The sequence below is a fragment of the Lactuca serriola genome, chromosome 4 (genome assembly GCF_051521515.1).
Source record: "Lactuca serriola cultivar US96UC23 chromosome 4, Lser_US96UC23_V15, whole genome shotgun sequence".
In the NCBI taxonomy this organism is placed as follows: domain Eukaryota; kingdom Viridiplantae; phylum Streptophyta; class Magnoliopsida; order Asterales; family Asteraceae; genus Lactuca; species Lactuca serriola.
In genome coordinates this window covers 63,249,246-63,321,334 of record NC_136411.1, presented here as the reverse complement: position 1 = coordinate 63,321,334, position 72,089 = coordinate 63,249,246, and the positions used below count along the sequence as shown (strand labels likewise).

The 72,089-nt window shown below is 35.4% G+C and overlaps 2 protein-coding genes and 1 pseudogene across 2 annotated transcripts; 1 reads left to right on the top strand and 2 right to left on the bottom strand.

Moving 5' to 3' along the window:
* The first annotated feature begins 11,841 nt into the window (after positions 1-11,841).
* Positions 11,842-13,418, top strand: LOC145101725 (cyclin-U4-1-like). The gene is made up of 2 exons (XM_079039002.1): positions 11,842-12,238; positions 12,927-13,418. Exons 1-2 carry the CDS (start codon positions 11,904-11,906, stop codon positions 13,213-13,215), a joined length of 624 nt encoding a protein of 207 aa, XP_078895128.1. The 5' UTR covers positions 11,842-11,903; the 3' UTR covers positions 13,216-13,418.
* Positions 13,419-17,337: 3,919 nt separating this feature from the next.
* LOC145101724 (Alcohol dehydrogenase transcription factor Myb/SANT-like family protein) lies at positions 17,338-18,963 on the bottom strand. The gene has a single exon (XM_079039001.1). The coding sequence runs from the start codon at positions 18,605-18,607 to the stop codon at positions 17,537-17,539; it is 1,071 nt and encodes a 356-aa protein (XP_078895127.1). The 5' UTR covers positions 18,608-18,963; the 3' UTR covers positions 17,338-17,536.
* A 17,618-nt stretch (positions 18,964-36,581) lies between these two features.
* Positions 36,582-38,544, bottom strand: LOC145098443 (uncharacterized; annotated as a pseudogene).
* Between the last annotated feature and the right edge of the window lie 33,545 nt (positions 38,545-72,089).

The window sequence follows — 72,089 nt, the reverse complement described above, 5'->3', positions numbered from 1 at the left end:
TCTTGGGTTGAACACTTCTCTTCTTCAACACTCATTTTCTAAAATCACTCAAGGTGAGTTCATACCCCTATATTTTCATGTTTTCTCAAGCTTTTAGGGGGGGGGGGGGGAATACAAGTTAAAACACCAAGAACATAACTAAACTTTTCTAACAGCCTTCATCAGAAAAGTTCAACTCCATTCACGGACTGTTTTGGACAAATTAAACATTTTAGTTTTCAAAACTGTTTTAGGTGCATGTAGTTCCACTTCTTAGCTTTAAAATGACTACTTGCACATCTCCATACGATTTTTCTACAATTTATGGTGATTTTTACAAAACTGCCTATCATTTCAAACATCAATCCGGACCAGTCTGTGATTATGGACTTTTCCACACAAGTAAGAGGTCATTAAAAATTATAATAAAAATTATGAACAAACTAGACTCATTTTCCAAACTCTCAGAAGTTACAGAACTTGATTTGGACATTTTATGATTTTTCTACAAATTTTCCAATAACAGTTACAGAAAATGTTATTAACAGAAAAACACTATAAATTTCATTTCACCTTGTAACATGTTGAGCAAGGTATACATCATTATGTGATTATGTGTTGTTGCAATATATGACAATTTTGTATTCTTATATAGACATACATCAGAAAACAAATGGATTTTTACCTCCACAAGTATGGTAAATATATAAATGATATTACAAGGCTATATCCATTAAAATATAAACATTGGTAAATTATGACAAGTAAGGCTTATGCTCACTACCCACACAAATATTTAATAAACTATAATAGGTATAGTTTAGGGTTATTTTACATAACAAACACATTATTAAAGGTTTTACACATACAAAAGAGTTATTACCACTATGGATAATTATGATAAACTATAATAAGTATAGTTAAGCCATTATACCCCCACAAACGAACACGCTAGTTATAATCGGTATAGTTATGGCATATATATATTACAAACAAAGTGATAAACTATAATAGGTATAGTTTATGTTTCCTCTACACTATGAACTTAATTACAAGAAAGGAATTCACCATCACCACCACTTTTGATAAGCTATAATATGCATAGTTCATGTTCACTACCACTATCACTATTTGATGAACTATGATATGTATAGGTTATATTCACCATCACCACCACTTTTGGTAAACTATAATATGCATATTTCATGTTCATTAGTCACTATCACTATCCGATGAACTATGATATGTATAGTTTATGTTCACAGTCACTATTACTATTTCATACACTACACTAAGGTTTGGTTCCGGTTTCTGGATTTAAGTCCACATTAAATTTTCGCATTGTTAGACTTCAACTATAATCGTTGAGCATATATGCTTGATTCATACAAGAATTTAGTCTAGATTGGCTTAGAATTGGTGGTGCCCGCCTCATCTCCTGTTCCTCGTTGGGTTGTGGACCTAGGGCAGACCCATTATATTCAACGTTTTATCTAACCTAAATCTTACATAACTTATACACGCTGGACGATTATAGGGGAAATCTACGGGTCATTCTAGGGTTCATTAACGCATCATATAGAAATATTCTGTTCATACTTAACTTAGAAAATATTGGATTTTCTGGAAATCAAACTCTATCGATTTTACAAGGAAAATGGTTTCTACTTCAAACAAAACTCTTATGAACTCACCAACTTAATTGTTGACACTCTTTCAAAACTACTTGTATTCTCAGGAAATCAGTGAAACAGGAAAACTTCAGCGCTTTGAGGATGGGACGTTAAATCGTCAACAATTTATTTTTGTCATCATAATGTAATTGATTTTGAAACATGTAAACATATACTTTGGTGTAACTTTTTCAATTATATTTATGATGGTTGTATTTACTTTGAGCACTATTATACACGTTGTTGTGATACTATAGATGAAGTCCTCCACCCCCGGACGTTTCCGCCATCCTTGGTGTGGGGGTGTGACAGATTGGTATCAGAGCATTATTTATAGTGAACTCAGTATATCGAACCACATAAGATATACAAACTATAAATACATTGGGACTGAAAGTCTCTGATTTAAAGTTTTCAAAGCAACTATACTTTAGAAACAAATAATCTCTCGGTAAAAGTAGGAGCATGTGCACACACACTAGGGTCAGTATCATGGTGGGATAGGACAAAAGTGGTGATTGTTGAACAATACGAGTAGGCTTGGGGATGTATAGTCAGGGCTGGGAATGACATAGCCTGATCAACTATGTCTCACTCAGAAGTGATTAGCATATGCCCAGGAGTGGTCGTAGGTGTTGCAACAAGTCTAAAAACTTACCAACACTACCACAATGAAATACCATAGGGGTATTTGGTGTTATTATAATTACTTATCTGAGAACTAAATAGATTTTTATCAATAGGTCAATAATTGCTTAGTGGATACATTAAAATTATATGTATCCAGGACGTCATAGACTTAGAATCTGTGAATCTTTGCTTTACTTCCTGTTCTCGTTGGATTGGGGATTTAGAGTTAGGGTCGCTTATTCGAAGGCCTATCATGTCCCAAATACATGTGACTAGTATGCACTAAACAATGTATTGAAGTACCTGATAAAGATCATCTTATAATTATCTAAATAGTACGTCTACTTAGTTACTTCTTATATTCCCTTTTCTCGCGAAGATATCATGGCTGGATTTCATTCCCACGGCGACCCGTACTACCCTAACCACGGCAATACTGAATGGCTCGGAGAGGAGCCAGAGAATGATTACCCAATCCCTGTGGATGGTCACCAAGCTGAAGGCCTTGCTGATGGTTCTGACTCCGACCCTGAAGTGGAGAACCTACCCCGATGACCCTTGTTCCGAATCCTAACCCTCGCCCGGTTTTTCAAGGCTCGACGCCTCCTTAGGTAGAGTGCTTGGAAACCTGGAGTGAAGAGCAAGACCAACCTAGGCTGTTTAATGGAGACATTCGAATCCTCCAGAATCTGGAGACTAGACTATTCAAGGGAATCGTAGCATTGCCCAAGATTTTCCTTACGTTAATGAGATATAGACCTATTTTCCTCGAACCCTATATTACAAACAATTTACATATGGTAACTCCAAGAAATTCTTAATATATACCAAGTGATTTTAGGAGGGGATCAGGCACGAAACAAATCACAAGTTGCATTTGAGTCACTACCACTAAAATTCATTCTAGGGGCTTTGTTATGAATTACATACAAAATACTTTTAAGTCAGAACATAATACAGACAAGACTGGCTTGATAACATCTGACTTGTCACTACCATTAGAAACTTATCGTTTGTTCATCTCTACCAACTTATGACAGGACTATGCCGCCAAAGAAAAAGTCCTCCACCCCCGGACGTTTCCGCCATCCTTGGTTTGGGGGTGTGACAGTGGAGAATTAGTGGATCGTCATTCACTTACCTTCATATTATTTGCATGTTAGATTACGGCATCCCTTTTCTAATATGTAAATATTGATGTTGGATCCTAGCCCTAATTTTTCTTATTGGGTGATAATTAGGGATTCATATTCTAATCTATCTTTGTCCTTTCTATTTGTAGATGTCGAACGCAAACAACGTTGCTGCTAGTTCTTTCACATTGATGAGCCTTTGTCAAAAGGTCACTTTCGATGGGACGAACTTTAGTGAATGGATAAGATACATTCGCACTATTGCTCGCTATGAGGACAAAGAGTATGTCCTCAATGAGAAACTCGAGAAAATCAACCCTGAAATCGCTACTCCGGCTGAGATGACTGCTTTTGAAACTCACGAGCGTGATGCAACAAAGGTATATTGCATCATGATAGCCACTATGAACTCCGAATTCCAAAAGTCCTATGAGGACATGTACCCGTACGAGATGCACCAAGACTTATTGGAGAGATACCACCAAAACGCGAGACAAGAGCATTATGAGATTTTTACTAACATGATTTCCGCTAAGATGGGTCATGGAGAGTCTCTTACCGTGCACCTGCAAAAGATGCAAAGGTATGTCGACCGTCTTCGCAAGTTGAATGTTGACTTTGGGGAAGACTTGGCGATCGACATGGTGCTTCACTCTTTGCCTCCAAGCTACAATAAATTTAGGATGACCTACCACATGAACAAAGAGGAGGTCACCCTAAGCAAACTCCAAGGTCTCTTGAGGGTCGCTGAGAGCAACTTCAAGGACAAGTCTGTTGCACCAACTCCCAATCCGCCCGCTGCTCCTGTCTTGGCCATTGGACAAGGAAAGGGAAAGAAGAGGAAAGCTTCGTCTAAGAACTATCGCAAGGTTAAAGCCCGAGATGGTGCCTCTTCTAGTGGGACCAAAGTTGATCCTGCTAAACCCTGCCCTAACCCAAAGGAGGCAGAGTGCCACCACTGCCACAAGATAGGACATTGGAAGAGAAGCTGCCCAGAGTACCTGCAAGCCATCAAGGAAGGAAAGATCAAGCCGTCTTTCGCAGGTATATACACAATTAAATCTAACGATTCATCTCATGATATTTCTTGGGTTCTTGATATCGGTTGTGGTTACCACATTTGTTCTAATGTGCAGGGACTAAGAAGAAATAGAGACGTGGAGCATGGAAGGATTAATCTAATCATGGGGAACAGAAGATCGTCACCCGTGACCAATATTGGAGTGTATTCTTTAGTGCTTAGAAATGGTTTAAGTTTAGATTTGAACAATTGTTGCTATTCGCCAGAAATGGCTAGAAACATCATTTCATTTCATGGTTTGTTTAGACAAGGTTTTAGATTTTCTTTTAATAATGAGAATGGTTCTATTTTGGCTTATCTAAATGTTGTTTTTTATTTTGAAGCTATACCATGTAATGGAATTTATGAAACTGTTATGATTGTTGATAACTTAGGAAATGATGTTTTGAACATAGATTCTTCCAATAGTATGGATAAAGCATCCTTGTGGCATTGTCGCCTTGGACATGTCAACAAGAAACGCATAGCCCAACTCTAAAAGGATGGAGTGTTGGAGTCATTCGACCTTAGGGAAGATGACACATGCGAGTCTTGTTTGCTTGGAAAGATGACTAAGTCACCCTTCGCTGGTTCTTGCGAAAGGGGTGAGGGTCTATTGGACCTAATACATACCGATGTATGTGGACCATTTAGATCAACCACGAAGGATGGGAACCGCTTCTATGTGACTTTTACCGATGACTATAGTAGATATGGGTATATCTATTTAATCAAGCAAAAGTCAGAAACCTTTGAAAAGTTCAAAGAGTTCAAGAATGAAGTGGAGAATCAATTGGGCAGGAAAATCAAGATGCTTCGATCCGATCGAGGAGGAGAGTACCTAAGTCTTGAATTCCACGATTATCTCAAGGAGTGTGGAATAGTTTCACAATTGGCGCCACCTAGGACACCACAATAGTGTGGCAGAAAGGCGTAATCGAACCTTGTTGGAAATGGTTCGCTCTATGATGAGTCGTGCTTCACTACCTATCTCTTTTTGGGGGTATGCCTTAGAGACTGCCGCCCATATCCTTAACCGAGTCCCTACTAAGAAGGTTACCAAAACACCTCACGAGATGTGGACAGGGAAAGCTCCCTTGTTGGCATATATCAAGGTTTGGGGTTGTGAGGCGTTCGTAAGACGAGACACTCACGACAAGATCGAACCTCGTAGTGAGCGATGTATTTTCATCGGCTACCCGCAGAAGTCCTTTGGATATCTCTTTTATAGACCGAAGGACAATGTTGTCTTCGTTGCGAGGAGAGGAGTTTTCCGAGAGCGAGAACTCATAAGCCAAGGAGACAGTGGGAGGAAAATCGAGCTTGAAGAGATTCAAGAGTCGATAGATGAAGGAACCTCTACCGCTGGCACTCAACCCGAGGAGGAAACTCCGGTTGAACCGATTGACGAGTCCTTACCTCTTAGACGTTCCGATAGAGTTAGAGTTCAACCCCAGTTTTATGGTTTTCATATTACTACCAAAGGGGACACGTATATTAGTGATGGTACACTAATAAACCTTGATGAACCTAATAGCTATAAGGAAGCCATGGCAGGCCCGGAGTCTGCGAAATGGAAAGAGGCAATGGATAGCGAGATCCAATCCATGTATGATAACCAAGTTTGGAATTTGGTTGATAATGTGCCCGGACGTAAGACCGTTGGGTGCAAATGGATCTTCAAGAAGAAGACCGACGTGGATGGAAACGTACACACATATAAAGCGCGATTGGTCGCGAAGGGCTTTACTCAAACTCCCGGAGTTGACTATGATGAGACCTTCTCACCAGTTGCGAAGATAAAATCTATTAGAGTGATGCTAGCAATTGCCGCATTTCATGATTATGAGATTTGGCAAATGGATATCAAGACCGCTTTCCTTAACGGGAAATTGGCTGAGGATGTTTACATGGCTCAGCCAGAGGGGTTTATGGATCCAAAACATCCGAATAGAGTGTGTAAGCTTGAGAAGTCCATTTATGGACTTAAGCAAGCATCTCGCAGATGGAATCTTTGCTTCGATGAGAAAGTCAAAGAGTTTGGATTTGTACGAAGCGAAGATGAATCATGTGTATATGTCAAAGCCAGTGGGAGTATAGTTAGCTTTCTCGTTCTATATGTCGATGACATATTACTCATAGGAAACGACGTCCCGACTCTGCAGGAGGTTAAGTCCTAGCTCAGGAAGTGCTTCGCTATGAAGGACCTCGGAGAAGCTTATTATATTTTGGGAATAAGGATAGTGAGAGAAAGAAGTAAGAGACTAATAGGGCTTAGTCAGAACACTTACTTAGAGAAGGTACTAAAACGTTTTAGTATGGAAAACTCGAAGAAGGGAGAATTACCGATACAAAGTAATGCCAAGTTGAGTAAGACTCAAAGTCCGAGTACCGAAGCTAAAATAACAGAAATGAGCCGAGTACCATACGATTCCGCGGTTGGCTCAATCATGTATGTTATGACTTGTACTCGCCCTGATTTAGCCTTTGCTTTGAGCATGGTTAGTAGATATCAAGGGAACCCTGGCAGAGCTCATTGGATTGCGGTGAAGAATATCCTTAAGTACCTTCGGAGGACGAAGGAATGGTTTTTAGTCCTCGGAGGGAGTGATGACTTGAAGGTGCGAGGGTATAGTGACGCCAGCTTTCAGACCGACAGGGACAACTACCGTTCACAGTCGGGCTGGGTCTTTACCCTGAATGGAGGAGCACTGACTTGGAAAAGTTCCAAGCAGGAAACCGTAGCTGATTCAACATGCGAATCAGAGTACATTGCAGTGAGCGAAGCGTCGAAGGAGGCAATATGGCTGAAGAACTTCATTGGTGACCTTGGAGTTGTACCTGCCATAAAGGAGCCCATGAAGATTTTCTGTGATAATGAAGGAGCGGTTGCCTTGACCAAGGAACCGAGAGATCATGGTAGATCACGACACATAGACAGAAAATATCACTTTATTAGACATCGTGTAGAAGAAGGACAACTCGTAGTGAAGAGGATATCATTAGAGGATAACCCAACAGATCCGCTTACGAAGGGACTGAGTAGGGTTAAGCACTTGCAGCATGCTAGGAGTATTGGGCTGAAGGATGATATTAGCATAGATTAGATAGTTTTAGAAACATGTAATAGATAAATGTAATTAACATTTGAAGAATAAATAAAATAGTATTATTTATGAGTAATGTTACTGTCTTATGTTAATTGTTTAACTATTGTTTCATTTTGCATGTTTTGACTTCCAGAATAATTGAGTTTATTATGAATAATCGAATTATTCAAATTGTCCACAATCGTTCATATGTTGGAAGTAGATATGAATGAAGATTGTCATGAATTGGTGTGTAGATTGTCTAAATGATATTAGACATAGCAAAAGATTGCTGCAACGTTCATGAGTGCTTATGAACTAGTTTTGAGTATTGGAACAAACCCGCGCTTGCTGGAATCACCTTATGGAATATGATATAAAAAGGTGATCGCAAGACGATAATATCATATAGTCTTAAGACCTAGATATATGGTTTGTTATTTGTTAATTGATTGTACATTAATAATGCGAAAACGCATCAGTAACTCGGTGTTATAAAACGCATTGTTGTGTATAGTTGATTAATGAATAAGTAAATGCATATAAGTCGAAGTTTATCTGTGACTTTTATTCCAGGAGGGTAAAAGCGATATCTCGGCCGCTCGATGATTTGATTTGACTTATGTGTCGGGCCCAGTAAGAACTGAATTGATGTGTTCAATTAAGTTCTATGTCGAATAAATCGGAGATCGAGAAACCAAAATGCTAGACTAATCATTCCATAGAATTGTCAGCATGATATCTAACAAAGGACTGTACGATCCCTTATCTAAAGGACAAGATTAATTAGATCAGAGTTTGACAGCGTCTTTGAGAGCTACGATTGCAAATCGAGTTGTACTTGTGCATATAGTTACTAGACTTATCCAAGTGGGAGACTGTTGGAATAGTGTCTAAGGCTGCAACTATATTAGGCAAGTATTTGACCCGATTGTGCATGGTCCTTTTGGGTTGCCTTCACCATAGTAACTTGACAGGATGATTTATTATGAGAGAATAGATATTATTAATATATTATGAGAATAATATAATGAATAATAATATTGTTATTTAATTAATATAAGTCATAGATTAATTAGTATTAATTTGGTGACTTAAAGAGATTAATTAAATAAGAGGGTATAAATTGTCAATTGTTTGATAGTTACACTTTAGACTGTAAATCCTTTAGAGATAAGGATTGGACGGATTCTAGGGCTTGGGATAGCCTCAAAATCGTCCAAGGCTTATCTTAGGTAAGGATTTGGATTGCTTTGAATGAAGATTATCCAACTAGGGTTTAAGGGTGAAACCCTAGGAGTCTACAAGTATAAATAGACCCTTAGGGCATGTGAAATCGGCACTTCTGCTAAAGCAAAGAAACCCTAGCCAATTTCTAGTCCCTCTCCTCTCTCTCAAATCATCCTCCTTGCTAGTTGGTGTTTGTAAGCCATTAGAGGAGTGACAATTGTGACTCTAGAGCTCCAAGACAACAAGATCAAACAAGAGATTCAAAGGTAAACTTCTAGATCTGGTTTTATATTGTTCTTATACCTAATTAGTCATTAGAAGTCTTGGATTGAAAGCATGTTTAATTAGAGAAACCTAGATCCAAGCATTAGGGTTTGCATGTGCACATAGGAATGTTTATATGGCCAAAACCCATCAAAATTGGTATTCGAGAATCGGGGCGTTACATTAGAACCTTTACTTCTAAATCTTTCAGCCACAAACATGCATCAGTAATGTCTGGGAACAACCGAGCTCGAAGATTTGAATTTGACTGGCCTCTTTCATCATAGAGTAAATCCACATAAGGACCAACTCTTAAACCACAAACCAAAATGTGTTTAGTTTCACCAAAATCCAACTGCATCCCTTGTATCTTAAAAAGAAACCTCCCCATTTCAAACACTTGTTGAGACCCTACTTCATGCAACATCATCAAATTCACAAGTAAGGGGTCACATGGGGGACATGCATTCCTAAGAATCTTCCAAACGACGAAGCTTCAAATTATACTCGTTGTGATTGTGTTAGGCGCAAAAAAAGTCTTTAATGATCGTACACACCACGTCTTTTAAAGTTAAATATGCTTTTTGATTGAGATAGTCGTGCTACAAAACTTATACATTTAATTTAAAACGTTAGTAATTGAAAATAAAAAACAAGGTTTCAAAATTACTTTTCTAATTCGGTTTATGAAACAAATAGCAACATACTTTTTATATAATACACAGTTGATATAAAAGGGCAAGAAAAAAAAGGGAAAAGCAATTTCAGGTCATTCCACGGAGGCTAGAGGTCATTCTGCGGAGACCCCTCTGTGGAGTGACCTACACCTCCGCGGAGACACATTTTCTGCTTTTTGGTTCATTCCGCGGAGGCAATACATCAATCCACAGAGGTCCCTCTACTGAGTGACCTACCCCTCCGCGTAATGGATCTTCCCAAATCCGGTTGCCCGTTAATCCTAAAATCTACCAAATCTAAATTTGTACATATTGACGGTTATGAATTGGATTTCCGTAACCTTTGAATCTTAAATATATACAATACGACATTAATCCAAAGAGGGGAATGTGAGAAATACTCGGAAGCCGTATCCATCAGCGAAAATATTGGGGAAATTGTCCTCCATCGTTGTCGGGTTTTCTGGTTCAAATCGATTTCTCCGAAAAATGATGTTGTTTGATGTCGTTGTCGCCGGCTTTAAACTCCTTCTCGCCGGAAAATCGGAATGGCGTATTGATACGGAGAGACTGTCGAGTGGAAGAGGAATCGGGGGACCAGTCGGAGACCAAAGAGGGGGACCATTTTTGTCAAATAGGAGAGGGGTGGAATTACGAAAATACCCCCTCTCCGCGGAGGATTCTTCATTCCGTGGAGCTCCGTAGAGGGTCCTCCGCAGAATGCGTGTTTGTAGCCGGAAATGTCTCTTTTCATGACTAAATTTTGAAATACCCTCCTAAAATATGACTATACCCGATGTTTTCCCTAAGATTATTTACCCTTTATGTTTTTCTTCTATTTAAGTTTAAACATTGCGATGTTTTCCTAAGATTATTTACCCTTTATGTTTTTCTTCTATTTAAGTTTAAACATTGCTCTCTGAACCCTTTACAAGTTTACTATTGGACCACAATTGGTTTTGTCGTTGTGCTATTTTTACATGCATTAGACACATGAGTTTGTAGTTCGTTTTCAAAAACTTTCCTATATATACATGTATTTTAAAGATTGAGGTATGTTAAATGGTTTATAATTATATATATTATGTTCACTGAATGGTTATATATAATCAAATTAAGTATGATAAAATATTGAATTGTTTGGAATCCAAATAATGGTACCCAACCATTTACAAAAGAATCACATAACATGCAAATACCTTCTCTAGTGGGACCCGCAACCAAGAATCACAAAATTCACCATTGATCACACATGGAATCACATGATGACATTTTGGAAACCATCATTTTATAATTAACTAATTATTCTATTTTTACCCAAGTTCCCCATTTCCTTTAAAGATTCTTGTTTGTTAGTTTTCAACTATAAGTGAATTCATTTTTCTTTTTAATACAAAACTATTTTTTCTATATAAAAAGCTAACATAATTTAGTTAATATTTCGTAATTATTTAAACTTTGTTTCCGAGGAAAAAAAAATACAAGTATATTGTTGTGTTCTTGTTGATATACCACACAAATTTTGGAAAATTACACGAATTTGAATTTTATGAAAAAAAGAGTTTTGTGCTTCTTAAGTTTGAAAATAGTCATTGTTATGAATGTTTTTAGTTTCCGCGTAAAAAAATGTTATTTCATTTTTTTATCTAAATTTTAATAATTATTTATTTACAAATCGTCAATAAAAACTATATTTCCTTGAATGTTTTAATTACAATTATCTATTTTCCATCGATTCTTTATTGAAGATGACTTTATTTTTTTTATTTCAAGCAAACTACCAAAGTTTAAAAATTAACATTAGTATATCTAGCTAATAAAAAAAGTCAATAATATATACAAAAAAAATGTTATAAATATTATAAATATAGAAAGAAATGTTATAAATATTATAAATATAGAAAGAATCTATATGAAAGCTTTATAACAAAATTTGGCATTTGATCCATATTTTTCCCACTAAAATCTTTTCTTTAAGAACTTGAAGGTCACATGGGGGACAGCCTGGTCATAATCCATATTTCTCAAGGGTGAAATAGTAATTTCATGTATACCTACCTGCTAACGACCACCCTACCAGTGGTTTATATACCTGAAACACCCTTGTCTTTCTTCTTCGCTAGCTCGGCTGAAACTATCTCTCTCTCTCTCTCTCCCTCTGTTCATCAATGGCGGACATGGAGTGCCCAACAGTGATGAACAACCTCATTACATTCCTGTCATCTCTACTTCAACGAGTAGCCGAATCGAATGATCTCAACCCTCGATTTCACCCGCAGAAGATCTCGGCTTTTCATGGTCTCACTAGGCCAACTATCTCGATCCAAAGCTATTTAGAGAGGATTTTCAAGTACGCTAACTGTAGTCCTTCCTGTTACGTTGTTGCGTATGTTTATCTTGATCGGTTTACCCAGCAACAGCCTGCCCTTTCTATCAATTCCTTCAATGTCCATCGGTTGTTAATTACTGGTGTAATGATTGCTGCCAAGTTCATGGATGATTTGTAAGTTCTTCTCATTTATAATTCGCCGTTCATGTGTGAAATTGTGCTGTTTTTTTAATTTGAGCCTGTTCCAAATGTTTTAGGAGCGTTTTTATTGGAATTGAGTATATGATTCGAGAATTTGAGCCCCAAATTACTCTGACAATTGTCTGGATCACATTATTGGCATCTAATTCAAACTCATAGTTAATGAGGTTAAGAATTTATGAATTCCTAACAGATAAAAAGGGGAAACTAAAAATTCTTTGCTTCAAACCCCTGTTTTCTCTGTTGTACTTTTGATTCAGATAACTTTATGATATCAATCTTCTAGTTTTTTATGATTGGATGAGAATTGTGTTAGTTTTAATAATCAGGTTCATGAAAATTGAATTCTTCTAATACTCTTGGGCCAAGTACCAATCAAAATGATTGTTCAAAAAAAAAATCTTTCAATATACATCAAGTGGTTGTACTTAGCGCATGACATGTTGTACCTTGTTCTTCTTTTGTCCCCCACCTCATGAATGATACCCAAGAAAATAGTATTGCACCCACCAGTACCACATCATTAGTCATATCTTGGAGTTAAAGCTCAACAAATCTTTTAACTCAATTTAGGGTTAGATTAAATACATGATAATTGTATTAAAAAACAACATTTGTTTTTTTGTACAATGAGTAATTAATTAACAATGCCCTTTTGCAGGTACTATAATAATGCATATTTTGCAAAAGTAGGAGGAATCAGCACAACAGAAATGAATTTTCTTGAAGTGGATTTCTTGTTTGGATTAGGGTTTCAATTGAATGTGAACCCCACCACTTTCCACACCTATTGTTCATATCTCCAAAGAGAAATGTTGCTTCTTCAACCACCATTAGATCATCATCTAACATCATCATCATCATCATCATCATCGTCATTGCCATCAATAACAACAAAACTGCTTCATTATGAAGATGATCATCAACAACAAGAAGTGGCAGCAGTTTAATCAGCAATCTTTTCTTTTTCTTTTTCTTTTTTTTGAGACTGAATTAATCTTTTTATCTTGAGCTTGAATGATGTGTTTTTAGGTAGATTGTAGATTATTTTATATGGGTTTAGCAAGTTAAACCTTTTTAAGGCAGTTTTTTTGGGGGGTGTATTTTACTTGACTTTGATTGGTGGTATATACAAATGGGATGCTTTCTATTTTTTCGCTATCTTATATATATTGGAATTTTTTTATATAACATAAAAGAGGTCAATTAAATGTTATTATTTTTATTGTTGGTAGTCTTATAGAAGCATAAAGCTGCAAAAAGGAACACCCTGTAAGATCTAATCTGATCTGAAGAGGGGGGGGGGGGGGGGGGGGGGATGATTGGGTGTGGGTGAATTAACAATGGATAGGGTGTATTTATGGCAAGTATGAGATAAATATAATATATCAAAAAACAGAGAATATAAATATTGAAAAAAAAACAGTTTTTGAATTTACTAAAATTTATATTATTTGAGTTATATTTTAGAAAAAAAAAAAAGTAAAATCAATATTTCTCAAATTTATTATGGATGCTGATTTGGAGTTCAAACGAAGATTAAAAAAAAAGGTAGCCGGTGGGGCAATTACTGTGTTTTATGGTTGTTCGGTTATATTTTTAGAAAAGTTTTACTTAACTGATTGAAAATTATAACATTTAATTGAGTAAAAAGCAAATAAAGTATCAACAATCACTTTATAAAACATTAGATATTTACAGGATAGCATTAAACTTTTAATTAGGTAAATTTTCTTTAAAAAAAAATCATACTTTATCTAAGAATGTATTTTTAAAATCAATGCTTAATGGTTTATATTAGAAGTTAAAACTCTAGTACTTTTAAATATTGCTACTATTCTTAGATTGATTTTTCATAAGTTTTGAGGCGGATTTATATGGACTCTTCAAATGGTGCAATTACTATTTTTATAAATACATTTTTTTTTTCTAAATAAAACTCTACTAAAGCATCATTCCGTTTATATGTTACTACGTATTTGCTTCCAATACAAAAGAAAAAAAAATGAAAGGAGTGGTGACATAAAAGGTAGTCTTTTTAGAAGTTATGGCATATACTACAAGTAGTTGTTATTGATTCTTTTAGGGAACATTCACCATGTGATTTCGTGTACATTTATAGTTGGCCATGTGCATTGTTGTCTTGATGTACACATTCTATAAACTCTACACTTGGTTATGGGACTTTAATTAATAGGTCGAGACAAAAAATGAATTAGTTTTTATATGTTTATTAGTTATGTTCAATTATTTAATAAATATATTTTTTTAATAGAAAAACAAGATTCAGAAGAATTAAACCATCTACTAAGGAGTTAGATGAAACATAACGACATAAGTTAACAATGAAGCCCCACAATGGAAGCTTAGTGGTTAAGAAGTAGAATTCTAAAGAGAAAATCCAAGATACACTCATACACACCCAAAATCTTACTACTACTCAACTTTCAATACAACACGACCAATATCCAACCCTAAATTATAAGACACCAAAGAAGGAAAACTCAGCTAAATGCCATTAACAAACACTTAAAACAAACCAACGGATACCATTGAACCATAAATCTATAACAGAGACAACAATTGAACACCTCTAATTCCCATGTAAAAATGAGTAACAAGATTCATCAAACCACCAAAAAGTACCAAATTTCACAAGAAAACTAACACTTCATATCTCTTGACAACCATGAAGTACCAAATTTGACAAAAAAATTAATTGGAATTTCATATCTCGTGGAAGGAGATAGAAGTGCACAAATGGGTATAACTCAAACGGATGAGAGTAGAAACATCAAATCCACCAAAAGTCCAAAACCCCCACAACAAAAAGAACCATGTTTCATGAAAAGAAAATTGATATATCTATTTCCCATTGAAAAAGAAAGGAGTACCCATGAAGCATGAGGAAACTCAATTATCCAATAAGAGTTAATTATGTTTTAAAGGGTTATACAATATACAAATTATCCATTTAAAATCTCATTAATCCACCACACCACAACCAACCGACCAACCCCACTCAAACCAAACGTACTAAATTTCAAAAAAAAAAAAAAAAAAAACAACGAGAAAAGGAGTGCCCAATGGATAAACTAAAAAAAATGAGCAAAAGTTGGTCAATTCCTAAAAATACCCAAACCCTGGAACCAAAAGTATCAATTTTTATGAAAGAAAACTTATACTTTCATCAATATGTATTGAACTATATTAAACGCCTAATACTAATTTTCATCAATATGTACTAAACTATATTAAACACATAATACTAATGAAATTATATATCTAAAATGAGACTTTGACACCCATAAAGGACAATAGCACCACTACACCAAGATAGATGGAGCTAAGTTGCTAAAATTTGATTATATATTGCTTTTATTTTAATAAAACTATATGTGATTCGTATATCCAATTATCAATAAATGGTAAAATAATTAAGAATGCACGCCCCCGGCCCCTCTTCCTCAGTTCAAGAGTTCAATACGCATTCAACTCCAGGTCCATTGTATCCCAATTTGGCATCCAACAATAATGGTTCCGTCTTATTCAAATCTTCCATTGAGAATGCTCTTATATCCAAATGTTTAGATAAAAATTTAGACTAAAATCTAAATATCATCTTGAGGAAGTTCAGAAAATGCTTAAAGAATCTTTTCTGATTGCTTAATTGTAAATACATTATCATTTTAAGGCCCAAATAATATTTGATTCTATTAAAAATATGTCCTAATACCTAACCATGGGCACATGTTAGGCACACAGCTCAATAGACCAAGTAAAAACATACACACGCATGATCAATCACACATATAGACATATGTATGTATGGGGTTGTACAGTTTCCGGTTGTTAGGGCACAAAAATGAATTATGGTAAAAAAAAAAAAGTGTTTTTGATTGCGTAAATAATAATAAGTAACTTTGTACAAAAAGTGTCGATAAACTCACTTTTTAGTTTTTACATCAATGTTTTCACAATTTATTCAGAATTTTTCTCTTTTGCAAACTATTTTTTTTTTTACCAGAAGAACAAATTCAAAGGGAAAAATCAAGTGTTGACTGTTCAAATTCAAAGAACCAAGCAAATTCTAGTATTTATGGCATAATCGAATCAAACTAACTCGTGAAACAGTTGAGATCGACTAGAAAAATATTCGAAAATAACGATGCAAGTTGATTTGTCCTCGAGCTTAAGCTACTTGAGTATATTATTGAATGGAGTTGAATTGAGTATTAATAAAGCTCTAGAGATGTTACTAGTTTATAATTTACTCGATAACAAAACGCAATAAACTAACAAAATTCTGCTCATACAACTATAATAACCAAAAAGGACATCTGTAGATATTATAAAGGAAAAGAAAACATGAGGCTGTTGCAATATATATAAGATTTGTGTTTCGGTTTAAAACATGATTAAGAGGATAAATTGGTTTTCACCTGTAAATAATAAGCATTTATTATTTTATTTCATCTTAACTATATGTCTACATCAAATCCCAATAAACTAATAAACAATCTAAAAAATTCCCATAAATAATTTTTTGCATCTTAATAAAAAATATTAAGTCTTAAATACTTTTAATATTTATCTTAGCTTACAAGATTTACAGACTCAATAGTACAATGGTTTTAAAAATCGGTTGAGTCTTACTCAAGGCGAGGCATTCTGCCCATATAGGCTATTTTTTTAATTTTTGAAGTTTTCTTCGATTTATTTTATAACTTCACGTTACGAGCTTTGAGTTTTGTTTTCGAGTCAAGCTCAAGTTTGACTCGACTTGAGTTTGTCACTGCACCAAATTTTGAAGTGGCTTTTTCTTGAGTCTTGAATACATTGAGTTTTTCTATATTTCATGTCTGATTCACAACTTTCTCCATGGCAAAAGACGTAAATACCTTCTCTCATCAATACATTGCTTCAGCATTCATAACATCCAAATAAAACCATTCAAGGGTATGTCAGTCATTATTTTTAAAAAGGGTTAAGCCCCTTCAAGTTTATATTTAAATCAAATCGCTTGAGAATTAGAAGCAAATTCCATGAGAGAATGAAGAAGCAATTAGTCGTTTGAGAGAATGAATAACCTTTTTGTTTTCGATCATAAGCAACAATTTCAAGTAATCAAGAAACATGATATCCTTATTAGAGCTTTGATCTTATCTATGACTACTTTCCTACTGCTAATACTCACAATTAGCACAAACTTACAAAAGAAAAAAAAAAAAAAAACATTTGAAAGTAAAGTTTAGGAAACGAACTCCATTTTCAAGACTCTGGTGTAGGCATCCTCTTCAACTTCTTGTTCTTCTCAAAAACTGCTTTTGAAAACGAATCCACGAGTCTCTGCTGTGAATCCAGAATCATCTCTGTCCGTTTCATCTCCATTTCCATTCGCATGGATTCAAGCTCCCTTGCCATGTCCATCTTCATCCTCTCTATCCTCATAAACCCATCTCCCAACATCTTTATAGCTGTCACCATATCCTCCACCGGATTATTGCTATTTCCGGTCACCTCCTCCCTCCTCTTGATTCCGCCACCTCTATCCTTCCCAATTCCAAACCCTCCCTTAGCATACCCATCTCTCAAACCCTTTCCTAATCCGTAATTTGACTTCACGGGAGGTGGGTAGTCGTCGTATGCGCTATTATTGTTATTATACATATTCATCCCGGCCGATGGCGGTGGAACGGCAGCGGTGTTAGCCCGGCCGGGAATCTTAATCCGAAACCCGTTTTCGTTTCCGTTTAAGTGTCCGGTACCATTATCAATCGAACTGTAAAATCGTTGGTGTGGGGGGAGAGGGATCGCTTGTTTGATTCCTCTAGGGTATAATAACAAACCGTCTTGATTGTCAACGTCTCGATCTCCTTCTTCCTCATCATCCTCATCCTGATTCATCGCATCGGGATCGGAAGAAGAGGATCCCTTTTCCATCAAATCCATCCGTTTAAAGTGAACCCATGAGGAGGGATACCGGTGGCCTTTGGGGGTAGCGGCGGCGCGTTGGATCTCTGCACGGTAACGTTTTCTAAGTTTCTCCATCTTGTGACGGCACTGAATGGATGTTTTCTGCGGGATGCCGGATGACAAAGGGCATCGATTTGCGACGTCATCGGCGACTTCCTGCCAGTGTGATGCGCGTAGATTGCCTCGTCGGAGAGAGTACCATTTATCACGATACGCATCGATAAGCGCTGCAGTTTCGTCTTGTGACCAGCACGGTGGTGGGAGGCGTCGGGAAGATGCTGTTGAGGTCTGTGGTGGTGCAGCGAGGAGAATCGGTGTTGGGTTTGTCGGATCTTGCGATGAAGAAGGTGAATGCGAGCTGGTCATGGTGTGATGCGCAGGTTAGCAGGGGGAGGAGACGGAAAGAGGGGCGATGGTGGGTGGTGGTGGTGGTGATGGTGGTGATGAGAGGTGGAAACATAATGAAGGAATTGAGGATTAGGTGGGTGTTGATAAAGGTAGGGTGGACGGGGGAGGAAGAGAGAGGTGTGCGGCTGACTTAGAGATCTAGAAAGATGAGGCCACCGCTTAGGGTGGGGGAGGTGGCGCAGGCTAATATGCGCCGAGAACGGTACTACGCACCAGGGTCAAGGTGAGCCCGTGCGCAGCCGGTTGGGCGGCTGTGACGAGTACGGACTACGGAGAACCCCATTTGTTTCTCTCCTTTTTTTTGCTTTGCTTTCGTAAGCTTATGACTTGGTCTTTCTCCTCATTTAATTAGTTAATTACATAAGACAATATTTTTACAGAAAAATAAATCATTTAACTAGTTAATTACATAAGAGAAGGGAAAATGACTTAGGAGGGTAACTACATTTTATCTGTGTTCATGTATTGGCAACTTCTTCTTTTTTGTACATAATAAAACAACTAATTTGTTTTAACTGTTTAAATTACACCAATATTACCGGCTAATACCTGTTTTAACCGGTAAGTCAAAGGGAAAATGACTTAGGAGGGTAACTACCTCTTATCCGTATTCACATATTGGCAACTTCTTATTTTTTGTAAATAAGAAAGCAACTAACTTGTTTTAACTGTGTAACATCTCAAAAATCATGACCAAAAATTTCGTTTTTAATTTAATACTAAAACCATAATTGTCAAACCATTAATTTAATACTCCGGCATCGGGCCCCGCCTGGCATCGAGCCCCGCTCGGTATACAGATCTGTCTCTATTAGGCCTCGCCTGTCTCCGGGCCCCGCCTGCTAAACACATACAATCATATAACATGCTAACACATAAAGAAACATACTTTACTGTATCCATGTCCTAAGAAACATACTCTGCTAATAATGAGATACGGAACATCGTCCGTACTCAACTAGTGATGAGATATGGGACCTCGCCCACACTCACCTCCCTACCAGGCACATACAAGTATCACACACACAACAAGTATAATCTAACATGCAAACATTCCTCGGGCACCCGCCCGACATCGGACCTTGGTCTGGAATAACATACTAACATACAATGCCTAGGGCTAACCCCCAAGTCTTCCTACTCATAGACTACATGGGCTGGCATTGTGGCCTTAGACCCATTCACACGGTGAGGAGACTCACCTTGCACTGCTGAAGCCCTGGCTGGAACTAGCTGAGTACGGACGAAGTTATGTATCTCATTATTAGCAGAGTATGTTTCTTAGGACAGGGATACAGTAGAGTATGTTTCTTTATGTGTTAGCATGTTATATGATTGTATGTGTTTAGCAGGCGGTGCCCAGAGACAGGCGGGGCCTAAGAGAGACAAATTTGTATACCGAGCGGGGCTCAATGCCGGGCGGGGCCCGATGCCGGAGTATTAAATTAATGGTTTGACAATTATGGTTTTAGTATTAAATTAAAAACGAAATTTCTGGTCATGATTTTTGGGATGTTACATATTTAAAACAAGTTAGTTGCTTTCTTATGTACAAAAAATAAGAAGTTGTCAATATGTGAACACGGATAAAAGGTAGTTACCCTCCTAAGTCATTTTCCCTTTGAGTTACCAGTTAAAACATGTATTAGTCGGTAATATTGGTGTAATTTAAACAATTAAAACAAGTTAGTTGCTTTATTATGTACAAAAAGAAGAAGTTGCCAATATGTGAACACAGATAAAAAGTAGTTACCCTCCTAAGTCATTTTCCCCATAAGACAATATTTTGCTTTGCTTTCGTAAGCCTATAGAAAGCTTTTCTGTTGATTGGGTATCAAATGTCAATATTAATGAAGTGGTAAAATTTTATGGCGTATCAATTTCTATTCTTTCTGATCAAGACAAACAATTTACATCCTGATTTTGGCAAAGCTTTCAAAAACAAATGGGCTCTAAAATATTAATGAGTACCGCATTTCACCCCTACACTGATGGGAAAAGTGAGAAAATGATTCAGACACTCGAAGATATGTTACGATCTTGCATAATTGATTTTGGAGGCAACTGGGATGAACATTTTGATGGGTTTTGGCCATAAGACATCCTATGTGCTCATGCAAACCCTAAAGCTTGGATCTAGGTTTCTCTATTGTACATGCTTTTAATCCAAGAATTAAAACCCTAGATCTAATCAATATAACATATAAATAAGGGTTTAGATCATACCTTGATTGTTATATAGTAATAACACTCTCAATTCCTTCTTGTATTGACTTTAGAAAGCTTAGAGTCACAAATGTCACTCTTCTAATGGCTCACAAACACCAAGAGCAAGAGGATGAAGAAGAGAAGAGAAGGAGGCTGCCCAAAACGTGTGGAAACCCTAACCAATTAGTTCACCACGTTTTTGGGGCTTAAGGGTTCCTTAAATAGTGAGGCTATTAGGGTTATCTAACAAGGAAACCCTAATTTGGATGTTTAGGCCCTAAGCAACCCATGAACCCTTTTCTTAAAGGCCTTTTGACGATTTCTAATGGGTTTCCCCATAGAATTCGTCCACCCCCTTAATAAGGAGTCCATTAGCTCAATATTCAACTATCACACAATTGACAGTTCTAGTCCCTTAAGTTTAATTAAATTTTTTTAGCCACAAACTTAATTCTTATTAATTCTTGACTAATATTAATTAAACAATATGATTTCTCCTTTAATATATTATTCTCATAATATATTAATAAATCATAATTAATCCTTTCTCTCCATAATTCATCCTATCAAGTTGCTTTGGTGAAGGCAACTCAAAAGGACCATGCACCATCGGGTCAAGTACATACCAAAAATAGTTATGGACTTCGACACTAATCCAACAGTCTCCCACTTGGATAAGTCTAATAACTATTCTGCATATGACTTCAGATCCTGATCTGCAATCGTAGCTTTCCAAAGCCGCTGTCAACTCTTATCTTATCAAATATGTGTGTCCTTAGATAAGGGATCATATATTCCTCCTGTCTAGATATCGTATAGACTGAGACATGGATCTAAATCATTCTCTCTGTCTATGTGCTGTTTCCCGAATTCAGATTTATGATGACTGACAACAGACTACAATTTAAATACATCAATTTAGTCTCGGCTTGGCCAAGCGCTTAGGTGCCATCACTAAATCATCGAGGGGCCCACAGATATCGCTTTTATCCTACTTTGGATAAAAGGAACGGATAAACTTTGACTCAATGCTTGCGTGCACTCACTCACCAGATCACACACAACAATATGTTTTATAACACCAAGTTACTGGTGCGTTTACATATTATCAATGTGTAACTGACTCGCAAGATACAACTCACACATCTCGGTTTCAAGAATATAAGATGTTATCGTCTCACTAATCACTTATGATAACAATCCATGAAGTGATCCAAGTGAGCGTGGGTTTAATCCAATGCTCAAATCATATTCATAAGCACTCATGAACGTTGCAGCAAACATTTTCTTATGTCTAATTCTCTTTAGACAATCCACACACCAATTCATGACAGTCTTCATTCATATCTACTTCCAGCATATGAACGACCGTGGCCCGTTTGAATAATTTGACTGTTCTCAACCAATTAAATTATTCAGGAAGTCAAAACATGCAAAGTGAAACACAAGAATAATACTAATCCCATATGGCCTCAAACCTTTGAGTATAAATAAAACACCTTTTATTTATCACCATATCGATTACTCATTATTTGTTGTTTCGGGTAATCAACTTCTTACTTGAATTACTACACTTGTCCCATGCTCTTAGCATGCACACAATGTTTACCTACGGTTCTTACTTTGTGAAATAGATCAAATGAACACATTTCCAATCATACTCATTTCACAACTCCTAATCCATTTTCATAAGTGAAAGAATATCAAATTCTTGCCACTTATGGAATATGTTAGATTCTAACATTTTATGCAATGATCCTTTTGTAATGTCACTGCACTAAAGTCACAATGACTATTGTCAATGAAATTAAAAAGTCCTCTATCAGAGATTGTTACAAGACAATTCCATAGATGTGATGTCTCTCACTCAAAGTACATTCCTTTGAACTGATGGGTTTTGGTCATAAGACATCCTATGTGCTCATACAAACCCTAATGCTTGGATCTAGGTTTCTCTATTGTACATGCTTTGAACCCAAGACTATAAACCCTAATACTAGCATATGGAAATCAGAATTCACATGTAAATAGGTTTAAGAACATACCTTGATTGTTATATATCAACAACAATCCAATTCCTCCTTGAATTGACCTTGGAAAGCAGAGAGTCACAAGTGTCACTCCTCTAATGGCTTACAAACACCATAAGCAAGTGGAGAAGGTATAAAGAAAGAGGAGGGAGGTTAGAATTCGTCTCTAAGACTTCTTGGGAGGGATACACGAATTCATGACCTTGGGGTTGTTTATATAGGTGTAGAGATAGGGTTTCAGTCATTATCCTTATCTAGTTGATTATCCATTAAACAACCAATAAGATAATCCTTGAATCCTTATCATACTCGAATTCTAAGGCTTTCCAACCTTAAATTCGTCCACCATATTTATAAGATAATCCTTACCTTATTTTGTAACTATCACATAATTACAAATCAGCCCCTCTAGTTTAATTAATTACACTTGATCACAAAATTAATTATTAATTAATTATTGACCAATATTAATTAAACAAATATGATTTCTCCTTTAATATATTATTCTTATAACATATTAATAAATCATAATAACCTCTCTCTCTTTATTTATTTCTCCAATCAAGTTGCTTTGGTGAAGGCAACCCAAAAGGACCATGCACCATCGGGTCAAGTACATACCAAAATAGTTATGGACTTAGACACTAATCCAACAGTCTCCCACTTGGATAAGTCTAACAACTATTCTGCGTATGACTTCGGATCCCGATCTGCAATCGTAGCTTTCCAAAGCCGCTGTCAACTCTGATCATATCAAATACGCGTGTCCTTAGATAAGGGATCATATATTCCTCCATTCTAGATATCATATGAGATATGATTTCAAATCATTCTCTTTGTACTACTTCTCGATTTCTGATTTATGACGACTGACTAATTGAACAAATCAAATTAGCCCTAGCCCGGCCGAGCATTTACGTTTGTCATCACTAAACCATCGAGGGGCCCAAAGATATCGCTTTTATCCTACTTTGGATAAAAGGAACGGATAAACTTTGATACAATGCTCGCTTGTACTCACACACTGAATTACACACAACAATACATTTTATAACACCAAGTTACTGGTGCGTTTACATATTATCAATGTGCAACCGATTCGCAAGATACAACTCACGCATCTCGGTTTCAAGAATATAAGATGTTATCGTCTCACCAATCACTCGTGATACAATTCATGGAGTGATCCAAGTGAGCGTGGGTTTAATCCAATGCTCAAATCATATTCATAAGCACTCATGAACGTTGCAGCAAACATTTGCTTATGTCTAATACTCTTTTAGACAATCCACACACCAATTCACGACAATCTTCATTCATATCTACTTCCAACATATGAACGACTGTGGCCCGTTTGAATAATTCGATTATTCTTAATAAACTCAATTATTCTGGAAGTCAAAACATGCAAATGTGAAACACAAGAATAATACTAATCTCATATGGCCTCAAACCTTTGAGTATTAATAAAACTCCTTTTATTTATCACCATATCGATTACTCATTATTTGTCGTTTCGGGTAATCAACTTCTTACTTGAATTCCAACACTTGTCCCATGCTCCTAGCATGCACACAATGTTTACCTATGGTTCTTACTTTGTGAAATAGATCACATTGAACAAATTTCCAATCCTTCTCATTTCTCAACTCCAAATCCGTTTTTCATAAGTTTAAAGAATATCAAATTCTTGTTACTTATAGAATATGCTAGATTCTAACATTCTATGCAACTTATCCTTTCGTAATGTCACTGCACCAAAGTCATAAAGACTATTGCCAATGATATTACAAAGTCCTCTATCGGAGATTGTTACAAAACAATTCCATAGACGTGATGTCTCTCACTCAAAGTACATTCTTTGAACATCCTTTTGCATAGAAGTTTCTAATCTAATCATAGATTTCTCAATATTCAATTCCCAATATGGACACACTTCCATATGACAACTCATTCTTAATAGAATCTTATCTATTCGTAATGATGTCGATATGGTCCATCCAATATGGAAACATTTCCATATTTTCCAATACTATACTTCCAACTACTCACAAACGACCAATCATCGTCGAACTTTGGATTGTCCTTTGATAGTTGTTTAATTGTTTTTAGTCAAAACCAATTCTAGTCCCTTTTCCCTCTAAATGCGCTCGACATTTGGAAAATTTTAGAATGGTCAAACATTAAGGCATTTGCAATCGATCCTATACCCGAAGCGTATGGGACACAACGCATAATGTTTTATTTGCTATGTTCTCAAAATTCGAATAGTGAAGAGGGATGCCGTAATCATAATCGAAATTTTAAGAACACACTTTGTACCTTTGACTAAATTTTATTAACATTTCTCAACCTAAACCTTTAGATTTGAAATGAAGCATAATATTCTCTCCCTTAATTATAGCAAAACAACTCTTCAACTATTGTGACTTTGCAAAGTATGACTCTTGTTTTCTATAATTAATATTGCTAACCTTGCAATACTTTCCTTAATAATCATACAATCATAACTTTTATGCTCCCACTATCATGATGATTATTATAAAACATAACACTTATGCTCCCACTAGCTTCGACATGTATTCATAAACATCTTAACTTTCAGAAAACAATACTTATTGAATTTCTTAAGTTCATGTTTCTAATACTTAGTGCTTTGATAATCCTTTATCAATGCTTCTTGAACTTATACACCTTTGCCTTCGATAGTTCACATGTGTGTCTAAACAATTAAGACTAATTGCCAAACCTCACAATTCAAATTATGGAAAGGGATGCCGTAACCATAATCGAATTCGAGAATGCAATTTTACAATCACTATCTTCTTAAAATCTGTCTTAGTGAAAGCATTTCCTCACAATCATTTTCATGAAGGAGGAAATCTTATGACACTTAGATTTTAAACGGTGTAAATGTTCCTATCCATGTGAATTTGTCAAAACCAAGGTTTACGACAAATTCAAACTCTTATGGATCGAACTTTCTTAATCTTGATTTCTTGCCTCATGGTAGCACAGCTGCCCACCACGTCTTCCAAGTAGTTAAGCATCTCACCCTTTCTTATCAATGTACCTTTCATTGATTAAGGTGCCTTGCCTTTTATGCATTCAAGATGAGAACTCATAGAACTCATATGCATAATTAACTCAATTAGAACAGCACATAATCAAAATAATGTCAATACGATAGGTTGTCAACCTCAATTCGTGTGCTAGTGATGATTGGTAAGGTTTATTTGATTTGTTCTTGAAACTATTCAAGACCATTAAGACTCCCACTGACTCCTTGACATATACGATTCTTTTGTCAATAACCATTTCTTGACAAACAAATATTCAAGAGTTAGTGTAGCTTTTATCAAAACACTTCATAAATTGGTACTAGTTGGCCTTTGTCTTATTCAAGACATCACAACTTCCCATATTTGATGAATGTTATAAACCTTTAATACTTTTCACTCATTGTCACAATCTTAACTTTAAGACTTGTTATTGGAACGAAGTATGATTGACTTATTGATTTAACCATTTCTTCAATCCTTGATTCCTCTTCTTAGACATACAATTGTACTAAGACTCACTTAGAGGATCAATTGAGATATGGTTCTTAATCATTAAGACCTATCATAAAGCATAAAAGGTACTCTCCCTTCTTCTTAGAATGGAGAAACTTTTATCTCTCTGCCTACTTGATTCTTGTTATTCGTTCTGCTATTGATCTAAACCCTTTAATCAATTCAGAATTACACTTAATCTTGTAAGTATAATCATATTTACTAAACCTTTAGTAAATCATGACGAATATCATTTTTACTCTTATGGTGGTCTTGATCAACACGCAACATTGTGTGCTCGATCTCTTATTCCTTCACTTGACACTTTGTCAATGAATTTGTCTTATTTCCAAATATGAAATTTCTCATTCATCGTGCAACCAAGTTGCGTGATTCCAAATTTCTGTCCAATTGAAACTTGGGCAATGAGAAACTCTCCCTATTTGGTAAATTCTTGACTTTCCATAAATAACACAATAAGAACCAAATCCATTATTGCTAATAATAGAAACATTTTAACATCAATTTTCCATACACGCCATTGCAAGGATAAATAAATAAAATTTAAAATCAAAATTTATTTTATTGCGGAAAAATTTGTCCTTACAATGCAATTCATTGAAAAACTTATGCTAATACATCTTTCTTAGCAATCTAATTCTAACTCTAAGTAGTAGCTCAAAAATCTAATCTTCGAGAAATGCGATCGAAATCCATTCCTTCACGGTTAGATTCTGCTCACTTCTTCCCTTAAGCTTCCTTTGTTTTCTTCGATCCTACAAACCATCAATTGTAATCTTATTACATTATGTATTAAGAATCTAGAATAGAAGCTTAAAAGAGTTAGTAAATGGATTTTACCTATATTAGAGCCATACGTTTCGACTCTCCCATCTCTTAGATCTCTTAGGTAAATGGGGCAGCTTTGACTCCAATGCCCTTTCTCTTGGCAATAAAAGCAAATTGACTCTTTTGGAACAGGACATGGAACTACTTCAAACATCGCCTTTCTCTTATGATCAAACTTTTCGATCATGGCATGTCTTTCGTTGCCATTGTCTATATCCATAGAGGTCTCGAAGGCAGATTCACCAATCAACTTTGTTTTTCTATTGCGCCAAACCATTGCAGATTCAGCAGCAACAAGCATATAGGTGAGATCTATAAGGGTCACGTCGTAGTTCATCATATAGTACTCTCTCACGAACTCACTATATGAGTTGGGAAGTGACTGAAGAACCCAATCAACAGCCATTTCCTCACAGACAACGGATCCCAACATTCTTAGTCTATCAATGTGCGACTTCATCCCTAGGACGTGTGCACACACCGACTTTCCTTCTTTATGTTTACTTGCCAAAAGGGCTTGAGTGATATTGAACCTTTCAATTCTTCGATCTTGTGGGTTGGGGAGAAAAATAGGAGGAGGAGGAGGAAGTGAAGCATGATTTCTTGATCCTCGATCGAATCGTGGAATATCATCTTCATGTGGAATGCTTGTTCCACGGGATTTGGGAAGACCATAGTTGTCGAACTTTGACATCTATAATACGGGAGAAAACGAATTCAAGTTAGTTGATTGAATGAGTCCTTAGTAAATCACCCAAATGAGATACTAAGGCTAGGACCCAACACAATATTCTACAACTCGGGAGAGGGATGCCGTAACCCTAATTGCAGAATATTTGAAGGTAAGTGAATGACGATTCACTAATTTCCACCACGAAAAACGAAAAAGAAATTTAAGTTTTAAATCTATGAAAACTCCTAGATCCTTTGAGATTCATTGAACTTTCAATGGCATGTTTAAATCTCGATATGCCCCTCTTGTTTGTGACTGGGATGCCGAGGATCACAAAGCGGGTGTGAATAACCATGCAAACTACATGGTGCACTCACATATTACAGTCACCTATTCGATGTGCCGGTAAACCACACACGCTCCACCGAACTATGACAAACATTGAGTCACCCTTTGCTACCTTTGCGTAGACCCATTTAGTGTGCCGGTTAACCACACACGCTCCACTAACGTCTTCGCAAGGGCACAAAGTGTAATTTCATGGAATTGCATCAATTCACTTTTGCCTAAGTAACTAAGATTGGGAATTTCGAAAAACATTTAGTTACTTTAGTAATTCATTATACTTATAATGGAAGGTTTCGTCCTATCCTACCCGTTCGGCTAACGACTCTCCACTAGTCAAGAGTGCGGTGGGTAAGAGTGGATACCCATTCAATCGCCATTTTATAGGCAATTTCCTTAAACACCCCTTATAGACCAGCTTCGTGAATGAGGCCTACTAACGGTAAGACTGACTTTTAGTTATACATATATATATATAATGTTAGACTTTTAATGTTATATATATATTATAGGGTGTATTTTATAACTTTTAAAATACTATGTGGTTAACTTTAACAATTACACCTTTAATTCTATTAAATGGTTAACCTAAACTTTTATCGATTTATTAAACCTCTTTTAATTATACACCTTAATTAATTAATAAAACCATAAGGGTGTGATTTGAACTTTTTCAAAACAATACTAGAGTTTTAGAATTTAACATTTCTAATTAAACTTTTAATCAACCTTTAAATTCCAAAACTTGAGGGCAAGTTTTGAAACATTTCAACACATTAGGGTTTAGAATTTAAATATGCATCAAAAATAAACTATTTAATCAAAATTTAAATTCCAAAACTTGAGGGCAAGTTTTGAAACCTCTTTCAAAACATTAGGGTTTTAACTATTTAAATTTCAAAACAACAAAACTTTTGGGGTTCAAATTTAAACTATAAAACCTAAAGGGATAAATTGAAACTATTTCACAAGATAATTCAAATCTAAATTACAAATAATCAAACTTTATCTAATAAAACAAGTGATTATCTAAATTTTGACAATTATCTTCTATTTAGGTAAGGATAATCACATAATAATGAAAAAATTCGGATTTTATCACAAAAACAAGTTTATGGTAATTATCCAAAACCAAAACAGGAAGAAAATCGCGAAAACGAGCTGTCAGACACTTTGACTCGTCGAGTCTGGGCTTGGACTCGTCGAGTCTAGCTGACTCGGCGAGTTCACCAAGTGACTCGGCGAGTCAAACCTTCAAAACTCAAAAAAAATCGATTTTCAGTGCTTATTTCGATCAAATATGCATCAATACAATAGAAACCAATCAAGGCTCTGATACCACTGATGGGTTTTGGTCATAAGACATCCTATGTGCTCATACAAACCCTAATGCTTGGATCTAAGTTTCTCTATTGTACATGCTTTGAATCCAAGACTATAAACCCTAATACTAGCATATGGAAATCAGAATTCACATGTAAATAGGTTTAAGAACATACCTTGATTGTTATATAGTAATAACAATCCAATTCCTCCTTGAATTGACCTTGGAAAGCAGAGAGTCACAAGTGTCACTCCTCTAATGGCTTACAAACACCATAAGCAAGTGGAGAAGGTATAAAGAAAGAGGAGGGAGGTTAGAATTCGTCTCTAAGACTTCTTGGGAAGGGATACATGAATTCATGACCTTGGGGTTGTTTATATAGGTGTAGAGATAGGGTTTCAATCATTATCCTTATCTAGTTGATTATCCATTAAGCAACCAATAAGATAATCCTTGAATCCTTATCATACTCGAATTCTAAGGCTTTCCAACCTTAAATTCGTCCACCATATTTATAAGATAATCCTTACTTTATTTTGTAACTATCACATAATTACAAATCAGCCCCTCTAGTTTAATTAATTACACTTGATCACAAAATTAATTATTAATTAATTATTGACCAATATTAATTAAACAAATATGATTTCTCCTTTAATATATTATTCTTATAACATATTAATAAATCATAATAACCTCTCTCTCTTTATTTATTTCTCCAATCAAGTTGCTTTGGTGAAGGCAACCCAAAAGGACCATGCACCATCGGGTCAAGTACATACCAAAATAGTTATGGACTTAGACACTAATCCAACATGAACATCATTTTGCATAAAATTTCTAATCTAGACATTGATTCTCAATATCCAATTCCCAATATGGAAACCTTTCCATAATTACCATATGACAACTCATTCTCAATGGAATCTTATCTATTCATAATAATGTCGATATGGTCCATCCAATATCATGCTTCCAACTACTCACAAGCGACCAATCATCGGCGAACTTTGGATTGTCCTTTGACAGTTGTCTAATTATCTTAGTCAAAAACCGATTCTTGTCCTTTCCCTCTAAATGCACTAGACATTTGGAAAATTTTAAAATGGTCAAATATTATAGCATTTGCCATCGATCCTATACCCAAAGCGTATGCGACACGATGCATAATGTCTTACATAAAGATTTGATACTTTATCAACTTCTGCCATAATATTTTATGTGCTACGTTCTCTCAATTCGAAATATGAAGAGGAATGCCGTAATCATAATCGAATTTTAAGAACTCACTATGTTTCATTGACTAAATTTATTAACATTTCATAACCTAAGCCTTTAGATTTGAAATGAAGCATAATATTCTCTCCCTTAATTATAGCAAAACAACTTTACAACCATTGCGACTTTGGAAAGTATAACTCTTGTTTTCTATAATTATTATTGCTAACTTGCAATACTTGCCTTAATAATCATGCAATCATAACATTTATGTTCCCACTATCACGATGATTATTATAAACATAACACTTATGCTCCTACCAGCTTTGACATGTATTCAGAAACAACTTAACTTTCAGAAAAACAATGCCTATTGAATTTCTTTAAATTCATATTTCTAATACCCAATGCTTTGATAATCTTTTATCAATGCTTCTTAAACTTATACACCTTTGCCTTAGATAGCTCATATGTGTGTCTTAAACAATTCAGACTAATTGCCAAATCTCATAATTCGAATCATGGAAAGGGATAGCGTAACCATAATCGAATTCAAGAATACAATTTTCACAATTACTATCTTCTTAAAATCTTTCTTAGTGAAAGCATTTCCTCACAGTCATTTTCATGAAGGAGGGAATCTTATGACACTTAGATTTTAATGGTGTATGTGTTCCTATCCATGTGAATTTGTCAAAACCAAAGTTTACGACAAATTCAAATTCATATGGACCGAACTGTCTTAATCTTGATTTCTTGCCTTATGGTAACACAGCTGCCCACCATGTTTTCCAAGTAGTTAAGCAGCTCACCCTTTCTTATCAATGTACTTTCAATTGATCAAGGTCCTTGCCTTTTATTCATTCAAATGAGAACTCATAGGGCTCACATGCATAATTAACTCAATTGGAACGACACAGAGACAAGGTAATGTCAACACGATAGGTTGTAAACCTCTACTCGTGTGCTAGTGATGATCGATAAGGTTTATTCTTGATTTGTTCTTGAAACCTTTCAAGACCATTAAGACCCCACTGACTCTTTGACATATAAGATTCTCTTGTCAATAAACATTTCTTGACAAACAAATATTCAAGAGTTAGTGTAGTCTTTATCAAGACAAAACATTTCATAAAATTGGTCATAGTTGGTCTTTGTCTTATCCAAGACATCACAACTTTCCAATTTCAAATGTGTGAGAATAGGAAAGCCTTTTTCCAAATTCTACATTTGATGAATGTTATAACCTTCCTAAGACTTGTCACTTAATGTCACAATCTTAACTCTAAGACTTGTTTTTGGAACGAATTATGATCGACTTCTTGATTTAACCATTTCTTCAAGTCTTGATTCCTCTTCTTAGACATACAATTGTACTAAGACTTACACAGAGGATTAATTGAGATATGGTTCTTAATCATTAACACCTATCATAAAACATAAAAGGTACTCTCCATTCTTCTTAGAATAGAGAAACTTTTATCTTTCTGCCTACTTGATTCTTCTTATTCGTTCTGCTATTGATTTAAACCTTTTTCAATCAATTCAGAATTACACTTAATCTTATAAGTATAATCATATTTACTAAACCTTTAGTGAATCATGATGAATATCTTTGTTACTCTTGTGGTGTACTTGATCAACACACAACTTTGTGTACTCGATCTCCTAGTCTTTCACTTGACACTTTGTCAACGAATTAGTCTAATTTCCAAATATGAAATTTCTCATTCATCGTGCAACCAAGTTGCATGATTCCAAGTTTCTGTCCAATTGAAACTTAGGCGATGAGAAACTCTCCCTATTTGGTAAATTCTTGACATTTCCACTATTAACATAATTGAGAATCTTATCCATTCGTTGTAGAAATATGCAAACATCAATTTTCATAATGATTTCATTGCAAGGAAATAAATAAATAAATAAATAAGTTATACCAAAAATTTATTTTATTCATAAAAGCAGCGGAAAACATTTGTCCTTACAATGCAAAATCAACTGAAAACTATGTAGTCAAAAAGAAAAATTCCTAACAACTCAATCATAACTTTCTAAGCTCAAATCTAATCTTCAAATCCATGCGATCGAGATCCATTTCTTCGTGATTAGATTGATATTGCTCTTTCATCAAGCTTCCTCTCTTTTCACTGATCCTGCAAAACATTCAAATGCAATCTTATCACATCATGTATTAAGAATCAACGAATAGGAACTTAATGGAATTAGATAGTGGATTTTACCTGAAGCACAACCATACTTTTTGACTCTCCCATCTTCTGGACTCTTCAGGTTCTTAGGGCAGACTTGTATCCAACTCCCTTTCTCTTGGCAGCAAATACAGGTCGGTTCTCCTAGAACGTCCTCGGACGCATGGTTGGTTGACTTTCCCAACAAATATGCTCCATTGCTTTGCCAAATCATTTCTGATTCAGTAGCGATGAGCATGTAGGTTAGGTCAATGAGGTTTGTGTCATGATCCATCATATAATACTTTCTTTTGAACTCATTATATGATTTAGGGAGTGACTGTAGAACCCAGCCTATAGCCAACTCATCAGGGAATGACGCACCCAACATGTTCAACCTATCGATGTGTGATTTCATTCATAGAACGTGGGCACACACGCTCCACCGAACTATGACAAACATTGAGTCACCCTTTGCGACCTTTGCTTAGAATCATTTAGTGTGCCAGTTAACCACACACGCTCCACTAACGTCTTCGCAAGGGTACAAAGTGTAATTTCATGGAATTGCATCAATTCACTTTTGCCTAAAGTAACTAAGATTGGGAATTTGAAAAACATTTAGTTACTTTTGTACTTTATTATACTTATAATGGTATGTTCTGTCCTATCCTACCCGTTCGGCTAACGACCCTCCACTAGTCAAGATTGCGGTGGGTAAGAGTGGATACCCATTCAATCGCCATTTTATAGGCAATTTCCTTAAACACCCCTTATAGACTAGTTTCGTGAATGAGGCCTACTAACAGTAAGACTGACTTTTACTCATATATATATATATATATATATATATATATATATATATATATATATATATATATATAATGTTATACTTTTAATGTTATATATAGTATATGGTGTATTTTACACTTTTAAAATACTAGGTGGTCAAATTTAACAATTATACTATTAATTCAATTAAATTGTAAACCAAGACTTTATGGATTTATTAAACCTATTTTAATTATACACCTTAATTAATTAACAAAACCATAAGGGTGTGATTTGAACTTTTCAAAACAATACTAGGGTTTTAGAATTTAACATTCCTAAATTAAACTTTTAATCAACTTTTAAATTCTAAAACTTGAGGGCAAGTTTTGAAACATTTCAAAACATTAGGGTTTAGAATTTAAATATACATCAAAATTAAACTTTTAATCAAAATTTAAATTCCAAAACTTGAGGGCAAGTTTTGAAACATTTCAAAACATTAGGGTTTCAACTATTTAAATTTCAAAACAAAACTTTTAAGTTCAAATTTAAACTATAAAACCTAAAGGGGAAAAATTGAAACTTTTCATACAAGATAATTCAAATCTAAATTACAAATAATCAAATTTTATCTAATAAAACAAAAGATTATCTAAATTTTGACAATTATCTTCTATTCAGGTAAGGATAATCACCAAAGATTGATAAAATTCAGATTTTATAGCAAAAACATATTTAAGGTAATTATCCAAAGCCAAAACAGGAAGAAAATCGCGAAAACGAGCTGTCAGACGTTTCGACTCGTCGAGTCTGGACTTGGACTCGTCGAGTACACCTGGCTCGGCGAGTGCACCAAGTGACTCGGCGAGTCAAACCCTCAGAACCCAAAAATTTCGATTTTCAGTGCTGATTTCGATCAAATATGCATCAATACAATAAAAACCAATCTAGGCTCCGATACCACTGATGGGTTTTGGCCATAAGACATCCTATGTGCTCATGCAAACCCTAAAGCTTGGATCTAGGTTTCTCTATTGTACATGCTTTTAATCCAAGACTTAAAACCCTAGATCTAATCAATATAACATATGAATAAGGGTTTAGATCATACCTTGATTGTTATATAGTAATAACAATCTCAATTCCTTCTTGTATTGACTTTAGAAAGCTTAGAGTCACAAATGTCACTCCTCTAATGGCTCACAAACACCAAGAGCAAGAGGATGAAGAAGAGAAGAGAAGGAGGCTGCCCAAAACGTGTGGAAACCCTAACCAATTAGCTCACCACGTTTTTGGGGCTTAAGGGTTCCTTAAATAGTTAGGCTATTAGGGTTATTTAACAAGGAAACCCTAATTTGGATGCTTAGGCCCTAAGCAACCCATGAACCCTTTTCTTAAAGGCCTTTGGACGATTTCTAATGGGTTTCCCCATAGAATTCGTCCACCCCCTTAATAAGGAGTCCATTAGCTCAATATTCAACTATCACACAATTGACAGTTCTAGTCCCTTAAGTTTAATTAAATTTTTTTAGCCACAAACTTAATTCTTATTAATTCTTGACTAATATTAATTAAACAATATGATTTCTCCTTTAATATATTATTCTCATAATATATTAATAAATCATAATTAATCCTTTCTCTCCATAATTCATCCTATCAAGTTGCTTTGGTGAAGGCAACTCAAAAGGACCATGCACCATCGGGTCAAGTACATACCAAAAATAGTTATGGACTTAGACACTAATCCAAGACATTTATCGTTTGTACAATTCACAGATAATAATAACTACCATTCTACCATTCAAATGGCACAATTTGAAGCATTATATGGAATGCGATGTAAAACTCTAACATGTTGGACCGAGCACTACTAGAAAAACAGACTTTTACGACGCTCATTGCACGTCGTAAAAGGCTCAGACGACGCACAAATGTGCGTCAAGGAAGGCCCTGTCATAAAGAGAGACGACGCGCATGTACGACGCTCATTTACGACGCGCAATTACGACGCGCGTTTACGACACGCAATGCGTATCAAGGAAGGCCCTGTCATAAAGGAAGACGAGTCGCATTCGCGTGTCGTAACCTTACGACGCGCGTGTTAATGACACGCAATGCGTATCAAGAAAGCCCCTGTCAAGAAAGGCCATGTCATAAATGAAGATGACACACATTTTTGCGTATCGTAAATTTAAATGTTTAAAAAAATTATATATTTATTAATTTTTAAATTAAATTTGCATTTAATTTCTCATAATAGAAATAAAATACTTCTTTGATAGATTTACTAATTTTCAAATTAAATAACACATTAAAAGTCTCATAATACAAAATAAAATACCATAAACAATAAAGATAATTCATTGCACTAAGGACCATGTTAACAAAAGAATATAACATTATATACCATAAGTACCCTCAAGTAATCAATCTCTTACAATGTTACTAAAAATACCCTCAAGTAATCAATGTCTTACAAAGTTAAGAGACTAAGTTGGTATGTAATATGGCACTAAGAAGCCCAAGAATTGTTTGTGTTTTTCCTGTTCCTGGTGGATCCTACATGGACAAAAGGTAAGAACTAACATTTTCAAAGTACAATGCCTCAATAAGGAAATCAATGGTAAAAGGCAAATCTGAATAAGAACAAACTTTATACATATATACATGGAAATATTGTAATACACAATAACAACAACAAATACCAAATTACCCTTTGCTTACCTTTTCTTATGGCCACCTCCAAAAGTGAGAATTTGATAAAAGATTTAGGTCACGCATTCTCTCATCAACTCTGTATCGAAAAGTGAGAATTTGATAAAAGATTTAAAAAGTGGGAAAATATCAAGAATATAGAGGATAAGTTCGCGTGTCTGGTCATCACAAGTTTCTAGAACCTTCTGGACAATGTAATTTCCAAAAGGATCTTTCATCATTGCCTATAGTTTTGTTTTGCATTACAACAAACTCAGTTACCAAAAAGACAATTAATGTGTTTTTTATTTTTACAAAAAAAAAAGAGAGTTGCTGACCTGTAATGGCTCATTTTCATCAGTGGAACCAAACATTTCGTTTACAAGAAGTTGGTGTTCATCTGGGCTTCCATAAGTTAAGCATTTCTCAACAACATTTGAAGCAAACTTTTGTAGACTCATCTTCACTGTTTCTCCTGCAATCTTGTTGATGATAGCTGATCGCTCATGGGGTTTACCATGTTGTAGGACATGCTAATTATAATCAAACAATAATATTATATCAATTAATTCAATCTCAAATCACAAATAAAAACATATATATATATATATATATATATATATATATATATATATATATATATATATATATATATTCAAAAGGTGAGTGAGTGAGTACCTGAATAACATAATTTCCATATTGGTCTTGTGCTAGAGTACAAACCAAGTTCATGATTTCATCCATTATAGCTTGTGTATTTCAATCATCACAGTGCTCCAATACCCTCTGTTCATTTCACAGATAAGAAGAAGAAAAAAAATAGATAATGAAAGTTATTATTTTTTAAAAAATATATGTTTTACCTGAATGACTCGACATCCATAAGGATGTGATGAAAGAGAAACAACTTGTCCAAAGAAAGAAGAAACTATAAACTGAACACGATCTTGAGGCACACATTCAATACATTTCTGGATTACATGATTACCATTCTGATCACGAACACATTTCATGATTGAACCATCAAGCTCAGCCACCATTTCTGTCTGTTGATCAACTTCAACAACCTCCAATGCCTGAGTATAAATCCATGTTATGAATTATTCATCAATATGGGATGACTGATCTTTAAGAAAGATTATGTGCTTTTTGACAAATAAAAAAAATCTACCTTCTGAATAACTCTACAACCATACATTTGAAGGCTAAGGGGCAAAACATGACTGATGAGTTGACCAGCTAACTCCCTTCTTTGACTTTTGGTCCCATGCTCAAAGAACTGAAAGTGTATGTACAAAATGTTTAAGTATACAACACTATGAAAGAATTAGACATGAAAGGATGATGAATGTTCCTTTTGTATGACATAATTTCCAAACACATCAGTCATCAAACTACGTGCATGAGGGACAATTTCGGGAAATATTATATTCTTTTCTTCAACTGTGGCCGATTCAAGCTTCTGCTGAATAAACCTGCTTCCATATTGATCGGTACTATAACATAAAAGGGAAAAAAAGAAAAAGAACAGAGTCAATGATGCATAAGTCATAACTGAATATGAATGAATAAGAGTAAGGCTTAGTTTGCATACCTAAACTCAATCACATGATCAACAACATCAGAGAGTTCAAAAGACTTGTTTTTGTTGTTCTTGAGCTCATCCAACAATGAAGAAACATATCTTCTATCTAAGCTAATATCACCTTCCGGATTCCAAGATCCAGAAACTCCACCCACTGAATTTCTAAAAGCAGGAGCAAATTGTTGTGACAACTGTCCGGATCCAACTGATGAACGTGTAGAATTTTCAAGTAAGTTTCCTTGATATGGAATGCCATGATTATATGTGGGATTCCCATATAGATGATTTAAGCTTCCAGATCTTCCAAAAAGTGGTGAACTGTATTGTTGGTTATGTTGAGCAAGCAGTGCTTCAAGATACACTTTCTGAAGAGCCTACATATCTTCATGGCCATGTGAAACAACAAAATTATTACATCCCAAAGGAAGATTAGCTGAGTGTGTGTTGACCATGTCGTGAACCCATGATTGGTGAATGAAAGTTAGATACAGGTGGGTAGTTACATCGCCTCAAAAATTGCCCTTTTCCAGCTATGTTTAAAGCTGAAGCTGAAAATACAAATTAAAGAATGTAAACAGTAATTAAAGGATTAAGTTTATGGATTTATAAAGTCTAACAAATTACCTGAATCAAGGTGATTAATCGGAGCAGAGTATCTAGCAGGAATCTGACTAGATAAATCCATAAAGTTATCGACTTGATTACATATTCTGGAACTTTCTAAATTTGCAAATTCATACATGTGAAAGTGGAATGAATTTCTATATGAATTGTTTTCATGTTATATGTACATAAGATATATAGTTAGTTTTGATTCTACTTTATACACCATTTGATAAGAGCGTCCACTATAGGAGAACTTTTTGGTGGAGCTTTTACATGAAAAAACTTAAAATGAAAAGGTTCATTATATCTCCACAATAGGAGAGCTTTTTCAGTTAGTTTTTATGTGATGTTTGTATAAGTTTTCGATTTATAATTGTTTGAAAACCTATGGGACCCACCACTTCCACAATCATTGAAAACAGGTAATTGTTGTTGGGTGACAGCTATGGAGCTTTGCATGACTCCGGCGGTGTGTGTGGCGGCTGTTGGTGTTGGACTGCCGGAAAACTAAGCTTCTGTTGTTCCAGATTCTCACCCATACTCAATCACCTTGATGTATTGTAATAACCTTGTAGAAGAGTTAAATAATAAGCCAACAACTGCATTTAAAAAAAAAACCAATTTACATGTATATAACATCAAAAATATATACGCAGTGTATTATGCACTTAACAAATGGATTAGAATGAAGAATGACCAATAGAGTAGTAGTGACATTAACACTTGTCTTTTTATCAGTCAAACACATAATACATAATAGGTGATTTTATACAAAAAAATGAAATAAACAAAGAGTATAGTGTTTTTTTTAAATACCTGCAATGGAACTATGTTGACAACAGGCTGTAAGCAGTCAACAACAAGAGGAACTTGAATTACTTTGCAATATAAAACACCTTCAATGCACCAAAGGTAAACAATAGTAGGTTCACCATCATCCACACATCTTTTAATTCTAAAATCTTTATCCCAAAGAAATTTCCTTTATAAAAAAATCTTTTCTTTTACTAAAACAAAGGTGAAGAAGTCAACAATGGCATGACATTCCATTTTGGAATCCACGAAAGCAAAGTAAACAACTGAGTACACCACATTACATGTTTAATCAATTAGAAAACTAGAAAAATAGATAGTAACAAAGTGACCGGGCACCACACGTAAGTGTTATCAGCCTTGAATCTCAGTCCAAAACCCATAAAATTAGTTTTTTTAAACAGACATGAAAATGATAACCATAAACAATATACTGCTACTTATCATAACCCATATCATATATTCTAGATAGAAGAGATGAAGTAATAGTAAGGCGTAAGCATCTGACTAAAAAATATTTAAAAATGAAAAGCTCATAAAAGAAATAAATGAATTTTGGATTTAAGCCCTTTACCTGGATATATTCCAGATTAGCATTCAGACAAGAAACAAATAATAGAGTTGTAAATTGGACTTAAAATTTACTGTTTTAGTTATTCTATGTCAATTCTTTCATTCATGTTACAATTAGAAAATCACAGTCTAGCTTATATGAAAGTTTCAGGGATATGTATTATGCATAATGTCTCTCCATACATACATACACTTCATGTCACATGAGTTATCTGAAAGATTCATGTTTTTTTATAAAACATTGAAATATTATCTTTAAGTTGTTGAGCCTCCTTGTACCCCTGTATCATTCAATCACAAATAAGGTGGTTATGATGGATTCTTAGCTAACTCATTCATATTTTCAACAAACCCTTAACCAAATCCTTCATTACATATATTTTACTTTCCTTTTTCTCTATCTTGTTCACCTATATCTCCAATACCCCTTTTCACCCTAATGTGTTGATCTCAATGGAACATTTTTAGCTAAAAAGTAAGAAAAATTTATTGACAACTCATACCATTTTGCAAGAAAGGCACATACATGAATACAGGGGCCATGATTCGATAATCAAATATTGCAAAACTCAGTGAAGCAAATAATCAAACACTTAGTGGGCAATAAAAATCCAACACATTAAAATAAAAAAATAAAAAAAAACTTGCACCAGACATGGAAATAAAAAATAAAAAGAAGCTTGAACACAATAAAAAGGAAGTAAGTAGTTGGGGATGATGATGAACAGTTAGTGATGATGGATTTATTTTCAACATATGATTTACCTTGAGATTCAAAATTAGCATGAAGAATAGGAATCACTCTGATAACCCTGTTGCAAAGACTTTCCCACATCATTATGCTTGTCAAAATAAGAAATTACATCAATGAAACTGTAAAATAACATGCAGTTTAAGATGCAATTAGCGTTAATTTTGAATTGGGGAAACAAACCTTAGTTCTTTTTTCTTCGCCATGGAAAAGCACACAAACGGAAGGATGTGTATGATGTTTTCCTGCAAGATCTTCGCCTTCAAAGGTACACGATTCATCTCCATTTTATCATGCTTCCCTACCGATTCCTAATCGAAAACCATGATTTCTAGAGCTTGAACTTTAGGAGGGGGAAGGAAGGAAGCATCGTAACTAGAGCAAGAGGGAAAAAAAATGGAGGATAAAAAAGAAGCGGGTTTTCAAAATGCTTGGGGATTTCATTTTCCCCAGTATCTACTAAAACCCTGGCCTAGCACGTGCTAGAGAGAAGGGAGGTGGCGATGGCTTAGGGTTTACAGAGAGACGGGAGGTAGAGAATGAAGGGAGATCTAGAGGAGAGAGTATCATAGAGAGGAGAGTGGATTGCAAGGATGAAAGATAGATAGAAGATTTCAAAACAAGGCGGGTTTTCAAAATTTTGGGGATTTCGTTTCCCCCTTGTCTACTAAAAGCGCGTTTCATTAAAATTATAAAGCGACAGGTAAAGACGATGCGCGTTTAAGATAAAGCGCCCTCCGTGTTTTTAATTTTTTTTTATTGAGACACTATATTAAGGGCACGCAGTAATGCGTGACGTAAATCCTAAATTTTTTTGAAGAGATGACACTATTTTAAGGGCACGTCCTTTTGCGTATCATTAATCAGCGCGTGTCGTAAAAAGCGCGTCATTAAAGGTCTATTTTCTAGTAGTGGAGGCTAGAGAAAGACCGCTAGCAAGACCTAAAATTGTGGAGGACACCGATACCAAGATCAGGGAGATTAGAGAAACACAAGAGTGTTGCTCAGGTTCGCTAACAACAATACGCGAACAAGAGACGAAAACAGTTAGTTCGAAGTTGGTGGGATGGTGATGTTGAAGGTATCACTATGGAAATGTATAATTTGTTTCGGCAAATGGGGAAAACTAAGTCCTCGATATATTGAACCTTTCCAAATTATATAGAGAGTTGAAAAAGTTGCATATCGATTAGATCTACCACAAGAGTTACAAGGTTTTCATAATGTTTTTCATATTTATTATATGAGGAAAACTTTATTTGATAAAGCCTAAGTAGTACCAATGACGTAGATTGAGGTGGACAAAAAATTAAGGTATCCCAAGCAACCCGAGAAGATATTAGATTAGAAGATTAAGAAGTTGAGAAATAAATAGATAGTGTTGGTGAAGTACAATGGCATCATCACAAAGGTTCCGACATAACTTGAGAACCTGAAGCTGAGTTTAGAGAAAAGTATCCTTACCTATTTGATAGATCGATAATAGATTTCAGGGACAAAATCTTTTAAAGGGGAGGATAACTTGTAACACTTGCTTTGTAAAATATGTGATATAATCTATGATTATAACTTTGAAAGATATGTATTGTGTTTTATGAGTTACAATAGGTCTTATGGTGTGAAGATTTAAATGGTTTAAGTTGGTAAAACCTTAAAATTAATATCAGGAAGAAAAAATTGAAAATTTTATCCCCGCGACTTGGAAAAAGATTGCCACGACGTGGCGAATGGGAGAACAAACATCGAGTTACGTAAATGAATAGTGACAGCATCCTACTTTGCAAATCCCATGACGTGGGAGAGAGAATGCCACGGCGTGGAAAAGTAGATTATCTAACATTATTTGTGACAGATCATGTCTTGTCGTATAAAGAAAATGTCACTAAAGATGCCCACAACGTGGTAGATAAATCACCACGTAGTGGCAACGTGACAGGCATAAAAATGAGTTACATCTTAAACATGGTATTTTCGATTATCACACTCTAAAAACACTGCTTAAGCTGTGATTCTCACATAGTTTACCCTCTTACGTTCGATTTTGAAGAGATTAATGGATTCGAGCTCCAATTCATCAAATCAAGATAAGATTAATCACTTCTAACACTTTTATTTGGAATCTAAGGCTTTGGGGATTTTGACTGAAACCCTAGATGAAGGTTTTGAGTTAAATTGATGAAAATTGATGCAATATGACTTGATTTCAGTTTAATTTAGTAGCTATGAACTTTTTATGTTAAATTTAATCCAAGAGAATTAGGGTTCATAAGTGATGAAGCATGGCTTGAGGAATTAAGCTTTTTAGTGATGGGTAATGATGTTATGATGATGTAACATGTGAAAAGGCTTGTTATGAGTGTTTAGTGGTTGATATATGTATAAATTTTTTATTATGATGAAATAATGATGTGGACTCTTGAATGAGAATTGATGCTTATGAGTTAAAAAAGTGAAATTGAAATTGTCAATGATATTTATGAGATAATTGTGATTAGGAAGTCGAGGGGAAGGATCGAGCAAGGAGACTCCAAGCTTGGGTTATCATCCAAAAAAGCCATAAGGAACAAGGTGAGTAAATTTGTTTTTGTTATGAAATATATAAAACATTTAGTGTCCATGTTTTAATTTCATTATATACATGTATGAAAGATAGAAATTGATGGAATGTAAGGAATCTCTTTAGCAAGTTTATAAAAGATAATGGAGTTGTTTGTTTTATGAGATTTTGTTTATGATATGAGCTTGATATGATCATGGTTCGTATGCAAGATGAGATGTGAAGAGATATCTAAGTATTGTGTAATGAAATCGAGATACCTAATGAGACTGATGCAAACACACGTGAGATTGAGATATTATACCAAGAGGGGTAAATGAGTCCAATTGAGTGAAAGTGATCTTATGACGATAAATGGTTAATGATATATGAAAAGTTTACTCATTAAGCCTATAAGATTACCTTGTTAAATGTTTTAATGATTTCAGGTACAAGCATCACAGATGGGGTAAAGAATTGGATGAAATAGCCATGATATGTTTTGGATAAACAAGCTCTTATGAAATGTTTTCTTTTGATAATCAAGCTTTTAAATGTTTTTGTGTAAATTGTAAACCCGACTCGATCCCGATCCTATAAAACTTTATTTTATTGTAATGATAATGACGTGTATGTTGGTTATGAAAAGTACACAAATTTAAAAAAAATTGTGTACTTTATTTTAAACTGGGTGTTGCACTTGCTCATGTTTGTTTTCGATACATCAATATCTTCGTTACCGAAGAGATGGTACGAGTTCTACCTCTTCTGAAATTTGACAATGAAACATTATGCCATGCTTATGAGTGTGAAAAACAAACAAAAAGAAGTCACCCATTGATCATGGACTCCTCAATTTCTAAACCATTATAGTTGCTTCACGTTGACCTCTTCGGTCCATCTACCATAGTCAATCTTCATCATAAGAAGTACATCTTAGTCATCGTCGATGATTACACGCGCTTCGCGTGGTTTTCTTCTTGAGTTTAAAATCTAAAATACAACAGACTTTGATTAACTTCATCAAGGAAATCGAGTTACAGATCAAGCTTCCCATTAGGAAGATACAGAGTGACAATGGAACATAATTTGGAAATCGACTTCTGAATGACTTCTTGATATCTACAGGAATCAATCACAACTTCTCAGCACCATACACACCATATTAGAATGGCGTCGTAGAAAGAAGAAACATAAGTCTTATAGAAGCTGCTCGGTCTATGTTCAAGTTCGCAAATTTGCCTCTTTATTTCTGGGCCGAAGTAGTAGCAACAACTTGTTTTGGTAAAAAAGCAAACCACCATCACCAAACAAATCCACAAGACTCCATATGAAATTTTGAACAATTGTAAACCCAATGTTCTTTTCTTTCATATTTTTTATTGCAGGTGTTTGGTGGTCAACAACAGAGAGCATCTAAGCAATTTTTCACCCAAACCTGATGAATGAATCTTTTTGGGATATTCTACAAACAAGGTTGCATACAAGGTTCTGATCCGAAGAACAAGGATTATTGTTGAAAGCTTTGACATGAAGTTTGATGACTTCTATGTTTGAAAAGTTGATCTAGTAAATTAAACAAAGTTTATTTTGGAGATTGACATTCCAATCCAATCCGGACCTCTCAACATCGTTGAAATTAATTATGACACTATTTTAGATCCTCCAGAGACTGCAAGACTTTTAGAGATCTTAGTCTTACTTTCTGCATAATTACAGCATAACGAGGACTCCGGACCCTCACTATCTGATGACTCCTCGTATATGACTTCCATCTTGCCGGTTGAGGGAGAAAGCATACTCTCTAAGTCACAAGTTATCCTAACCATAGAGGTTCTGGTCATAGAATAAATTGTTTCAGTAGTCCACAAACGATCGCATGTTTTCGAAGAATCAGAAGAAGATGTTGAGGAAATAGAGACATGTGATGAAGTTCCTACAATTCCCACTGCTTCAGTATAGAGGGAACCATCAACTACACAGGGGGGGGGGGACCTTCATCAATAGTTGCACAACCAAATCTTGTGGAACAAGACTTGTCAGCAGGATGTTCACATAATGAGGGGTAACAAGTTTAAGATGTTCAAAGAGAAACACCTCCTGAAGTTGAATACATTCCATCCAATACAACTACTTAACATCATCAATCACGTCTAGACATCTGGACTAGAGATCATCCATGTAGCTAAATAATAGGACATCCTTCTGCAGGCATTCAGACTCAATCATCCAAAGACTTGACCAAACATTGTCACTATGTGGCATATATGCCATCAACTGAGCCCAAAACCATCAAAGATGCCCCTCTATCAAAGACGCCCTTCTGGATCATGATTGGATTGTTGCAATGCAAGAATAGCTTGCAAAATTCGAAAGAAACAAATTTTGGAACCTTGTTCCCAAGCCAAAAGGACACACCGTAGTTGGAACTCGATGGGTTTTTCGCAACAAATTAGATGATACAGGCACAATAGTCTGCAACAAATCCTAACTTGTATCAAAATGTAATATTCAAGTGGAAGGAATTGAGTATGATGAAACCTATGCTCCAATTGTGAGGCTAGAGGCCATACGTATCTACCTAACATATGTGGCCCATAAAAATGTTAAAGTACATCAAATGGATGTAAAAATGTAGCCCATACACACTCCTTATGCACCATACCATGCTTTACCTTTTACATGACACCCTGAAAAAGACTTTACCAACCAAATGACATTTTTTTTTTTATTTTACCACTCCAATGTCCAATCACCTTTTGTCTGTTTATTTATTTTCACTTTTTTCCATTTAATGCCTTAAACAAATCCGGTCACCTCCTTTTCAAATCCTCGCTTAGATCACTCTGAGGTCCCACCCACATTTCCAGATTTTACCCTTAAAACTTTCATTACTGCAAAGTTACAAATTCACCCTTTCACAAATCCGTCTCCTTGCAAAATCAACCCCTTTATTGCAGTTACATTATCAACCTCGCAATTTCAAACTCATCGCATAACCCTCCCCTTACGCCGAAGAAGACTTTACCCTTCCAACCCTACACTTCAGTCCCCACTGCAGTGAGCCCCTCATATGCAAAGTTTCACCTTTAACCCCTCAAGTTCACAATATCTTACACCTTCTAACATTGCAACCCATTTAAAAAATATATATAGATATTTATTCCAACCCATTTATTTTTTTAACATCAATTACTTTTTAATGCTCGTTCTTTTTTTTTTAACACCAACTATTTATTAACACTCGTTTTCTTATTGCCAATTTTTCTTTCACTAAAACATCGATGCCCAACAAATACCTTAGAATTTTTTTACACCAATTATTTTTATTAATACCAATCATTCTTTTAACACCAGTTATTCTTTTAACACTAGTTATTTTTTTAACACCGGTTTTTTTAAAACCATTTTTTTTATTTACCACCACTGTAACCCATGATCGGAAGCGCTTTTGTGAAGCATGCTACATAGTGACAATGTTTGTTCAAGCCTTTGAATGATAGGTTGCAATCTAGATAAACAATAAAAAAACCATTCATGACTTGTTGATTGTACAACAATTGGTAGAAGAGATGGAGAAAACCATGGAAAGGGCTCGCAGAGCTGATAGAAATAAAGTCGGAGGATCAAAGCTTGTTGCTTCTCCAACCGAAGTAGGAGATTCGAATGAAGATGGCACCGAAATTTAGATAAGCAAGGAACCCATCCTTGGTTTTGACTATGTAGAAGAGGAGGAAGTCCAAAAACATGACAACAATGATGAATTTTAGATGTTCATGGACGAGGACGAATTGAGTAGATCTCATCACTCCACTTCTAAGCCCAAGAAGAAGAGAAAGAAAAAGGTACCCATATCAAGTAATAAATTCCTTGAGCTGAAAGAAAATATTGATCTTATTTTGGCCGCAGTCTCAAGATCTTAGCCACCACAAACACCCTCAATACAGTAGCTAGCAGACAAAGTCCTACAAATAGAAACAATAGCAAAATTCACTGCGTATCGTATACTTCTACACATAGAGATGGGAATTTGTAAAATTGAAAACCAATGACAAGAAGATCACAAAAAATTCATCAAGAAAAACCAAAGAATTTATAGCTTTGATGAAAGATCTAAAAGAAAAGTTGACTAAGACGAATGATGAGTAGGAATGAAAAACAACGCACCTCATTGACGAAACCAATAAGCTTACGAAGCTGGGCATTCAGAGCTCCAACACACAATCAAAGGTCTACGATGCTCAGTCACCACAAGGGAAAGCTTGGATGATATCCTTATAATCTCCAAGGAAATCTTTGCTTACATGAAAAATGCAGTCCTCATTATGACAAATGATATTAGTGGCCAAATGATGATTCAGTTCTCCAAGACATTCAAAAATCTGGAAGAACTGAAAGCCTTGTTTGAGGAGAAGGTTGGGCCTTCATCCTCAAAAGAGGGAAAAACCACGATTAAGGCCAGTGAAAGCTCCAAGTCACCATCTTTCTTACCAAAGAAGAAAAATCAAACTCCTCCTCGTGATCCGATGTGACAATCGTAAAATTTTCATCGTTTCTGTCTAACTCTTTCGTTTTGAAAACACAGGTAATAGACCTAATATTTATAATTCCCGTCTTATTTAAGAAAATAAAAGTTTTCTTGGAGTTATATTTATTTTTTCCGAGAGATCTATGATTTATTTTGATAACAACAAACATTTTTATAAAAATGGCAATTTTTATATTTAATCAATTATTTATAAAAATAAAAATAAAAAATATATGACTTTTTAGTTAAAGTGATCTAAAGGAAAGTTGTAGTACACGGTAATACCAACACGTGGATATAAAGAATGTCGAAAACACAACTCGTATGAATTAGTAAAGCCTTTTGGAAGAAATCAATATTTTTAATGAAATTTACGCCCATCGTATATTTAGTGACGCCTAATGTCGCCCAAGGGTATCACGGCATCATCATTTGGATCTTAGATCAGATCAGGGATCGGCCGCGTATGCCTAGTGTACGTGGAGTACGTCCATCGTATACCACATACGCCCAACGTACGTGGCTAGGATATAAATAAGGGGATTTGGTCACTAAAATGGTTACACTCAAACACTCTCAAAACTCTCTCGAAATTACAGTGTTATATCTGGTAATTTTGCCCTACTTGCAACATATAAGCTAAAAGCTAAGTCTCGTGAAGTGATCGATTGATTAAGTCAAGAAGTTTATGTGTTTCAATCATTTGTGTTGGTTGTTTCTATGAACCAAGTGAGCGTCACGAATCCATTTCTTTTAACTCTTTTATTACTTTCGGGAGGGAATACATGTCATATTCTTTTCATGATTTATATAAATATGGTTTATATGAAACCTATTTAATCGTTTTTATTGAAACTTTTACGAGAATTGTTATCCTTATAAAACAAACTATATAACACATTCGTTATTATACTCGTCTCGTATGAATATTATTATGATTTTACAACTCAAACGACTAACATTTATATGTATATTAAATTCCTTGCCGTTTCACACAAAAGTGGATTTTGATACCGAGTATCACTCTTGATCCGTATAATTATACAACATATATTATAATTATACAAACCTAAACGACTATCATTTATGTATCAACTCCAAGCGAGGACCGGAGTTTACTTGGGAATGCGAGGATCGGATGAAAAAACAAATACCCGCATCTATTCAACAACATTCGGTCTATAAGGACTTCGAACTAAATTTCAAGACGAAATTCACTTAACCGGGGGGGGGGGGGGGGGGGGGGGGGGAATGTGACAATCGTAAAATATACGTCGTTTCTGTCTAACTCTTTCTTTTTGAAAACACATCTAATAGACCTAATATTTATAATTTCGTTATATTTAAGAAAATAAAAATTTTCTTGGAATTATATCTATTTTTTCCGAGAGATCTATGATTTATTTCGATAAGCAAATAACAAACATTTTAATAAAAATGGTGATTTTTATATTTAATCAACTGTTTTAAAAATAAAAATAAAAATAAAAATATATCACTTTTTAGCCAAAGTGATCTAAACAAAAGTTGTAGTACTCGATAATACCTACGCGTGGATATAAAGAATGTTGGAAACCCAACTCCAATGAATTAGTTATGTTTTTTAATAAGAAATCAATACTGTAACATCCGAAAAATACCACCTAAAAAATTTTATTTGAAAACATAACTAAAACTATAATATATAAATGTCATATAACAAACCATGAAGCATGTATCTCAAAATGTCATATCAAAATAGATCAAATCAAAAACTGTGTCATATGTCAAAATATTAGAGTGAACTCCCAGGCTAACTGAAACTGTGGTGTGTGCCATGCCATCAACCCAAGCTCTTCCCCTTACTAGCGGAAGTACCTGAAAACAAAACTGAAATTGTAAGCATGAAGCTTAGTGAGCTCCCCCAAACTACCACATACCATACAATAACAGATAAACACATATCGGGCCTTGCCCACTGCATCGGACCGAAGTATGGAAACTGACCAGGGCCTTGCCCTCTGCATCCGACCGAAGCCCAGAAACTGCATCGGACCGTAGTCCGGAACTAACCAGGGTCTTGCCCTCTGTATCGGACCGAAGTCCGGCAACTGCATCAGACCGAAGTCCGGAACTAACCTTGTCCTTTCCCTCTGCATCGGACCGAAGTTTGGAAACTGACTGAACATAGCATAGCATAATCATAACTACTAGCATAAACACATATATTGCATACTGCATCGGACCGAAGTCCAGAACACATAACTCAAAGACATGCTTGAATCACAAAGACATCAAGCACACTGAACTACTGCATCGGACCGAATTCCAGAACTACTGCTTACTAAACGGGCCGACATTGTGGTCGTAGACCCGTTCTCACTGGAAGGAAAACTCACCTCGTAACGCTGGCTGCTGAGGAGCTAAATCTGGAACTGGCTGACTGCTGCTCCGGAACTCCCCGGCTACAATCCCATAAACACTAAATCAGATACTGATAACTGTTCTCAGGGTAAAATGACTATTTTACCCCTGGTCAAAGTCAACTTCTTGGTCAAAGTCAACTTTCAGTTGACTGGACTCGCCGAGTCGGGCCGCCAACTCGCCAAGTCCCTAACACCTTTTCTAATCCTTTACTCGCTTCAACTCGTCGAGTTTAGCAAAGACTCAACGAGTTCTTCTTTGATACAAACATCGAGTCCATCTTCATCTGACTCGCCGAGTTGTATGGACAACTCGTCGAGTCCTCCTTCATCCTATGAATGTGTCCAGTCTACGACTCGCCGAGTTGTATGTACAACTCGTCGAGTCTGTTCTTGAGGCAAGAAGATTGCCTTGGACTCGCCGAGTCAGGGCGTAGACTCACCGAGTCCCTCCATTACTAGATCTGAGCTCTAACTTATAGAGTCCATTTCCTATTCATTGATTTCACCCTAAACTCTCAAACGAGGGGAAAAATCGGGGACTCGCGACTCGACTCGTCGAGTCTGAAGAACAACTCGCCGAGTCCCATGCATGTCATTACTCTACAGTCGATTTTGCTCGATTCTAGTGCATCCAATTCATAGATCTGGGTTTCCTAGGATTGGTTTCACACGTAAAGTTTATAACTTTACGTGCATGCATGCTCATAAGAAGCTCAAATACCCAATAATGAGCTACAAGAGAAGATCTAGGTTTGGAATGGGAATTTAGCTCAATAAAGGTGGCAACCTTGAGCTTAAGGAGTTCTGAAATGCTTAGATCTGAAGCCCATTCATCTTAAATACTCTTAAATCGACATCAATGTATATAAATGGCTCAAAAACAACACTAGCAAACTTTTAAGGTGATCTACATGATAATAAGCAAAGATTCGAGCTTTATACCTCGATGGGAATTGGAATGATACAAGAAACTCGGATCTTCTTTGCTCCTCTTGAAAACCCCTTTCCTCGCTTCTTCTTCTAACTCCAAAATGCACCAAAATCCTTCACAAGGTGAGAAATACTCCAAGAATGCTTAAAGGAAAGCTAGGGTTTAGTAAGGGACGTTCTGTGCGTGATGGAGGCTGATTTTGGGCGCATAGAGTTGTTTAAATAGGGTGCAAACCCTTAGAGTTAATTTCATCCAGACTGGCAGACTCGCCGAGTCCAAGAATATGGACTCGTCGAGTCGCCTACTAAAACCGCATGCAAATTCCGTCTCTACTCGATGAGTCGGGCTACTGACTCGTCGAGTACCCCTTAAGAAATGAAAATTACTTTATTTAAATCGCATACCAGAAATGGGGCGTTACAAATACTTTTAACGAAATTTACACCTAGCAAACATTTAGTGACTCCTAATGTAGCAAAAGGCTGTCGCGACATCATCATTTGGATCTCAAGTCAGATCTGGTTCTGGATCGGCCGCGTACGCCCAACACACACCACGTCTGCCCAACGTATGTGGCCAGGCTATAAATATGGGGATTTGGTCACTAAAATGGTTACAATCAAACACACCCAAAACTCTCTCGAAATTATAGTGTTATATCTGGTAATTTACCCCTACTTGCAACATATAAGCTAGAAGCTAAGTCCCATGAGGCGATCAATCGATTAAGTCAAGAAGTTTACGCATTTCAAGTGTTCATGTTTACTGTTTCTGCGAACCAAGTGAGTTTCATGACTCCCATTTATTTTAGCTCTTTTATTGCTTTTGGGAGAGGAATACATTTCATACTCTTTTCATGATTTATATATACCAAAATCTTTAGTATCGTTTATATGAAACCTAGACTTTTATGAGAATTGTTGTCCTTATAAAACAGACTATATAAAACATGCGTTGTTATACTCATTTCATATGAACATTATTATGATTTTACAACTCAAACGACTAACATTTATATGTATATTAAATTCCTTGTCGTTTCATACAAACATGGATTTTGATATAGAGTATCAAATCTTGACCCGTATAATTATACAATGTATATTATAATTATACAAACCTAAATGGATATCATTTATGTATTAATTTCCTTTTCATAAATGCAGGTTTAGATAAAACTGATATTTATAATATTACAACATTACATATATAACTAAATTGATAGTTATATAGTAGTCGAAACCCTGAATATGAACCGTTACAATTGTATTAATATCTTGAACAATATGATTTGAATACATATGCAATATTGGACACACATTATATGCCTTGTAAGCATATGGAAACTCATTATATGCCTTGTCAACATATGGACACATTATTATATGCTTTGTAAGCATGTGGGAAACACAACATATGCCCTGTCAACATATAAATAGATATCTATTATATGATTTATAAGCATAGGGAAAACTTAACATATGCCTTGGATGTATACACATATGCTTTGTGTGCATATCAATATACACACGTAAAAAATACACCATTGTATAAAGATACGTTTTCAATAAACATATTTTTAGTATAAAAGTACACACTGTTATACGTGTTGGTTTATCAAGTTATATACTATCAAAACATGATTTATGAAATTACTTTTGTTATGTAAAGTATTGATACATGAAAACTCATACGTTTGACATAAGTATATAAAACCGCGAATTCACCAACTTTGTGTTGACACACTTTTAAATAACATGTATTCTCAAGAAACTAAAAGTCATGGATTTGCAGTCGTATCATTTTATTTTGTTTGCCCAATTGTTTAGGCATTGTTTCAGTATTACATTTCAGTATTTGAAACTCGGTATCTTGTGAAACAATTATAATTGAAATGATGTATTATTCATGTTTTGTTCTTGTATTTGTTCATTGTAATCAATGACTGTGATCCATGATGTCGTCTCGCCTCGCGACTATTCCACCATCAGCTGGGGGTGTGACATCCAACTCCGCCGCAGTCTCCTCCCAAACAGAAAAGTTCAACTCCTCCACCATCACCAAGAAAATCCCTTCTCCCATAAAGCAAAATAATCCTACTCTACCACAATTTCCTAAACCAAAAACTCTCAAAGAAACAACACTGGAGCCCTTCATGTCTTTAGATAAATCAGATGACTCTCCTGCAACTCGTCATAGGAAGGCTAACTAGAGAGCAACCAAATTCGCCAAGACATTTGGAAAGTGAAAGGATTTGACATACAATTGGATGAATTAATGATTCAGTCCTGGGTCAATCCTTTCTAGTTGTGGATGAAGACTATGTCCCACACTTGATATGCACCGCACCATAGACATACATGTATTGGGATATTCCTCTATCTCCCGATGCACGCTACTATCAAGTCTTCGAAGAGTTCGATCTTTGTATTCCAGACTGTAGGAGACATCCCATGGAGTTTGAGCGGTTAGACTTATTTCACAACAATCATGGAAAGATGATTGTGGAAATATGGTCAAACGATGTACCGGAACAATTCAAAACTTACAAGCCTTGGTGCTTCAAGAAAGCAACCTTCTTATAGTACTCTTTGGTGTGCTATGGCATAGAATATCACATCAATCAGGCTAATTTTGTCTTCACGAACCTTGAAGAGATCTTTCTAATTACAAAGGTGTTCAAAAATAAAATTGAGAAGCACCACAAGATGAAACCTATATATGCTAGAGCCTGTGACTTTATCAAATCCTTAGCATGTGACTTCCAACCCGTTGATGCTGAGATCAACTCAGTCCTTGCTGCAAAAATAGGTCTTCCTCTTATTGATTCTCCTCTAGCGATCACCGAAGGGATTCAAGAAATGAGTCTTGGAGCTACAAACTATCCCAACATTGGCATTATTTTCAAACTTGCCAAAGATAGTGAAAAGATCTTCATTCCTTCCAGTACCTTTCATCGGTGCTTAAAGAAATAACTAGAAAACGCTATCTCAACCATTAAGAAACCTAATTTCACCACCGATGAAGTAAAGCATGAGCTTCATGGAGAATTCAATGGATCTTTGGCATAAGAAAGTTTTGGTGGATCCTTGTCAAGTTTCTCAATACTCACAAGTGAAGATATTAGCTGTGAGGTCACTTAGGGTGGAAATTATGGATACATGGAACTGACCATCGACATCTAAGAAAAGTTTTGGAGAAGCAAAGACCTAATGTTGGGTCAAATGTATATTGCGAGAAGTCGAAAGTAGTCAGAGTCTGTAGGTATCAAAAGCAGTATGATTTCAATACATTAACTATTTACAAGGCAGTTTTAATTTCGATACTTAATGTCTAGTCCATGTATTTTTTGTTAGTATGTTGTACCCTATAAATAGGGTAAGTACCTAGAGTAGAGTATCTAAATGAGCATCATTTTATTTTCTTGTACTCAAATACTCTTTTGTACTCTCTAGACATAAATTAAACCAAGCAGATCTTATTTATATCTCATGTCCTTTACAACTTTTATTGAATCAATTGTATTCTTGATTAATTTCTAACACACTTCAATTGGTATCGGAGCACGATTCACACAATCAATTGAAGTTTTCTCATATTTTTCATCTTTTTAAATCGCTCTTTCTGATTCAAAATTTTCTGCATGTCGAAATAGGAAACTGATGTCAATTTATTGGATTGAATTGATTATGCACTCTGTGTGTTAGATTAATTGATTTCTGATTGATCTCTGATTGATTGATTTCTTAGATTTCTATTTGAATAAAAAAATCTCTTTCTTAAAAATCTGTACAACAATGGCGCATTTCAGTGTGAACACGATGACTAATTTCTTTCACTTGCTCGGATCATCAACAAAGATTCCAATGTTGATTCCAGAGTATTATGAACAATGGACTGATAGAATGGAAGATTATCTGAATGGTTTTGATGATCTGGTGCGATCTATCAATAAAGGTCCATTTCGTCCTGATATGTTGGTTACTTTTGTAACTACTGCTACGAACGAAGACATGATCACACAAGGAAACAAGATGCAAGCAAATGATAAGAAATGTTTGCGTGAATTACATGGTGCTCTTCCATTAGTAGTTTACAATTACGTGCATGGATGTTCAATAGTGAAGCAGATCTAGGATATTTTGAAGGAGAAATATCAAGGTAATGAGAGGACGAAGAAAACTTAGGTCAAACAATGCTTGCTAGAGTTGGGAGAATTCAAGTAGAAGGAAACAAAATCAATAAAATCATACTATTATAGGTTGAATGAATTGATCTTTAAGTGTTCTCGCTATACATTTTTATAATAAAAATGGTTCAATTTCTAGTCACGAAGAAACAGCATATCTATCCTAACGAAACGTTTGAATGTGTTTTTTGGACATTATCATTTGAAAGTGTTTTTCGGTAGTATACTACATGGACCAAATTTGTGATTTATTTTCATTCTTAGTTAAGGTCTGTAACATTTTATAAGTACATACGCTTTTTTAATTTTATAATATTTTTAGTTTATATCTATAATATTTTTAGTTTATATCTTAAATTGAATAATTTTTAATATATTAACTATGAATCATTTATTCATCAATATAAGTTCCTATTTAATATATACATAACAATTTAAAAATAGCTTATTTTGTTAAAAACTTCATATTGTTAACAACATTATATCCGTACCAAACGCAAGGTGTTTTAGTAAACAAGAGAAAAATTACAAATTTGGTTCGTATGGTATATTGTTTTTCAGTTTTTAGTAAAGTTTGTTTTAAATAATAAGCTGTGGTCGTAATAGTAGCACATACAAATCTTTAAGCATTTCCCTTTGTGGGAAAATGCATATTAAAAAGGTCACTAGTGTAATTTCCCTTTTTATTTACAAAGAACAAGGCATGACATCAATATTAGTAATGACATTGTTACAACAAAATTTTACAATGGAACAATATTCAACAACTATGGAACAATTTAAATTTTGGTTAGTGAAAAGGTCATTCTACTGTTTCAACATTGGAACAAAACTGAAACCTATTTATTAATCAAACCATTATTGTTTTAACTTGACCAATTTAACCATGATGTACTATTGAGAAAGAAATTGATTTACCCGATGTCCAGTTGAGAAGAAAATGAAAAAAAAGTTCCAATTTCGGTCCCTATAGTAGGTGTTCCAATTTCGGTTCCTGGTGGAGATAGAGTTGAAGTACTTCATTTTATTAACATTGGGGACACAAGGGAAATAAAGCTCATGCTTTATTAGGATTCAGAATCCAAAAGTCTTTTGTTTCCCACCCAAACAAGATTATGTAACCACTAATCCAACACATCCTCTGTGAGAAGAACGGGGAAAGAGGGTTTTGAACCTTCTTCCTTCAAAGTCCTTTAGGTAGTACTCATTCTTATCGAAACAATATTGGATCCACATCAACATAGGTGGTCTGGATGCCATAAACTTGTTACTGTTAGAGTGTGCGAAAGATCTTCATGACTTGCAAACGCCACTAAATGCAAGAAAATCAATGAATCCCAGTTGTGCTTGCATCATAACTAAAAACAACATATCATGATTAAGGTTCGCTGCACTGCCATTGTCACAAGTCTTGAATCTCTTACCGTTATTCTGACGTCTAGTCATACTCTTTGTCTTAGCCATTCCTAAACATAAACGTTCAAGATCTATAAATATAAGAGTTGTAATCAAGGGACAAACATTTTACAAAATATTGCAAGAAAAAGTGAAAACAAACACAGATATGAAAAAAGGGAGCTTAGAGTGTAAACAAACACAAAGTGTCTACAGGCGATATTAAGAAAGTCTAGATGACGCAAAGTGAAAATTAGCAGTTCTATAAGAGCCGAAGAATCGTAATTAGAAATTGTAAAATTGTTCTTTTTTTTTTTTTTTTATATTTTAAACCTTTATGTTTATCAATCGACTATAATTCCCCTCTCATAAACTCTAAAAATATCTTATTTACCCAAATATGATTATAATATGCGCTTCTTTCTTTCCTCTCCAAAATCATATTTACCCAAATATGATATTTGTATGTGGCCCGATGACTAGCTTCTAGTTTTTTCAAGGCAGCTGTTGGATTCTAACAATGTCAAACATGCATTGCACTCTAAAGGTCTCTGATACGAACCCATCCCATATTAGGCCCGTATCATGCCATATGTCCAAATATAGAACTCACCCCCAAAAGCTAACTTGAAGGAGGAGGGGACATAAAAAAATACACAATAAACCATTCTCAAGCACCAGACTTACAATTATTCGCAAAGGCAACAAAATCCATGATTACACTTCCAGATCAACACAAACAAAGAATCATATTGAATATAAACATTGATTCTTGAAAGTAGCAACAGAAAGGAAATTTGTTTATGGCTTTTGGCACCAGCAGCCGCGAAAAGCTGAAAGTCGACTTTGTGGCAATAATCAGCAATGTGAAATAATTAATATGTTTTCCATGTAAGTTTCGGTATTTCTAAATATATGTAATGGCTACGTGAATGTCATTTTCCGATTAAGAAAAGGAACAAGAGCACGGGTCAAGATATATTCAATGCTGGTAACAAAATCTCATGCTAAAAGCACACTGTTCGCCATTTAAGACAAGCGATTCTGCTAGATAAGTACATCACTTTATTGAATAGCAAGTCATATATAAGATAGGGAAAAAAAGGAGAAAAAGAAACAAGAGCGAGCATCCACCACAAATGGCAATGTAGGCCAGAAACCAATGAGTATTACTATTACATGGGTACACTACCAAAACAAGCCTCTCAAATCAATAGCCGAGTAATTATTAGATGGGCAACCAATCTCAACATTAGAAAAAACCATAAATATATTATATGTTTATATATCTTAAAATCTTCACAGAATAGAGGGGTAACATATAAAAACCTAATGATTTTAGATAAACAAACTGTTTTTAACAATATGTTGCAAGATGCAGGTCTTGAAAATATTCAACCAAATGCAAAGATAAGAAGAATTAAGATAGAGTGGTATCAACATCACTCAATAAGATGATGAACAGTCATACATTCATGAGGGAAGTACCACATATCTTGTGTAGCATAGAACCTGCCTTTTCGACTTCTTGTAGAAATGTTAGGGAAGCACTCATGCATCTTGTATTGTGACCCGAGTTTAACTGCAGCACCATCAACTGGCGCACCATTACACAAGATGGTAAAAAAGAAAGCATATTCTTCTCCGTTTGTCTTTTCTTGTGGCAACACCCATTTCATTTTCCCAAAATCTAGTTCCTGAACCCTGTATAGATCTCCATCTTTTCCTGGAATGTGATCTATCACATAAAGCTTTTCACCTGCAAGACTTACAAGCTTGGGACGGAGAAAACATGACTTCAAACAGTTGTTGATTTCTAGTAATGTCAGTTTAGGGTGATGTGGATTTAGGCTCATCTCATATAATCGGAAATCGTTGTTTAGAGCATATATCTTCCCCTTGAAAGCATGTAAATCAAGGATGGGAAAAGTGGAGGAGACATGACTCCATCCTCCTTTACCATGTATACAAAACCATAAACCATATCTTATCGGAGAGTCTATATGTCATAACAAACACCCATCCGGATATGGAAGTTGAAAAGACAAGAACAGCCCTAGCACCTTCTCGCATAAAACCAGGATCAAAGTTGGGGACACAAGGGAAATAAAGTTCATGATTTGTGATAGGATTCACAAGCCAAAAGTCTTTTGTTTCCCATGCGAACAAGATTATGTAACCATAAGTCAATCCAACACATCCTCTGTGAGAAGAACGGGGAAAGAGGGTTTTGAACCTTCTTCCTTTGTCCTCTAGGTAGTACTCATTGTTATCGGAACAATAATGGATCCACATCAACATGGGTGGTCTGGATGCCATAAACTTGTTCCTGTTAGAGTGTACAAAAGACCTCCATGACTTACAAACGCCACTAAATGCAAGAAAATCAATGAATCTCAGTTGCATCATAACTAAAAACAGCACATCATGATTCAGGTCTGCTGCACCACCATTGTCACAAGTCTTGAATCTCTTATCGTCATTATGACTTCTAGTCGTACTCTTTGTCTTAGCCATTCCTAAACATAAACATTCAATATCTATAAATATAAGAGTTGTAATCAAGGGACAAGCATTTTACAAAATATTGCAAGAAAAAGAGAAAACAAACACAGATAGGAAAAAAGGAGGTTAGAGTAAAAACAAACACAAAGTGTCTACATGAGATATTAAGGAAGTCTAGATGACGCAAAGTGGAAATTAGCTCTTCTATAAAAGACAAAGAATCGGAATTGGAAATTGTAAAATTGTTCCCTTTTTTTTTAACATATTACACCTTTATGTTTATCAATTGACTATTATTCCCCACTTATAAATCTAATTTTAAGATACCATCTACACCCTTCATAAACTTTATAAATATCTTATTTACCCAAATATGATTATTCATATATGACCTTCTTTCTTTCCTCTCAAAAATCATATTTACCCAAATATGATATTCGGAGAAGCTGTTTGATTCTACCAATATCCCATACTAGGCTCGTATCATGCCATAAGCTCAAGTGTATAACTCAATCCCAAAAGCTAACTTGAAGGAGGAGGGGATATAAAAAATACACAATAAACGATTCTCAAGCACCATACTTATAATTATTCCCAAAGGTAACAAAATTCATGATTACACTTCCAGATTAACGCAAATAAAGAATCAAACTGAATATCAACATGTAAACATTGATTCTTGAAAGTAGCAACAAACATAAAGGAAATCTGTTTATGGCTTTTTGCAGCACCAGCCACGAAATATTGAAAGTAGACTTTGTGGCAAACTGGCAATAATCAGCAATGTGAGTTAATTAATATGCTTTTCATGTGAGTTTCAGTATTTGTAAATATATGTAACGGCTAGGTGAATGTCAATTTCAGATTAAAATAAGAAACAATACTCAATTCTGGTAACAAAATCTCACATTAAAAGCGTAAAGTGATTCAGCTAGATAAATACATCACTTTATTGAATTGTAATCAGTGATATCATATGTAAGATATGGGGATTGATTAGTTTTAGACTGCAGAAAAGAAAAAAAAAAGCATCCACCACAAATGGCAATGTACTTTATTGAGGCCAGAAACCAATGAGTATTACTATTACGTGGGTACACTACCAAAACAAGCCTCTCAAATCAATAGCCGAGTAATTATTAGAAGGGCAACCAATCACAACATCATAAATTCAACATAATAAGTCATCTACTAATGGTATTTTTAAACATATTTGTCAAATAAAAATATATAATTCTTAAACAAACCTATCATATAAAATTATAAAAATAAATCTTCAATAATCGATAATCAATTACAAACACAACAATTATCATAAAAATCAATCCCTAACTTTTATAATTATAATTCACTAGAGATGTAGACAATTATCTAAAAAACACATACCTCAATTGATGATGGTTGATTTCTGAGTTGGCCAGCAAAGGGCAATTCGTTTTGATGAATTTCAATTAAAAAGAAATCCCTACGCTGAAAAGATGATGTAAATTACATACAACAATGGTCGATGGAATCATATAAATATATAAAAACCCTACGCGATGGCTAAAATAACATATTATGACTAAATTACAATTTTGGTCACTATATTTGGGTTCTTTTCCTGGATCAGATCCAAAAAACGAAATGTTTTGCTATTATGGTCCTTATTGAAGCTTTTCATAACAATTTCAGCCCTTCTATCAAACAAACTGTGTTACGTCTCCCCTGCATTAAATCCACCATTATCATTGAAAATTTGAAGCTCAATGCATTAAATCCACCATTATCATTGAAAATTTGAAGCTCAACTCAAACGTATATCTATTGTTCTATGTAATGCCTAACTGAAAAATCTTTTTGAACTGAAAACCACATATGTTTTATGGCTTGTGGGTACTTGCCGTATGATGGTTTCATATACTATCTTCAATTTTACATTTGTTTATATTGGTAATTTTAGTATTATCAACATATTATGAGTGACAGAATCGAGGATTTAAAATCACGGGCGTCCACTTAAAATATAATTATAAAATCAAACGATCAAAAAGTTACGATTATCAGATCGGATTATAACAATAACATATAAGACAAATAATGTTATAACTTAATACCAAACTTATTATCATTAATCATAACAAACCTAAATTTAGAACAAACTAGGGAAGAATCTCGGTTTTGTGGGGTTGGATACGGTAAAAAAATAGACAAAACAGGAAGGTTTTATTGAGTTACATTGAACTGATTACATCAAACTTATGTGGGACACTTGCTCGAGCAAATGTAAAATGCATATTATAACCAAATCCATAATAAAAGTAAGTTATGGAAAGCCTATTATTGAACTGTATATACATATAAATCATTATATAATATAAAGTTAAAAAGTAAAACATGTTTACTCGTCATCTTCGTAGGGATACTCCTCTGGAATTTGCTTCAGGAGCTTTACCTATAACTCAAATACATCATCTCCTTTAAGCATATAACACACCTATGTGATTTTATCATTGACATCTGTCTACGTCATACAATGTAATTTCTCTCACAAAATTTCAATTACTCCTACTTCCCAAACAAACAATTTACTTTATTTTTTTGACCATGATTGCAACATCTATATTTCTATTTAATTTATGCAACAACATTTCACCATTTTTTCCCCAATTTATGCAAGAAAGTGGTTTTTTTAACAAATTATACAACCACTTTTAGTTCTAGGAAGAAAATATGCAACCTTGTAAACATGAACTGGTTTCCTAATACAGTTAAATTTTTGCTTATGCAACAACGTTTCATTTATATATCAATATATATATATATATATATATATATATATATATATATATATATATATATATATATATATATAAACATTGCTTTTGACTCAAATTACGCAACCACATTTCATATCTACCATTAGAACCTTACTATATTGATGTTTGATATAAAATAACCTTTATATGTTGTAAAACTTCAGTATTGTGAAAAGAAAATTTTAAAACACTTTATCACATATGGTTATTACTTTTATCAACTTTCATGGTATCAGAGCACACCTACATCCAACCCTAATCGCAACCTTCTTCTTTTCTATCTTCTTCAAACCTGCGATTTATATTTCTTTTCTGTCTTTCTCCTCTATATTCTCCTTCATCCTGTGACTTACATGGCGGAAAAACTTCACCCTGCTCTCATGATCACCAACATTCGGAACTTTATTCCAATCACTCTCGAGATGGAGAATTAATCGAATTTAATTTAGATTTAATTTTGGGTTAATTAGAATTAATTAAAGGTGCGAGGATTTTAAGTTGTAATTGTTCAAGAGTTGAACAAGAAAGAGTTCCAGAACCTTTCTTGACGGGGACGGTTTTGAGGAGACCCAATTAGGGTTTCTGGAAGTTCCCTGAAGATAAGGATACTAGATAACCACTTGAAACCTTTTAGTGGTATCAAAGCCACAGTCTCACAATTAATTGTGCATAAGGTGAATTGATCAAGGTAAGGTTTATTGAAAATAAACCCTTATCCGTAGAAATTTTGACTTTTGCTAGGGTTTCTTGAAAACCAAGCCTTCATGCCTTATTTTTGAAATTTGCCTAGGGTTTCCTAAGGTTACTTGTTTACTTATCTTGTTATTTTAAATGCCTTAAATTTTGAACAATTGAAACTTGATAACCCCAACCCTAATTTTTGAAAATTAGAAGGATGTGATTAAATTTGAATTATTTAACTAAAGGTATAATTAAATATACTTTTTAATTTCTAAATAATTTAATTAATTGTTTAATTAGAGGATAAAGATTAAATTAAAATTGGTTTAAATTGATTAATTGTTTATATGATTAATTTAGATAACTAAAATTTAAACCTTGTGTTTGAAAAAGGTTTTAAAATACACCATTATATATATTTATTAAATTTTTAATACGACATGTATAAGAAACTTTAGTCGAATCAATAGTATTTCTCATTCACGAAGCCATGTTATAAGAGATGTTTAAGGAAACAACCTATAAATTAATGATCGTTGAATGTGTGTCCTTTCCAGCCACCGCTCCTTTGCGTGGAGGACGGTCATTAGCTGAACGGGTTCGGTATGACATAATCTCATTAAAAGTCTAATGATATAAAGTACGATAACCTTCTTTTAAAATCCTACTCCAGTTACTTTAGGAAAAATGTAAAATGTATGTTAATCCACGAAAACACACATCATTCTTTATATGTTGTTAATGGAGCGTGTGTGGCTAACCGACACACTAATTTTAGACTATAAAGTTGATATGATTGAGCAACTCGAAAATTATAATTATTGATGGAGCGTGAGTGGTTTACCGGCATATCAATTTATATGATAAATGACATCGAGGTTATCAAGTGGGTTTACATGGTTATTCACATCTTATTTGTGATCCTTACTGTCCCAGTCACAAACTAACGAGCATAATCCGAGATTAAACATGTCATTGATACGATGCAATGAATCTCAAATGATCTTGGAATTTCATATTAGATTGAAATTGGTGAATCGTTTCACTTACCTTAATAAATTTGTAATTTGATTACGACATCCTTCTTCTTAATTTCGAATTGTTTTTTGGATCTTAGCCTTGGATATTAAATTAGATTAAAATATTAAGGATTTATATCAACTAACTAAACTATCTATCTTAATATAGATGTCTGGAAACGGTGATGCTCCTGCTGCTTAAACGTCTACTCCAAACTTGAACTTTACTCTCCTGTCGATTCTATCAAAGGAAAAGTTGATAGATCTAAACTACATGGACTGGATGCGCAGCCTGAAGACGATCCTTCTCTACAAGAACAAAGACTATGCTTTCGAGAAGCCTCTTGTTGAACTTGATGAATCTATTGCCAGGGGCGGACCTAGTAGGTGTCCCGGTGTGGCACCGACAACACCTACTTTTTCTATCCGCAGTGGAAAAAATTTCGATTTTTCGATTTTTTTACCTTATTTTTCTACATCGGCAAAACCTATTTCAACCTCGGCAACACCTACTGTGTATTCCTGCGTCTGCCCCTGTCTATTGCCACTCCTAAACAACTTGTTGCTTATAACTAGCACACCGGCGATGTCATAAAGTTCGCTTTCATAATGGTTGCAACCATGGCATCTGAGCTACATAAATTTTGTGAGGACTACTGGGCATATAAAATGTGCATTGATCTTGCTAAAAAGTTTCATAAGAAAGTGAGACAAGAAACCTATGAAGTGGTCAAGTCTCTATGAAGTGAAAGTTGAAGGAAAGCGACTTTGTTTGAGCTCATGTGCAAAGAATGCAGAGGTATGTGGAGCGGTTGGAAAAGCTCAATGTGTCGTTTGATAAGGAGTTGGTCATTGACATGGTCCTTAACTCCTTACCTCCTATTTATGATCAGTTTATCTTGACTTATCATTTGAACAACACGGAGACGACATCGACCCAACTCCATAACTTGTTGTTGATGGCTGAATCAAGAAATGAAGAAAAATCATGTCCCTTTAGCGACAAGTACTCCTGTCATGGACATTGTACATAACAGAGGAAAAAAGAGGAAGGCCACCTCCCAACCTGATTGGGAGGATAAGTCCCGTGCTGGAGCGCCTATCAGTAGGTCGAAGGAGAAGCCCAACTTCGATGGATACAAAGGAGGCCACTTGTTTTCATTGTGGCGAAAAAGGGCATTGGAGAAGAAGTTGCCCAAAGTACCTTCAAGAGTTGTGTCGGCATGAGAATAGATGAACAGGGAAGGATTGGTCTTGGACCCTTTTAAGCCGAGAAGATGGGTGATGTGTGTAAGGCGCTGAAACTAGGCCCTAGGAGCTTGCTTGAGGCCATATATGGATATGTGGAGTAGGCACATGTGGTCCAAATGTTGGGTATCAATGAACGCAACAGGTTGTTTCATATATACTGTTTCTTCCAGAATGCCATGTAAGAAGGGATTTTTAACATCTAGTTGTTGAAGAGGCCAATTTTGTGAAAAGAGAGTACAACTCGAATAGTGGTTGACTTGACTATAGGGTTGAACGTCTCATGGTAATCTATCCCTGGTTGCTGACGAAATCCTTTTGCAACGAACCGTGCTTTGTAGCGAGTGTTGACTCCATCTTCGTCATGTTTTAACCTGTAAACCTACTTACAATCAATAATGTTACTATTTGGTACTAGAAGTACCAGGGACCATGTGCCATTTTTTTGTAAGGCATTCTGTTCTTCTTCTATGGCTTTGCGCCACTCAAGTGATTTGTGGGCAACCAAAAAAAGACGTGGGTTCAATGGTAGTAGTGGTAACATGATGAGCACTAGGTTGATAAGGAACTTGTTGTTTTGGAATTTGGCTAGAATTTGTTGGTCTAGTGCGAGGTGGGTTAGGTGGGGCTAGGGTTGGAGTCGGTGTTGGTTGCGGAGTGGAGACCAACGGTGGTGAGGTATCAGGTGCGGAGCTGGTGTTGGTTTCAATAGATGTATCAAGGGGAAAGGAGGATTAATCATCAAAACAAACGTAACGGGCAATATATATCCGATTGGTGTTGAGATCAAGGCATCGTTAACTATAATGGAATGAGCTATAGCCAAGAAAAAGACAAGGAGTGGACCGAAATTCCATTTTATGACTATTATAAGGGCGAAGATAAGGAAAGCAGAAGCAACCAAATACCTTTTGAAATGAGTATTTGGGATGTCTTTGAAGACGAGCTGAAATGGTGATATGTTCGTAGAGGTGCGAGAGGGCATCCGACTGATAAGGTAAACAGCCATTTGAAAAGCAAAATGTCAAAACCTTTGAGGAGTCATAGAATAAGCCATTAAGGCTAGGCCGATTTCAACGACATGTTTGTGGCATCGTTTAACAAAATCGTTTTGAGTACTGGTGTGGGCATGACCATAGGTGAACGATTCCAAGACCGGTAAGGAAGGTTGAGGTGTTGTGAAACTCACCATCCCAATCAGTTTGCACTTTCTTTAATTTAGTTGAAAATTGTCGTTCAAATGTTCTATCAAAGGTTTTAAAGAGAATGAATACATCCAACTTGTCAGACATGGGGCATATCCACATAAATCTAGTATGATGATTAACACATAATAGAAAGTAACGATGTCCATTAGATGAAAGGATAGGAGCTTACTTTCAATCATACACATTCCATTTCATACATACATTGAACCCATTTGTGAAAACCATAAATAATACGGTGCTAGTTATGATAACCAGATCATAAATGGTGGAGAGAAGAGACAAAGTAACAGTGACAACATCAAATTAAAAGAACTTTCAAAAGACAAACATCATAATTATAAGAGGAAATGAATTTAGGTTCAAGCGCTTTACAATGATCGATCCAGACAAGCAACAAGTAGTAGAGTTGTGAGTTTCATTAATTGTAAAATACTAGGTTTAAACTCGTGTACTACACGGTTGATAAATTAAAATAGCATAGATAATAACATATACAAACAAACACATAACACAATGAGACAAATGAGAAAAAGTGATAGTTTTACCAATTGGTTAAAAGAAATATTATTACAAATAACAACCTACTTTCTAAAGTTAATATATAATACCAACCAACTTTGTAAATCGGAACTTGTTCTATTTTTTGTCATTTTCAAACACAAAAGCATGGTCCAACAATATAGATTTAATTGGAAGCTGAATATACATGTCAAAGTTCATATTTGATTTAAAATATATAAATTACAATAGTTATGGCAGACTCTCATCACCCTAAGTTATTTTTCTTTTAGAGATGTTTCCTTCTTTGGGGTGAAGATATTAACATGCCTATTTCCTGAAACATAAACGAAGTCGATATTACTTTTGGTCAAACTCCTCTTAGTATAGTTCTACACCATATAAACTAAATATTGCAAATGTATTATTTTGTCTTACCTTTTTAATACAAAAAAAAAGGTATTTGCTTCGCAACGAAATGAATAGTCTGGCACATATTGAACACACGAGCTTTTTTTATTTAATTAAAATTGATCATACTATAATTAGGATGATAATAATTTAAAGTCATCTTAAAGATTGAAAAAACTGGGAGTACAATGCTATAAAAGGTTGTTTTTCCAATATGGTAAACGAAATGTCAAAACTGCCTATACACAACCTTCGTATCCATGTTTTGTCACACCCCGAAAACCAAATGCGGAAACATTTCCGGGGTTGACTCCACGTTGAGTATCAAATCCAATGCACATAGTAAAACAGTAATCACAAAACATTACATTACATAATATTGTTTACATCTGTTTAAAAGTAAAGTTGTACAAGTGTTTTATATATGTAATATGAACAAAAGTAAAGACGAGTCTTCGGGACGCTCCGTCTTCTCCAAAAGGTTGCGGTGTACCTGTCTATCACTGACCTGAGAATACAAGCAGTTTGAAAATCAGCATAAAGCTGGTGAGTTCATAAGCGGTTTAGTTTTGAAAAGAACGAGTTCCTTTACTTTCAGAAAAAGTTGTTGTTCAAGAAAATCTCATATTTTCTTATAAAAGCGGTTTGGTTATCCTTTGTTACAATTTCGAAAACGGTTGGTTATGTCATTCCAGGAAAATCCCATATTTTCCTTATAGTTTTAGTTATTCGTTTGTTACTTTATCCGTTTACGTGTTGATGTACTACCCAGGAAAATCCCATATTTTCCTATGTGTTGAGTTGTCTATTTGTATCTAAGTTCGTTACTGGTTGTTATGTTATCCCAGGAAAATCCCATATTTTCCTATGTGTTGAGTTGTCTATTCGTTTCTAAGTTCGTTACTAGCTGTTATGTTATCCCAGGAAAATCCCATATTTTCCTATGTGTGGTGGTTGGTTTCTTAGGTTTGATTTCGAAGTAATAGTAATTCCCATATGTATAGTATTTGTTAAGTATTCTAAACCCTTAGTTATTATACTTTAGAATGGCTATTATCTACTAACTTAGTTGTATTTTCGAATATTTGGAATCACACAGAAGCGTACATTACAGTATTTTCGAAGTTCTACTGAGTTCCAAAAGTGTACATTAGTTGTGTATTCGAAGCTCTGTCGACATTCTGAGGCGGATATATTCGAAACTCAGTAGAGGTCCAGAGGCGTATTTTCGCATTTAATTCGAAACTCTGGTGACACTAAAGGGGTACACTATCTGTATATTCGAAGTCTTAGCGTCAACCAAAGGCGTCATTTCACATTCGTAGTCGGATTCGCATTCGTAGTCGTATTCGTATTCGTAGTCGTATTCGTATTCGTATTCGTATTCGTAGTCGTAGTCGTATTCGTATTCGTATTCGTATTCGTATTCGTATTCGTAGTCGTATTCGTATTCGTATTCGTATTCGCATTCGTACTAGGTTACATTCGTATTCGTATTCGTACTAGGTTACATTCGTATTCGTATTCGTACTAGGTTACATTTGTATTCGTATTCGTACTAGGTTACATTCATATTCGTATTCGTACTAGGTTACATTCGTATTCGTATTGATCTTAAATAGGATTAGTTTGATTTCTTATTCAAAGAGAATATAGTTATAATACTTTTAAAAGAAATCTATATTTAACCTGCAATTCGAAACGTCAGTTATCACAAATCTTTGGAAATCAAGACATTTAGTAAGTAAAACCATTGAGTTGAAAATCAGTTTAAGTACAAAATACACTTGTACTTTTTGCTTGTATTCCCCCCCTGAAAACATTGAAAAACCATTGAAAACACGGAGAAAGGGTAGGGGTATGAACTCATCGGACTCGGAAAATGCGACGATTTCGGACACTAAATGTCGGTTCGGGGCCTGATTACTCGTGATGTCCCTATGTAAAATGAAATAATGTCCATATATATCTAATTAGATTTACAATCACTAATTATATGGAACATTACACTCCAATGAGATTAAACACCTCAAAACGAGGGTTTGGAGTGACCCGGGTGACATCTACGGACGTGTAATGGTACTAGGGACTTGGGATTTGAGTTTACTCCCCAAGGGTAAACATTTTAAGGAGTTTACAACCATAAAACACATACATACATGAGTTCACAGCCGTGAACTCATGTTGGTGTGATTTTGAGTGTTTAATGGCTTGTTTGGACTTGGAAAATGTTGGAATGGACTTCTAAAATGCCTTGGATTAAATTAAGGGGACTTATACCATGTTTAAGGGAGTTCACGGCTGTAAACTTGGAGTTTACGGCCGTAAACTCTCCCATGGTCTTGAATAATTGATTTACGGCACTTAGGACAATCACATGCGATTCTAGTAATTTTTCCAAGCCTTGGGGTGATTTAAGGGCATCATTTGACACACTTTTAGGAGTTTACGGCCCATGAGCATGTGCCATGGCCGTAAACTCTTGTATGTTGCATTTTGTTATGTTTAAGGCCCCCAAACTATTTTTAGATGGTCCTAGGATTTACCACAAGGCTATTGGTTGAGTTTCAAGGCATTTTGACATGTTGAAAGGAGTTTACTCTCATTATTCGAGGGTTTTACGGCCTAAGCATGAGACTTGGCCGTAAACTCCTATTTACTCCTCAAAAATTATGTTCATGATGTTCTAAGGCCATTACCAATATTCTAAATGTCATATCTAAGCCTTGTTTGAGTCTAGGAGGGGTTTAAGGGCTTAAAACCCTTTTAACTTAGTGTTTACGGCCTAGGCACCTTCCTGGGCTGTAAACTCATATGTAATGTCCCATTTCATGATTAAATCTCGAATTTGAAGGCCAAACATGATACACAATGAGTTAAGGAAGGTACCTTGGTGATTGGAAGCCTTAAACTTGAGATTTGGACCCTTAAACTTGGATTTAGGAAAGATGTTAGAGAGAGAGTAGAGAGATGAAGCAAAAGCTTCAAATGAAAGCTTGAACACGTTTAAATAGATCCCAAAACTTGGACACGATGGAATTCTACCCAATACCGGCATTAAACGGGGCTTTTGGTCGCACCCGATTAAGTTTCCAAAACTCGACGGGGACGTTTCTAAAATTTCAGAAATGAACATTTTAGGCTAATTTTGTGAGTTCCTAATAGGTTTGGACACTCATTAGAATCAAATAAACGCATAAGTTTAAATAATTTAGCCCAAAAATTAAATCGGAACAAATAGGCAAACGACGAGTTTTACGGGTAGAACGGGTTTTCGGCGATGAACAACTTCGGGTTGTTACATTATCCCCCTGTTAGAGGGAATTTCGTCCCGAAATTCAAAGGTCATGTTACAGCTCATGAAATGAAAAGAGATGCAGGTGGATCAGCTGCTCCTGGTTTTCACGCTCCCATGTGACATCGGGTCTCCGCTTGACGTCTCAGCGAACCCTCACTATCGGGACGCGTCTTGATTCCGTTGGGTAGATACTTCTCAAAGACCGAGACGTGAAGTATCAGATGGGTGCTACTAAGTTCCGAGGGCAATCGAAGTTTGAAGGTTACATAATCGATTTCACAAGAGTCGCGAAGGGTCTACTGAATCACGAGGGAAGTATTTCGCTCTTACAAAGTATTTCATATCTTCCCCAGGATAACGCTTCCAACAGAAAACAAACTTCATTAAGAAGGTACATCCTCATGTGGTAGAGTAACTAAGGGTTTAATGATCCTGAAAGAGAATTTTGAGACCTGTGGGTTATGGGCCCACGGGTATGGCTGCTTTGTTTACTACAAGATCAAGGAAAATGATTTGACTGAAGGGTACCACTACGAACTCGTGGTGATCACATCAGGTCCTAGTCGCTGTATTGGATACATCATCTTCCGGAGGTTCGGCTACGAGGTAGCTCCAGGAACTAGATTAGTACGAGACTTGACTAGACGTTCGGAAAAGAATTCTCGAGGATTCTTGGGAAGGCATCAGGGAAAAAGTTACAGACTTCCCGTTTCCCGAATATCACACGGACGGGGAATGGATGGAAAAACTTTCTAAGCTTTGATGCACGAAGAATATGAGAGTTGGGTCAAAGGAAAGATACGAACAGATGACCCTTTCAAAGACAAGACTAAGCGCATGAATGAGACTAAGTCATTCCATGCCGAGTTTGCATCAAAGCTTTCCATGAAAGGTTTACCTTTAGATCAAATGGAAAGAGATAACCATCCGAGTTGAGGATACGATCTAAGGGTATGACGTTAACGCTTTCTTTCTCACTGGTTGGTCATCTCAACGGTGCATGTTTCGATTATTAACGAAGGATTTAATTTAGAAAGATATTTGAATGAATGGTTAGCAAATCCTTTCATCATTAGAATCGAAAAGGATTACGGGCACAAGATTTATCGAAAAGAAGTATACCTGTGGCAACGGTGGGATCGGCGGCTGTCCTTTCTTGCCCCATAGTTAGGACTCTCCCGGTGTTGCCAGACGTTATTGTCTTTGGACAGGTTCGCTTATAGTGCCCGACCTCTCCACAGCTGTAGCAGGTTTGACCGATACCTGCTCCGGAAGCTTGACTAGTTGACGGGGTTGGGGTTTTGCAGGTTCGTGCGAGGTGACCTTCCTGGTCACAACTTCTACAGAACTTTGCACGACAAGGGCCAGGGATGCGATGGTGGTAGTTACATCGGTCACACCACGGGAGGGTACTGGCATATCCGGTAACAGGTGTTTGAGATGTGGAATTGACAACAGAAACAGCAGCAGGGATAGTGGCAGCGTGGGCTGCCACTATTTACTATTTCTTCGAGGGTTCTGGGGAAGACTGACTCTTCTTCTTCTTTCTCCAAAACTTTCTTTTCTCGCCACTCTTTTCTGTTGGTTCGGGAGTGGTGTCTGCT

Bases quoted from the DNA above. Each gene is read 5' to 3' on its own strand.
- LOC145101725 (XM_079039002.1), top strand. From the start codon at position 11,904: ATGGCGGACATGGAGTGCCCAACAGTGATGAACAACCTCATTACATTC. The intron at 12,239-12,926 runs GTAAGTTCTTCT...GCCCTTTTGCAG, and splicing joins GCCAAGTTCATGGATGATTT to GTACTATAATAATGCATATT.
- LOC145101724 (XM_079039001.1), bottom strand. From the start codon at position 18,607: ATGACCAGCTCGCATTCACCTTCTTCATCGCAAGATCCGACAAACCCA.